The following is a 54,789-nucleotide window of genomic DNA, read 5'->3' on the forward strand; positions in this document are numbered from 1 at the left end:
GAGCGAGGGATGGGGGGAGAGTGAGCGAGGAATGGGGGGGGGGAGTGAGCAAGGGATGGGGGGGGAGAGTGAGCGAGGAATGGGGGAGAGTGAGCGAGGAATGGGGGAGAGTGAGCGAGGAATGGGGGAGAGTGAGCGAGGAATGGTGAGAATAAGCAGGGAATGGGGGAGAGTGAGCGAGGCATGGAGGAGAGTGAGCGAGGAATGGGGAGAGTAAGCGGGGAATGGGTGAGAGTGAGCGAGGCATGGGGGAAGAGAGTGAGCGAGGAATGGAGGGGAGAATGAGCGGGGAATGGGGGAGAGATTCAGCGAGGAATGGGGGGAGAATGAGCGGGGAATGGGGGAAGAGAGTGAGCAAGGAATGGGGGGGAGAGTGAGCGAGAAATGGGGAGGAGAGAGTGAGTGAGGAATGGGGGAGAGAGTGAGCAGGGAATGGGGGAAGAGAGTGAGCGAAGAATGGGGAGAGAGTGAGCGGGGATGGGGAAGAGAGTGAGCGAGGCATGGGGGAGAGTGAGCGAGGAATGGGGAGAGTAAGCGGGGAATGGGTGAGAGTGAGCGAGGCATGGGGGAAGAGAGTGAGCGAGGAATGGAGGGGAGAATGAGCGGGGAATGGGGGAGAGATTCAGCGAGGAATGGGGGGAGAATGAGCGGGGAATGGGGGAAGAGAGTGAGCAAGGAATGGGGGGGGAGAGTGAGCGAGAAATGGGGAGGAGAGAGTGAGTGAGGAATGGGGGAGAGAGTGAGCAGGGAATGGGGAAGAGAGTGAGCGAAGAATGGGGAGAGAGTGAGCGGGGATGGGGAAGAGAGTGAGCGAGGGATGGGGGGGAGTGAGCGAGGAATGTGGGAGAGTGAGCGAGGGGTGGGGGAGAGTGAGTGAGGAATGGGGAGAGAGTGAGTGAGGAGTGGGGTAGAGACTGAGTGAGGAATGGGGGGGAGAGTGAGCGAGGGATGGGGAGAGAGTTAGCGAGGGATGGGGGAGAGAGTTAGCGAGGGATGGGGGAGAGAGTGAGGAATGGGGGAGAGAGTGAGTGAGGAATGGGGAGAGAGTGAGCGAGGGACAGGGAGAGAGTGAGCGAGGGATGGGGGAGAGAGTTAGCGAGGGATGGGGGAGAGAGTGAGGAATGGGGGAGAGAGTGAGTGAGGAATGGGGAGAGAGTGAGCGAGGAATGGGGGAGAGAGTGAGCGAGGAATGGTGGAGAGAGTGAGCGAGGGATGGGGAAGAGAGTGAGCGAGGAATGGGGGAGAGAGTGAGCGAGGGATGGGGTGAGTGAGGAATGCGGAGAGAGTGAGCGAGGGATGGGGGAGAGTGAGTGAGGGATGGGGAGAGTGAGTGAGGATTGGGGGAGAGAGTGAGCGAGGAATGAGGGAAAAGAGGTGGAGGGAGTAATGGGGAAAGTGTGAGCGAGGAATGGGGGAAAAGGTGGAGGGTGTAATGGGGAGTGAGCGTGTACTGGGGGGAAAGGGGGGGGGAGTAATGGGGAGATGTGAGCGTGTACTGGGGGGAAAGGGGGGGTGAGTAATGGGGAGATGTGAGCGTGTACTGGGGGGAAAGGGGGGGGAGTAATGGGAGATGTGAGCGTGTACTGGGGGGAAAGGGGGGGAGTAATGGGGAGATGTGAGCGTGTACTGGGGGGAAAGGGGGGGGGAGTAATGGGGAGATGTGAGCGTGTACTGGGGGGAAAGGGGGGGGAGTAATGGGGAGATGTGAGCGTGTACTGGGGGGAAAGGGGGGGGGAGTAATGGGGAGATGTGAGCGTGTACTGGGGGGAAAGGGGGGGGCAGTAATGGGGAGATGTGAGCGTGTACTGGGGGGAAAGGGGGGGGAGTAATGGGGAGATGTGAGCGTGTACTGGGGGGAAAGGGGGGGGAGTAATGGGGAGATGTGAGTGTGTACTGGGGGGAAAGGGGGGGGAGTAATGGGGAGATGTGAGTGTGTACTGGGGGGAAAGAGGGGCAGAGAATAATGGGGAGAGAGTGAGTAAAACTCCCTCCACACTGACCCCATGTTCTATGCACAACTCTAGTCATGACATTACAGAAGGGATAGAAATGGTCACAGAGTTTGTGCAGAGGGTGTGAGCTATTGGAAAGGCTGGAGTTGCTATCCTTGGAACAGCGAGGACTGAGGGTGGACCTCTTGTGAGTTGTACAAGATGATGTGGGGCATAGGTGGGGTGGATAGGAAGGCACGTTTACCCACTAGTAGAGGGGTCAATAACCGGGCAGCATTAATGTAAGGTAAGAGGTAGTAGATTAAGAACAGAGGTGAGGAGAAACTTCTGCACGCCAGAGGATATTTTGGCCTTGGAGGGTAGTGCATCGTAGGTTTAGAAAAATGATACCTGGACTGCAGGGGTTAAATTACGAGGAGAGATTTGGGGCAGCACGGTAGCCTTGTGGATAGCACAATTGCTTCACAGCTCCAGGGTCCCAGGTTCGATTCTGGCTTGGGTCACTGTCTGTGCGGAGTCTGCACATCCTCCCCGTGTGTGCGTGGGTTTCCTCCGGGTGCTCCGGTTTCCTCCCACAGTCCAAAGATGTGCGGGTTAGGTGGATTGGCCGTGATAAATTGCCCTTAGTGTCCAAAATTGCCCTTAGTGTTGGGTGGGGTTACTGGGTTGTGGGGATAGGGTGGCGGTGTTGACCTTGGGTAGGATGCTCTTTCCAAGAGCCGGTGCAGACTCGATGGGCTGAATGGCCTCCTTCTGCTCTGTAAATTCTATGAATCTATGATTACACAAATTAGACCTGTTTTCGCTCGAATTTAGAAGTTTAAGGGGTGATCTGATCGAAGTATTCAAGATATTAACAGGAAAAGACAGGGTAGATAAAGATAAACTATTCCTAGTGGTTGGAGATTCTAAAACTAGGGGGGGCATAGTCTAAAATTAGGGCTCGACTGTTCAGGAGAGATGTTAGGAAGAAGTTTGTCACTTAGAGAGTGGTAGAGGTTTGGAAATCTCTCCCACAAACTGCAGTTGAAGCTAGATAAATTGTTAATTTTAAATCGGACATAGATTTTTGTGAAGCAAAGATATTAAGGGTTACGGGGCCAAAGGCAGGTATATGGAGTTAGATCACAGATCAGCCATGATCTCATTAAATGGTGGGACAGGCTCCTGTTGCTATATTCGACCTCGGAGGAAGTCTGGAACTGACTGTCTGAAAGGGTGGTGGAGTTGGAAACACTTGTCACATTGAATACTGAAGATATTCACACTCATGCCGCCGTGACCATGGGAGTTTAGAAGAACGTAAAGGTAATCCTCTTGAAATATATCCGATTCAGAGGGTGGATGCTGAGAGGATCTTTCCCCTCTCACGGGGAAATCTACAACAAAGAACAATACAGCACAGGAACAGGCCCTTCGGCCCTCCAAGCTTGTACTGGTCATGATACCAACCTTTGCCAAACCCCTCAGCACTTCCTTGCGCCATAACCCTCCATACCCATCCTGCCCATGTGTTCGTCAAGATGCCTTTTGAACGCCGTTAATGTATCTGCTTCCACAACCTCGCCTGGCAACACGTTCCGGGCACTCACCACCCTCTGCGTAAATAACCTGCCTCACACATCTCCTCTAAACTTTGTCCCACGGACCTTAAACCTATGCCCCCCGTTGACTGACCCCTCCACCTTGGGAAAGACTACCTGCCCATCCACTCTATCCATGCCCCTCATAATCTTGTAGACCTCTATCACCCCTCAACCTCCGTCTTTCTAATGAAAACAGTCTGCGTCTATTCAGCCTCTCCACATAACTAACACCCTCCAGACCAGGCAACATCCTGGTAAACCTCCTCTGCACCCTCTCCAAAGCCTCCACATCCTTCTGGTAGTGTGCCGACCAGAATTGTGCGCAATATTCCAAGTGCGGCCTTACCAAGGTTCTAGACAACTAGCATGACTTGCCAGTCTTTATACTCGATGCCCCGTCCAATGAAGACAAGCATTCTGTATGCTTTTGTGACTACCTTGTCCACTTGTGTTGCCACTTTCAAAAATCTGTGGACCTGTACGCCCATATCTCTCTGACTTTCAATATTCCTAAGAGTTTTGCCATTTACAGTATATTTCTCGTCTATGTTCGACCTACCAAAATGCATTACCTCACATTTGTCCGGATTAAACTCCATTTGCCATTTCTCTGCCCAAGTCTCCAACCTATCAATGTCCTGCTGTATCCTCTGACAATCCTCAACACTATCTGTCACTCCACCAACCTTGGTGACAACCGCAAACTTACTAATCAGACCGGCTATATTTTCCTCCAAGTCGTTTACATACACTATAAACAACAGAGGCCCCAGCACCGATCCTGGTGGAACACCACTAGTCACAGCCTTCCATTCAGAAAAAACACCCTTCTACTGCTACCCCTTGCCTTCTGTGACCGAGCCAGTTCTGTATCCATCTTACCACCTCACCACTGATCCCGTGTGACTTCACCTTTTGTACCAGTCTCCCATGAGGCACCTTGTCAAAGGCTTTACTGAAGTCCATGTAAACAACATCCACCGCCCTCCCCATATCAATCATCTTTGTCACCGCCTCAAAAATCTTGATCAAGTTAGTGAGGCACCACCTCCCCTTCACAAAACCATGCTGTCGCTTATGAGTTCATTTGTTTCCAAATGAGTATAAATCCCGTTCCTGAGAATTCTCTCCAATTGTTTATCCACTACCGACGCGAGGCTCACCGGCCTATAGTTTCCAGGATTACCGCGGTTACCCTTCGTAAACTGCAGTACCGGATTAGCTATTCTCCAGTCCTCTGGGAACTCGCCTGTAGCCAATGAGGAGACAAAGGTGTCAGTCAAGGCCCCAGCAATTTCCTCTCTCAGTATTCTGAGGTAAATCCCATCCAGCCCAGGAGACTTATCTACCTGAATATCTTTTAAAAGACCCAATACCTCCTCCTTTTCGATGTTAACATGATCCAAACTGTCCACACACCCTAGCCAAGAATCATCTTCCACAGAGTCCCTTTCTTTGGTGAACACTGATGCAAAGTACACATTTAGTACCTCTGGTACCTTTCGAACTAGGAGGAGGGGGGTGGGGGTGGACAGTGTGAGAATAAGGGGGTCTCCCATTGAAGGCGGAGATGAGGTGGAATTTCTTCTCTCAGAGGGGGGTCTGTCTGTGCCCCCCCCCACCTCACCCCCCCCCCTGACCACGCCCCCAGACAGCAGTGGGTCTTGCGGCTGATTGAATATATTCAAGGCCGAGATAGACACATTTCTGATCAATGAGAGAGTCAAGGGTCATGGGGGGAGGGGACAGACAGGCAGGAAAGTGGAGTTGAGGCCCCGATTGGATGAGACCCGATCTTATCAAATAGGAGAGCAGGGCCGGAGGGGCAGAATGGCCTACTGTTCCAGGTTATCATGCTGTGAAACAATCAGGAGGTTTCTATCCACAGCTTTCTCACCACCTCCAGGAGTCCAGGCTGTCACTGTTGCACCATGAGTGAATGATGACGAGATTGCTGACTGTGTACATCTGCCTTGCTGGAGATATTTGTCGAGTGTTTACTTCAGCGTTCTTTTATCTCATCTGAGTCGCTGTGTGAATCATACCGGCAAGTCATTGTGCATTTCCTGCCACGCCACGACAGTGAGGGCGCAGGAAGCAGGAGGACCGTCTTCAACCAAACATTCTCTCCTCGTCTTCATCACCATGTCTGGCCCTTGCCCTCCCTATCTCTGTAACCTCCTCCAGTCCCTACCAACCTCCCTATCTCTGCAACCTCCTCCAGAGCCGACAACGCTCCCTATCTCTGTAACCTCCTCCAGCCCCTACAACCCTCCCTATCTCTGTAACCTCTTCCACCCGCTACAACCCTCCCCATCTCTGTAACCTCCTCCAGCCCCTACAACCCTCCCTATCTCTGTAACCTCCTCCAGCCCCCACAACCCTCCCTGTCTCTGTAACCTCCTCCAGCCCCTACAACCCTCCCTATCTCTGTAACCTCCTCCAGAGCCGACAACCCTCCCTATCTCTGTAACCTCCTCCAGCCCCTACAACCCTCCCTATCTCTGTAACCTCCTCCAGCCCCTACAACCCTCCCTATCTCTGTAACCTCCTCCAGCCCCTACAACCCTCCCTATCTCTGTAACCTCCTCCAGTCCCCACAACACTCCCTATCTCTGTAACCTCCTCCAGTCCCTACCAACCTTCCTACCTCTGCAACCTTCTCCAGCCCCTACAACCCTCCCTATCTCTGTAACCTCCTCCAGCCCCCACAAAACTCCCTATCTCTGTAACCTCCTCCAGTCCCTACCAACCTCCCTACCTCTGCAACCTTCTCCAGCCCCTACAACCCTCCCTATCTCTGTAACCTCCTCCAGCCCCCACAAAACTCCCTATCTCTGTAACCTCCTCCAGTCCCTACCAACCTCCCTACCTCTGCAACCTCCTCCAGCCCCTACAACCCTCGCTATCTCTGTAACCTCCTCCAGCCCCCACAAACCTCCCTATCTCTGTAACCTCCTCCAGTCCCTACCAACCTCCCTACCTCTGCAACCTCCTCCAGCCCCCACAAGCCTCCCTATCTTGTAACCTCCTCCAGCCCCCACAAACCTCCCTATCTCTGCAACCTCCTCCAGCCCCCACAAACCTCCCTATCTCTGTAACCTCCTCCAGTCCCTACCAACCTCCCTACCTCTGCAACCTCCTACAGAGCCGACAACCCTCCCCATCTATGTAACCTCCTCCAGCCCCCACAAACATCCCTATCTCTGTAACCTCCTCCAGCACCCACAACCCTCCCTATCTCTGTAACTTCCTCCAGCCTCCACAACTCTCCCCATCTCTGTAACCTCCTCCAGCCCCTACAACCCTCCCTATCTCTGTAACCTCCTCCAGCCCCGACAACCCTCCCTATCTCTGTAACCTCCTCCAGCCCCTACAACCCTCCCTATCTCTGTAACCTCCTCCAGCCCCTACAACCCTCCCTATCTCTGTAACCTCCTCCAGTCCCTACACCCCTATCTCTGTAACCTCCTCCAGTCCCTACACCCCTTCATATCTCTGTAACCTCCTCCCACCCCTACACCCCTCCCTATCGCTGTAACCTCATCCAGCCCCGACAACCCTCACTATCTCTGTAACCTCCTCCCACCCCTACAACCCTCCACATCTCTGTAACCTCCTCCAGCCCCTACAACCCTCCCCATCTCGGTAACCTTCTCCAGCCCCTACACCCCTCCCCATCTCTGTAACCTCCTCCAGCCGCCACAACCCTCCCTATCTCTGTAACCTTCTCCAGCCCCCACAACCCTCCCTATCTCTGTAACTTCCTCCAGCCTCTACAACTCTCCCCATCTCTGTAACCTCCTCCAGCCCCCACAACCCTCCCTATCTCTGTAACCTCCTCCAGCCCCTACACCCCTCCATATCTCTGTAACCTCCTCCCACCCCTACAACCCTCCCTATCGCTGTAACCTCATCCAGCCCCGACAACCCTCACTATCTCTGTAACCTCCTCCCACCCCTCCCTATCTCTGTAACCTCCTCCCACGCCTACACCCCTCCCTATCTCTGTAACCTCCTCCCACCCCTACACCACTCCCTATCTCTGTAACCTCCTTCAGCCCCTACAACCCTCCACATCTCTGTAACCTCCTCCAGCCCTCCCCATCTCGGTAACCTCCTCCAGCCCCTACACCCCTCCCCATCTCTGTAACCTCCTCCAGCCTCTACAACTCTCCCCATCTCTGTAACCTCCTCCAGCCCCCACAACCCTCCCTATCTCTGTAACCTCCTCCAGCCCCTACACCCCTCCACATCTCTGTAACCTCCTCCAGCCCTCCCCATCTCGGTAACCTCCTCCAGCCCCTACACCCCTCCCCATCTCTGTAACCTCCTCCAGCCTCTACAACTCTCCCCATCTCTGTAACCTCCTCCAGCCCCCACAACCCTCCCTATCTCTGTAACCTCCTCCAGCCCCTACACCCCTCCATATCTCTGTAACCTCCTCCCACCCCTACAACCCTCCCTATCGCTGTAACCTCATCCAGCCCCGACAACCCTCACTATCTCTGTAACCTCCTCCCACCCCTCCCTATCTCTGTAACCTCCTCCCACGCCTACACCCCTCCCTATCTCTGTAACTTCCTCCCACCCCTACACCACTCCCTATCTCTGTAACCTCCTTCAGCCCCTACAACCCTCCACATCTCTGTAACCTCCTCCAGCCCTCCCCATCTCGGTAACCTCCTCCAGCCCCTACACCCCTCCCCATCTCTGTAACCTCCTCCAGCCGCCACAACCCTCCCTATCTCTGTAACCTCCTCCAGCCCCAACAACCCTCCCAACCTCTGTAACCTCCTCCAGACCCCTAAAACCCCCCTATCTCTGTAACCTCCTCCAGACCCCTATAAACCCCCTATCTCTGTAACCTCCTCCAGCACACGTAGACACAGTATTTATACGGCTGGGTCCAGTTCAGTTTCTGAACTGATTCACACAAAAGTATTTACTAAATATTCACCAATTGACGTGGACAAAAGAAGCTGGACGCGGTGAACAGGAAAGACCCGCTACCACGGCTGAGGCGGTCGATTTCCAGAGGGGGGTAACAGATGGAGGGTGATTGGTGGAAGGGTATTGAGGAAAACCCTTTCCACCCAGAGTGTGGTGGGCACCTGGAATTCACGGCCTACGTTGGTGGGTGAACCTGAAGCGCTCAACTCGTTTGAAAGGTACCCGGATCTGCGTCTGAAATGCTGGGACCTGCGAGGCTACTGACCAGGCCCTGGCGAGTGGGGTCACAATGAGCGGCCTGTTTATTTTTTTCTCTCTTTCTGAAGTCAGCTCAGGCACGATGACCCGAATGACCTCTGCCGGCATTGCAACCTGACTGCGTTCCTAACCCTGCAAGATCCCTGCGGTCTTCCAACTCCGGCCTCCCGATCCCCCTCATTCCACCATTGGCGGCCGTGCTTTCAGCTGCCTGGGCGGGAAGGGGTATGGTTGCGGGGTGGGGGGCCTCAAGTGCAGACGAAGCATTTAGGCGTCGGACTGCTGGAGTCCCTGATAGCGCGCCGTCCCACCTTGCCTCACGATGCTGCTGGGAAGCGCTCGGGGGACGTTTGAGACTTCTTGGTCAAGGCAAGTTGCTGTCGGGGCGGCAAGGTGGTGCAGTGGTGGGCACTGCTGCCTCAGGGCGCCGACGACCTGGGTTCGATCCCGGCCCCGGGTCACAGTCCGTGTGGCGTTTGCACATTCTCCCCGTGTCTGCGTGGGTCTCACCCCCACAACCCAAAGATGTGCAGGGAGGTGGATTGGCCACACTAAATTACCCGTTAATTGGGAAAAAAGAATTGGGTACTCTAAATCCATAATAAGAAAGATACGATGCTGTCACTGGAAGAGAGAGCGATAAATGCAGAGGCCCTGGTCAGGACAGAGGAGGCTCCAGGTGAACCTCTGCTGCCACCTACAGGTTGTGGAGATGCCGGCATTGGACTGGGGTGAGCACAGTAAGAAGTCTTACAGCACCAAGTCCAACAGGTTCGTTTCAATATCACTAGCTTTCGGAGCGCTGCTCCTTCCTCAGGTGAATGAAGAGGCATGTTCCAGAAACATATATATATAGACAAATTCAAATATGCCAGACAATGTTTGGAATGCGAGCATTAGCAGGTGATTAAATCTTTACAGATGCAGAGATGGGGTAACCCCAGGTTAAAGAGGTGTGAATTGTGTCAAGCCAGGACAGTTGGTAGGATTTCGCAGGCCAGGGTGGGGGGTGAATGTAATAGAACATAGAACAATACAGCGCAGTACAGGCCCTTCGGCCCACGATGTTGCACCGAAACAAAAGCCATCTAACCTACACTATACCATTATCATCCATATGTTTATCCAATAAACTTTTAAATGCCCTCAATGTTGGCGAGTTCACTACTGTAGCAGGTAGGGCATTCCACGGCCTCACTACTCTTTGCGTAAAGAACCTACCTCTGACCTCTGTCCTATATCTATTACCCCTCAGTTTAAAGTTATGTCCCCTCGTGCCAGCCATATCCATCCACGGGAGAAGGCTCTCACTGTCCACCCTATCCAACCCCCTAATCATTTTGTATGCCTCTATTAAGTCTCCTCTTAACCTTCTTCTCTCCAACGAAAACAACCTCAAGTCCGTCAGCCTTTCCTCATAAGATTTTCCCTCCATGAATGTAATGCGACATGAATCCCAGGCCCGGCTGAGGCCGCAATCACGTGTGCGGAACTTGGCTCTAAGTTTCTGCTCGGCGATTACCCTACAGGGTGAACTGGGCACTGACCAGCAGCAACTGTTCTTTCCCCACCCCCCCGCCGCCTTTTCCCAACACCCCCCCCCCCCCTGCCCCAAGCAATGGAAACGAGCACAGGCTTTGGAAAAGAGTGAGGGTGCGCAGTGAGTACTGAAACCGCAGCCTTCGGGACGGGCTGCCGGGAGAGTTATCTCAATCACTCAGTAGCTATGAACACCGCTGATGAACACACTAACATCCACGCTGTGTGGCGGGCGTGGGTTTTAGCAGCCCCCTCTCCATCTATATTCCAGGCCACAGGGAAGCAGACTAAACCTTCATCACCGTTCGGCTCACTGACTGGCACCGTCTTCATTTTGAAACTCCCAGCCTAATTTTCAATTTACTCCCGACCTCCTCACCCCTCCCTAGCTCTGTAACCTCCTCCAGCCCCAACAACCCTCCCCATCTCTGTAACCTCCTCCATCCCCTACAACCCTCCCCATCTCTGTAACCTCCTCCAGCCCCTACAACCCTCCCTATCTCTGTAACCTCCTCCAGCCCCCACAACCCTCCCCATCTCTGTAACCTCCTCCAGCCCCGACAACCCTCCCCATCTCTGTAACCTCCTCCAGCCCCTACAACCCTCCCTATCTCTGTAACCTCCTCCAGCCCCTACAACCCTCCCGATCTCTGTAACCTCCTCCAGCCCCCACAGCCCTCCCTATCTCTATAACCTCCTCCAGCCCCGACAACCCTCCCCATCTCTGTAACTTCCTCCAGCCCCTACAACCCTCCCCATCTCTGTAACCTCCTCCAGTCCCTACAACCCTCCCTATCTCTGTAACCTCCTCCAGCCCCTACAACCCTCCCCATCTCTGTAACTTCCTCCAGCCCCTACAACCCTCCCCATCTCTGTAACCTCCTCCAGTCCCTACAATCCTCCCTATCTCTGTAACCTCCTCCAGCCCCTACAACCCTCCCTATCTCTGTAACCTCCTCCAGCCCCCACAACCCTCCCTATCTCTGTAACCTCCTCCAGCCCCTACACCCCTCACTATCTCTGTAACCTCCTCCCGCCCCTACACCCCTCCCTATCTCTGTAACCTCCCCTAGCCACTACACCCCTCCCCATCTCTGTAACCTCCTCCAGCCCCTACAACCCTCCCCATCTCTGTAACTTCCTCCAGCCCCTACAACCCTCCCCATCTCGGTAACCTCCTCCAGCCCCTACAACCCTCCCTATCTCTGTAACCTCCTCCAGCCCCTACAACCCTCCCCATCTCGGTAACCTCCTCCAGCCCCTACAACCCTCCCTATCTCTGTAACCTCCTCCCACCCCTACACCCCTCCCTATCGCTGTAACCTCATCCAGCCCCGACAACCCTCCCTATCTTCGAAACCTCCTCCCACCCCTCCCTATCACTGTAACCTCCTCCCACGCCTACACCCCTCCCCATCTCTGTAACCTCCTCCAGCTCCCACAACCCACCCTACCTCTGTAACCTCCTCCAGCCCCAACAACCCTCCCAATCTCTGTAACTTCCTCCAGACCCCTAAAACCCCCCTATCTCGGTAACCTCCTCCAGACCCCCAAAAACCCCTATCTCTGTAACCTCCTCCAGACCCCCAAAACCCCCCTATCTCTGTAACCTCCTTCAGCCCCACAACCCTCCCTATCGCTGTAACCTCCTCCATCCCCTACAACTCTCCCTATCTCTGTAACCTCCTCCAGCCCCACAACCCTCCCTATCTCTGTAACCTCCTCCAGCCCCTACAACTCTCCCCATCTCTGTAACCTCCCCTAGCCACTACACCCCTCCCTATCTCTGTAACCTCCTCCAGCCCCCACGACCCTCCCCATCTCTGTAACCTCCTTCCGCCCCCACAACCCTCCCTATCTCTGTAACCTTCTCCAGACCCAACAACCCTCCCTATCTCTGTAACCTCCTCCAGCCCCCACAACCCTCCCTATCTCTGTAACCTCCTCCAGCCCCTACACCCCTCACTATCTCTGTAACCTCCTCCCGCCCCTACACCCCTCCCTATCTCTGTAACCTCCCCTAGCCACTACACCCCTCCCCATCTCTGTAACCTCCTCCAGCCCCTACAACCCTCCCCATCTCTGTAACTTCCTCCAGCCCCTACAACCCTCCCCATCTCGGTAACCTCCTCCAGCCCCTACAACCCTCCCTATCTCGGTAACCTCCTCCAGCCCCTACAACCCTCCCCATCTCGGTAACCTCCTCCAGCCCCTACAACCCTCCCTATCTCTGTAACCGCCTCCCACCCCTACACCCCTCCCTATCGCTGTAACCTCATCCAGCCCCGACAACCCTCCCTATCTTTGAAACCTCCTCCCACCCCTCCCTATCACTGTAACCTCCTCCCACGCCTACACCCCTCCCCATCTCTGTAACCTCCTCCAGCTCCCACAACCCACCCTACCTCTGTAACCTCCTCCAGCCCCAACAACCCTCCCAATCTCTGTAACTTCCTCCAGACCCCTAAAACCCCCCTATCTCGGTAACCTCCTCCAGACCCCAAAAAAAACCCTATCTCTGTAACCTCCTCCAGACCCCCAAAACCCCCCTATCTCTGTAACCTCCTTCAGCCCCACAACCCTCCCTATCGCTGTAACCTCCTCCATCCCCTACAACTCTCCCTATCTCTGTAACCTCCTCCAGCCCCACAACCCTCCCTATCTCTGTAACCTCCTCCAGCCCCTACAACTCTCCCCATCTCTGTAACCTTCCCTAGCCACTACACCCCTCCCTATCTCTGTAACCTCCTCCAGCCCCCACGACCCTCCCCATCTCTGTAACCTCCTTCCGCCCCCACAACCCTCCCTATCTCTGTAACCTTCTCCAGACCCAACAACACTCCCTATCTCTGTAACCTCCTCCAGCCCCTACAACTCTCCCCATCTCTGTAACCTCCTCCAGCCCCTACAACGCTCCCCATCTCTGCAACCTCCCCTAGCCCCCACAACCCTCCCCATCTCTGCAACCTCCCCTAGCCCCCAGAACCCTCCCCATCTCTGTAAGCTCCTGTCACCCCTCCCTATCTCTGTAACTTCCTCCAGCCCCGACAAACCTCCCATCTCTGTAACCTCCTCCAGCCCCTACACCCCTCCCTATCTCTGTAACCTCCTCCAGCCCCACATCCCTCCCTATCTCTGTAACCTCCTCCAGCCCCTACAACTCTCCCCATCTCCTCCCACCCCTCCCTATCACTGTAACCTCCTCCCGCCCCCACAACCCTCCCCATCTCTGTAACCTCCTCCCGTCCCCACAACCCTCCCCATCTCTGTAACCTCCTCCCGCCCCCACAACCCTCCCCATCTCTGTAACCTCCTCCCGCCCCCACAACCCTCCCCATCTCTGTAACCTCCTCCCGCCCCCACAATCCTCCCTATCTCTGTAACCTCCTCCAGCCCCTACAACCCTCCCTATCTCTGTTACCTCCTACAACACTCCCAAGATCTCTGCACTCCTCCAATTCCAGCCTCTTGAGCACCCCTCAATTCCCATCGCACCACCACAGACACCATGCCTTCAGCTTCCAGAGGGGCCCCAAGCCCTGGAAATGAATCCCTAACCTAAACCCCGCTTCCGGCCCGCTCGCCCTGTCCATCAACCTCCCCGCCACTCTGTACCTCTCCTCCGTCCCGCTCCTCTCCCTCGCCGCTTCCCTCCCCCTCACCCTGTCCCCGTCCCTTTCCGCTCACTTGCCCCGTCCCTCCCCTCGCCCCTCCCCTCTCCCACGCCACGTCCCTCTCCTCTCTCTCACCCTGTCCCCTCCTCTCCCGTCCCTCCCCTCCCCCTCACCCTGTCCCCATCCCTCTCCTCCCCCTCACCCTGCCCCCTTGCCTCGTCCCTCTCCCTGTCCCCGCACCCCCCCGCCCCAGCCCTGTCCCCATCTTTCAGTCTCTCTTCTCCTATATGAGACTCTCTGAAAACCAAACTCTGTGAGCAAGCTCTCAGCCAAATGTCCGAATATCTCCCGTGTCTCAGATCCAAAATGATAATCGTTGCTTGGACATTTTATTAGATTAATAAATGTGATCTGATTACAAGCTGGAGTGCTGACAGGCCAGCCTCTATGAACATTATTGAAGATTGTTTTGCCAAAGAGGAACAGCGCCCCGTCTCTCGCTCTCTCCCCACGCGGACGTGTTACGCATCATTCACTCCACAGTCCCGTCCAGTTAATTCCTCACTGTCCAATCCTCCTGGGAGGTCGAGGAGCTCCGACCTTCGCCTGCTCTGTCACCAGACCCTGGCATGCTGGGAGACGAGGTCCGGGTCGGTCACCGACTCCTCGAGGGGCCGGTCAATGTGGAACTCATGCTGGTGCTGCAGCCTCGGCTGGGTCTTCCTGGCCCCCCGCTGGGGTATCGGCAACTCCGAGTGGTGGGCCGGGAGCGGCTCCTTGAAGAAGTATGGGTGCAGAAGGGCCTGCGGAGGGAGACACACCGATCAGGCTACCGTCGTACTGGGCTGGCTGGCTCCCTCGCCTGCCTGGGGCGTGGGTGCACCGTTGCGCCCAGGCAAGCGACTGTCAACCTGGCCTTGCCCATCAACCGAACGCAGGGACATGTGGAAACATCTCCTCGACGTCTACACCACTGACCCCCCCCCCCTCACCATCTTTTAAAAAGGCTTCCGTCAAGGGCATTGGCCCCTCAAGCCTGCTACACCATTCAGTGCAATCAGGGCCGATCATTTATATTTCAGTCCACTTTCTCGCTCCACCCCGCCAAAGGGGGATGTGATAACACTGGTGAAGTGCAGAGGAGATTTACCAGGATGTTGGAGAGTTTTAGTTACGAAGAGAGGATGGATAGACTGGGGTTGTTTTCCTTGGAGCAGAGGAGACGGAGAGGGATATAGTAGGCCGGGAAGAAACCTTTCGCTTGGTGGATGGATCAACAATCAGGGGAGGGGCATAGATTTGAGGGAAGGGGCAGGAGGTTTAGAGCGAATGTGAGGTAACACCTATTCACGAAGAGGGTGGTGGGAGTATGGAAATCGCTGCCTGAAGTGGATGGTAGAGGGGGGAACCCCTCAGGACATTTAAGAAGTATTTAGATGTGAACGTGCGATCCCCAGGGCAGACACGGCTGTTGGCCGAGTGCTGGAAACGGGCTTAGAATAGTGAGGTGGTTGTTTGTCACCGGTACAGACGTGGTTGGCCGAAGGTCTTTTTGTGTGCTGCAAGTTGACCAAATCCCTCCATTCAGAAAAATCTATCGGCCTCTGTGTCGAGCATATTCAAGGACAGGGCAGCCACAACTCGTCGGGGGTCGCAAAGATTCACGACACGCGCAATCAAGACATTTCTCCTCAGATAAGCACAAAATGGCCACTGCCTTAACCTGACACTTTGACCTTCCACCCCCTCCACTCCGCCAAGGCAGTCCAGACACTCCTGTCAGAGAGGGGAACAGTCTCCGGGCAGCCACCGCCTCACCTTCCCGTTTCTAGATAAAGGAGCCCCAGGCCATTTAATCTTTCCCCATAGTTGCAGTCTCCCAGATTTCGTACAATCCATTCACCATCCCCGGTCACTTCTATTCTTTATCATGCTGAGACCCGAACTGCACACAGTATTCCGAGTGGGATAAGGAGACCGGAACTCTGCACAGTATTCAAAGTGGGATAGGGAGACGGGAACTGTGCGCAGTATTCCAAGTGGGATATAGAGACAGAAACTGTGCACAGTATTCCAAGTGGGATAGAGAGACCGGAACTGTGTGCAGTATTCCAAGTGGGATAGGGAGACCGGAACTGTGCACAGTAATCCCGGTGGGATAGGGAGACCGGAATTGTGCTCAGTATTCCAAGTGGGATACGGAGAATGGAACAGTGCACAGTATTCCAAGAATGATAGAGTGACTGGAACTGTGCTCAGTATTCTAAGTGGGATACGGAGACTGGAACTGTGCACAGTATTCCAAGTGGGATATAGAGACAGGAACTGTGCACAGTATTCCAAGTGGGATAGGGAGACAGGAACTGTGCGCAGTATTCCAAGTGGGATCGGGAGACCGGAACTGTGCACAGTATTCCAAGTGTGATAGAGTGACTGGAACTGTGCTCAGTATTCCAAGTGGGATATAGAGACAGGAACTGTGCTCAGTATTCCAAGTGGGATATAGAGACAGGAACTGTGCTCAGTATTCCAAGTGTGATAGAGTGACTGGAACTGTGCTCAGTATTCCAAGTGGGATATAGAGACAGGAAGTGTGCACAGTATTCTAAGTGGGATATAGAGACCGGAACAGTGCACAGTATTCCAAGTTGGATACGGAGACAGAAACTGTGCGCAGTATTCCAAGTGGGATAGGGAGACCGTAACTGTGCTCAGTATTCCAAGTGTGATAGGGAGACAGGAACTATGCGCAGTATTCCCAGTGTGATACAGAGACAGGAACTGTGCACAGTATTCCAAGTGGGATACGGAGAATGGAACAGTGCACAGTATTCCAAGTGGGATAGGGAGTCCGGAACTGTGCTCAGTATTCAGAGTGGGATAGGGAGCCAGGCACTATGCTCACTCAGTATTCCAAGTGGGATAGGGAGACAGGAACTATGCTCACTCAGTATTCCAAGTGGGATAGGGAGACAGGAACTGTGCACAGTATTCCAAGTGGGATACGGAGACAGGAACTGTGCACAGTATTCAGAGTGGGATAGGGAGACAGGAACTATGCTCACTCAGTATTCCAAGTGGGATAGGGAGACAGGAACCGTGCACAGTATTCTAAGTGGGATACGGAGAATGGAACAGTGCACAGTATTCTAAGTGGGATAGGGAGACCGGATCTGTGCACAGTAATCCCAGTGGGATAGGGAGACCGGAACTGTGCACAGTAATCCCAGTGGGATAGGAAGACCGGAACTGTGCACAGTATTCAAAGTTTGTTGGGAGATGGGAACTTTGCGCGGTATTCCAAGTGGGATAGGGAGGCCGGAACAGTGCGCAGTATTCCAAGTGGCATAAGGAGACAGGAACTGTGCACAGTATTCCAAGTGGGATAGGGAGACGGCAACTGTGCTCAGTATTCCAAGTGGGATAGAGTGACTGGAACTGTGCACAGTATTCAAAGTGGGATAGGGAGACGGGAACTGTGTGCAGTATTCCAAGTGGGACAGGGAGACTGGAGCTGTGCTCAGTATTCCAAGTGGGATAGGGAGACAGGAACTGTGCTCAGTATTCCAAGTGGGATACGGAGACCGGGTCTGTGTACAGTATTCCAAGTGGGATACGGAGACAGAAACTGTGCGCAGTATTAAAAGTGGGATCGGGAGACCGGAACTGTGCTCAGTATTCCAAGTGGGATAGGGAGACCAGAACGGTGCTCAGTATTCCAAGTGTCATAGAGAGACAGGAACTGTGCACAATATTCCAAGTGGGATACAGAGACCAGGACTGTCCACGGTATTGGTAGGGTAGGGAGACCAGAACTGTGCACAGTATTCCGAGTGGGATAGGGAGAGAGGAACTATGCTCCCGCAGTATTCCAAGTGGAATAGGGAGACAGGAACTGTGCACAGTATTCCAAGTGGGATACGGAGACAGGAACTGAGCACAGTGTTCTGAGTGGGATAGTGAGACAGGAACTGTGCGCAGTATTCCAAGTGGGATAGGGAGACAGGAACTGTGCACAGTATTCCAAGTGGGATAGGGAGACAGGAACGGTGCACAGTATTCCAAGTGGGATAGGGAGACAGGAACTGTGCGCAGTGTTCCAAGTGGGATATAGAGACAGGAACTGTGTGCAGTATTCCAAGTGGGAAAAGGAGACCAGGACTGTCCACGGTATTCCAAGTGGGATAGGGAGACCAGAACTGTGCACAGTATTCCGAGTGGGATAGGGAGACCGGAACTGTGCACAGTATTCCGAGTGTGATAGGGAGACAGGAACTGTGCGCAGTATTCCAAGTGTGATACAGAGACAGGAACTGTGCACAGTATTCCAAGTGGGATACGGAGAATGGAACAGTGCACAGTATTCCAAGTGGGATAGGGAGTCCGGAACTGTGCACAGTATTCAGAGTGGGATAGGGAGACAGGAACTATGCTCACTCAGTATACCAAGTGGGATAGGGAGACAGGAACTATGCTCACTCAGTATTCCAAGTGGGATAGGGAGACAGGAACTGTGCACAGTATTCCAAGTGGGATACGGAGACAGGAACTGTGCACAGTATTCAGAGTGGGATAGGGAGACAGGAACTATGCTCACTCAGTATTCCAAGTGGGATAGGGAGACAGGAACTGTGCACAGTATTCCAAGTGGGATATGGAGAATGGAACAGTGCACAGTATTCCAAGTGGGATAGGGAGACCGGAACTGTGCACAGTATTCAGAGTGGGATAGGGAGACAGGAACTATGCTCACTCAGTATTCCAAGTGGGATAGGGAGACAGGAACTGTGCACAGTATTCTAAGTGGGATACGGAGAATGGAACAGTGCACAGTATTCCAAGTGGGATAGGGAGACCGGAACTGTGCACAGTAATCCCAGTGGGATAGGGAGACCGCAACTGTGCACAGTAATCCCAGTGGGATAGGGAGACCAGAACTGTGCACAGTATTCAAAGTTTGTTGGGAGACGGGAACTTTTCGCGGTATTCCAAGTGGGATACGGAGGCCGGAACAGTGCGCAGTATTCCAAGTGGCATAAGGAGACAGCAACTGTGCACAGTATTCCAAGTGGCATAAGGAGACAGCAACTGTGCACAGTATTCCAAGTGGGATAGGGAGACGGCAACTGTGCTCAGTATTCCAAGTGGGATAGAGTGACTGGAACTGTGCTCAGTATTCCAAGTGGGATAGGGAGACTGGAACTGTGCGCAGTATTCCAAGTGGGATAGGGAGACAGGAACTGTGCTCAGTATTCCAAGTGGGATAGGAGACAGAAACTGTGCACAGTATTCAAAGTGGGATAGGGAGACGGGAACTGTGTGCAGTATTCCAAGTGGGACAGGGAGACTGGAGCTGTGCTCAGTATTCCAAGTGGGATAGGGAGACAGGAACTGTGCTCAGTATTCCAAGTGGGATACGGAGACCGGGTCTGTGTACAGTATTCCAAGTGGGATACGGAGACAGAAACTGTGCGCAGTATTACAAGTGGGATCGGGAGACCGGAACTGTGCTCAGTATTCCAAGTGTCATAGAGAGACAGGAACTGTGCACAGTATTCCAAGTGGGATACAGAGACCAGGACTGTCCAAGGTATTCCAAGTGGGTAGGAAGACCAGAACTGTGCACAGAATTCCGAGTGGGATAGGGAGAGAGGAACTATGCTCCCGCAGTATTCCAAGTGGAATAGGGAGACAGGAACTGGGCACAGTATTCCAAGTGGGATACGGAGACAGGAACTGAGCAGTGTTCCGAGTGGGATAGTGAGACAGGAACTGTGCGCAGTATTCCAAGTGGGATAGGGAGACTGGAGCTGTGCTCAGTATTCCAAGTGGGATAGGGAGACAGGAACTGTGCTCAGTATTCCAAGTGGGATACGGAGACCGGGTCTGTGTACAGTATTCCAAGTGGGATACGGAGACAGAAACTGTGCGCAGTATTACAAGTGGGATCGGGAGACCGGAACTGTGCTCAGTATTCCAAGTGTCATAGAGAGACAGGAACTGTGCACAGTATTCCAAGTGGGATACAGAGACCAGGACTGTCCAAGGTATTCCAAGTGGGTAGGAAGACCAGAACTGTGCACAGAATTCCGAGTGGGATAGGGAGAGAGGAACTATGCTCCCGCAGTATTCCAAGTGGAATAGGGAGACAGGAACTGGGCACAGTATTCCAAGTGGGATACGGAGACAGGAACTGAGCAGTGTTCCGAGTGGGATAGTGAGACAGGAACTGTGCGCAGTATTCCAAGTGGGATAGGGAGACAGGAACTGTGCACAGTATTCCAAGTGGGATAGGGAGACCAGAACTGTGCACAGTATTCCGAGTGGGATAGGGAGACCGGAACTGTGCACAGTATTCCGAGTGTGATAGGGAGACAGGAACTGTGCGCAGTATTCCAAGTGTGATACAGAGACAGGAACTGTGCACAGTATTCCAAGTGGGATACGGAGAATAGAACAGTGCACAGTATTCCAAGTGGGATAGGGAGTCCGGAACTGTGCACAGTATTCAGAGTGGGATAGGGAGACAGGAACTATGCTCACTCAGTATACCAAGTGGGAGAGGGAGACAGGAACTATGCTCACTCAGTATTCCAAGTGGGATAGGGAGACAGGAACTGTGCACAGTATTCCAAGTGGGATACGGAGACAGGAACTGTGCACAGTATTCCAAGTGGGATACGGAGAATGGAACAGTGCACAGTATTCCAAGTGGGATAGGGAGACCGGAACTGTGCACGGTAATCCCAGTGGGATAGGGAGACCGGAACTGTGCTCAGTATTCCAAGTGGGATACGGAGAATGGAACAGTGCACAGTATTCCAAGTGGGATAGGGAGACAGGAACTGTGCGCAGTATTCCAAGTGGGATAGGGAGACGGGAACTGTGCACAGTCTTCCAAGTGGGATAGGGAGACCGGAACTGTGCTCAGTATTCCAAGTGGGATAGGAGACAGAAACTGAGCGCAGTATTCAAAGTGGGATAGGGAGACGGGAACTGTGCGCAGTATTCCAAGTGGGATAGGGAGACAGGAACTGTGCGCAGTATTCCAAGTGGGATATAGAGACAGAAACTGTGCACAGTATTCCAAGTGGGATAGAGAGACCGGAACTGTGTGCAGTATTCCAAGTGGGATAGGGAAACCAGAACTGTGCTCAGTATTCCAAGTGTCAGAGAGAGACAGGAACTGTGCACAGTATTCCAAGTGGGATACAGAGACCAGGACTGTCCACGGTATTCCAAGTGGGATAGGGAGACCAGAACTGTGCACAGTATTCCAAGTGGGATAGGGAGACAGGAACTATGCTCCTTCAGTATTCCAAGTGGAATAGGGAGACAGGAACTGTGCACAGTATTCCAAGTGGGATACGGAGACAGGAACTGAGCACAGTGTTCCGAGTGGGATAGTGAGACAGGAACTGTGCGCAGTATTCCAAGTGGGATAGGGAGACAGGAACTGTGCACAGTATTCCAAGTGGGATAGGGAGACAGGAACTGTGCGCAGTGTTCCAAGTGGGATATAGAGACAGGAACTGTGGGCAGTATTCCAAGTGGGAAAAGGAGACCAGGACTGTCCACAGTATTCCAAGAGGGATAGGGAAACCAGAACTGTGCACAGTATTCCGAGTGGGATAGGGAGACAGGAACTATGCTCACTCAGTATTCCAAGTGGGATAGGGAGGCCGGAACTGTGCACAGTATTCCAAGTGGGATATAGAGACAGGAACTGTGTGCAGTATTCCAAGTGGGAAAGGGAGACCAGGACTGTCCACAGTATTCCAAGTGGGATAGGGAGAACGGAACTGTGCACAGTATTCAAAGTGGGATTCGGAGGTCGGGACTGTGCACAGTCTTCCAAGTGGGATCGGGAGACCGGAAATGTGCGCAGTATTCCAAGTGGGATCGGGAGACCGGAACTGTGCTCAGTATTCCAAGTGGGATATGGAGACCGGAACGGTGCACAGTATTTCAGATGGGATAGGGAGTCAGGAACTGTGCACAGTATTCCAAGTGGGCTACGGAGACCGGAACTGTGCGTAGTATTTCAGGTGGGTTAGGGAGACAGGTACTGTGCGTAGTATTCCATGTGGGATACGGAGACCGGAACGGTGTGCAGTATTTCAGATGGGATAGGGAGACCGGAACTGTGCACAGGATTCCAAGTGGGTTGGGAGACGGGAACTGTGCGCGGTATTCCAAGTGGGATAGGGAGATCGGAACAGTGCGCAGTATTCCAAGTGGCATACGGAGACAGGAATTGTGCACAGTATTCCAAGTGGGATATAGAGACTGGAACTGTGCACATTATTCCTAGTGGGCTAGGGAGGCGGCAACTGTGCTCAGTATTCCAAGCAGGATAGGGAGACGGGAATTGTGCGCAGTGTTCCAAGCGGGATATAGAGACAGGAACTGTGCATAGTATGCTAAGTGGGATAGGGAGACGGGAACATTGCACAGTATTCCAAGTGGGATAGGGAGACAGGAACTGTGCACAGTATTCCAAGTGGGATAGGGAGATGGGACCTGGGCACAGTATTCCAAGTTCGATACGGAGACTGGAACTGTGCGCAGTATTCCAAGTGGGATAGGGAGACAGGAACTGTGCACAGTATTCCAAGTGGGATAGGGAGACGGGAACTGTGCGCAGTGTTCCAAGTGGGATATAGAGACAGGAACTGTGCACAGTATTCTAAGTGGGGTAGAGAGACCGGAACGGTGTGCAGTATTCCAAGTGGGATAGGGAGACAGGAACTGTGCGCAGTATTCCAAGTGGGATACGGAGACCGGAACAGTGCACAGTATTCCAAGTGGAATAGGGAACCGGAACTGTGCACAGTATTCCAAGTAGGCTAGGGAGACCGGAACTGTGCACAGTCTTCCAAGTGGGATAGGGAGACCGGAACTGTGCGCAGTATTCCAAGTGAGATAGGGAGACAGGAACTATGCGCAGTGTTCCAAGTGGGATATAGAGACAGGAACTGTGTGCAGTATTCCAAGTGGGAAAAGGAGACCAGGACTGTCCACAGTATTCCAAGAGGGATAGGGAAACCAGAACTGTGCACAGTATTCCGAGTGGGATAGGGAGACAGGAACTATGCTCACTCAGTATTCCAAGTGGGATAGGGAGGCCGGAACTGTGCACAGTATTCCAAGTGGGATATAGAGACAGGAACTGTGTGCAGTATTCCAAGTGGGAAAGGGAGACCAGGACTGTCCACAGTATTCCAAGTGGGATAGGGAGAACGGAACTGTGCACAGTATTCAAAGTGGGATCGGGAGGTCGGGACTGTGCACAGTCTTCCAAGTGGGATCGGAAGACCGGAAATGTGCGCAGTATTCCAAGTGGGATCGGGAGACCGGAACTGTGCTCAGTATTCCAAGTGGGATACGGAGACCGGAACGGTGCACAGTATTTCAGATGGGATAGGGAGTCAGGAACTGTGCACAGTATTCCAAGTGGGCTACGGAGACCGGAACTGTGCGTAGTATTTCAGGTGGGATAGGGAGACAGGTACTGTGCGTAGTATTCCATGTGGGATACGGAGACCGGAACGGTGTGCAGTATTTCAGATGGGATAGGGAGACCGGAACTGTGCACAGGATTCCAAGTGGGTTGGGAGACGGGAACTGTGCGCGGTATTCCAAGTGGGATAGGGAGATCGGAACAGTGCGCAGTATACCAAGTGGCATACGGAGACAGGAATTGTGCACAGTATTCCAAGTGGGATATAGAGACTGGAACTGTGCACATTATTCCTAGTGGGCTAGGGAGGCGGCAACTGTGCTCAGTATTCCAAGCAGGATAGGGAGACGGGAATTGTGCGCAGTGTTCCAAGCGGGATATAGAGATAGGAACTGTGCATAGTATGCTAAGTGGGATAGGGAGACGGGAACATTGCACAGTATTCCAAGTGGGATAGGGAGACAGGAACTGTGCACAGTATTCCAAGTGGGATAGGGAGACGGGACCTGGGCACAGTATTCCAAGTTCGATACGGAGACTGGAACTGTGCGCAGTATTCCAAGTGGGATAGGGAGACAGGAACTGTGCACAGTATTCCAAGTGGGATAGAGAGACCGGAACGGTGTGCAGTATTCCAAGTGGGATAGGGAGACAGGAACTGTGCGCAGTATTCCAAGTGGGATACGGAGACCGGAACAGTGCACAGTATTCCAAGTGGAATAGGGAACCGGAACTGTGCACAGTATTCCAAGTAGGCTAGGGAGACCGGAACTGTGCACAGTCTTCCAAGTGGGATAGGGAGACCGGAACTGTGCACCGTATTCCAAGTGGGATAGGGAGACCGGAACTGTGCACAGTATTCCAAGTGGATTGGGAGACGGGAACTGTGCGCGGTATTCCAAGTTGGATAGGGAGATCAGAACAGTGCGCAGTATTCCAAGTGGCATACGGAGACAGGAACTGTGCACAGTATTCCAAGTGGGATATAGAGACTGGAACTGTGCACATTATTCCTAGTGGGATAGGGAGGGGGCAACTGTGCTCAGTATTCCAAGTGGGATAGGGAGACGGGAATTGTGCGCAGTGTTCCAAGTGGGATATAGAGACAGGAACTGCATAGTATTCTAAGTGGGATAGGGAGACGGGAACTGTGCACAGTATTCCAAGTGGGATAGGGAGACAGGAACTGTGCACAGTATTCCGAGTGGGATAAAGAGACAGGAACTGTGCACAGTATTCCAAGTGGGATATAGAGACAGAAACTGTGCGCAGTATTCCAAGTGGGATACGGAGACAGGAACTGTGCTCAGTATTCCAAGTGGGATAGGGAGACCAGAACTGTGCTCAGTATTCCAAGTGTGATACAGAGACAGGAACTGTGCACAGTATTCCAAGTGGGATACAGAGACCAGGACTGTCCACGGTATTCCAAGTGGGATAGGGAGACCGGAACTGTGCACAGTATTCCGAGTGGGAGAGGACGACAGGAACTGTGCGCAGTATTCAGAGTGGGATTCGGAGGTCGGGACTGTGCACAGTATTCCGAGTGGGATATTGAGACCAGGAATGTACACACTATACTTGGTGTGGTCCAACCGAAGATCGACACTGGTTTAACACAACCTCTGCAGTCATCGCAGCCTGTCCCTCTCGATCAGAGGCCCGCTGCCCACCCTGCAGTGTGTTTTTAGTGCATTGACATCAAGTGATCTGTGGATGTCTCTACGCTCAGCTCCAGAATCCGCCTGGCTCACCGGTTTACTAATCCGTGACATGAACCCGGCCTCTCCTCACCTCGGCGGCGCTAATCCGCTGTTTTGACGGGTAGATGAGGAAGCGTTTCAGGAGGTCCACTGCTTCCGGCGAGGCGTCGGGGACGACCTGCTCCAATGGGATGGGAGGATTTTCCTTGAAGGTGATCTTGTTGTAATCCGGAAGTTCCGTGATCTCCTGTAGGTGGGGGGGGGGGGGGGGGGGGGGGGAAGGAAAGACAGGAGAGGAGAAACGTGAGGGATCAGGTATAAATCTACATAGAGTCGCAGCAACCAACCTCAGTCCTGCCCGAATCAGGTCGAGGGTTTGAGTTTCCATTTATTTGAGGAGAAATTCTTTCATTTTTTCAACAACAAAAAAACAAAAAAAATTTTCTTCGAAAAAGTTGATAACAAAACAATTGTGACTCCAGTCTTATGATCCAGGTTGAATTGCACCTCTGCGGGGTCAACACTGAGGCAGTGCCCCACCGCCTGGGAGAGGGTGTTCTGGGAGGTTGACGGGAGTCAGTACTGAGCGAAGACATTACCATCAAGGGGTCAGTGCTGAAGGTAAATCACGTGAGAGGGACCGGCCGGCGCCATTGGAGGGAGTGTCGGCACTGAGGGAGTGCCGCACTGTCGGAGGGTCAGAGCTGAGGAAGCGTCGCACTGTCGGAGGGTCAGTACGGAGGGAGTACCGCACTGTCGGAGGGTCAGTGCTGAGGGAGCGTCGCACTGTCGGAGGGTCGGTGCTGAGGGAGCGTCGCACTGTCAGAGGGTCAGTGCGAGGGAGTGCCGCACTGTCGGAGGGTCAGTGCTGAGGAAGCGTCGCACTGTCGGAGGGTCAGTGCTGAGGGAGCGTCGCACTGTCGGAGGGTCAGTGCTGAGGGAGCGCCGCACTGTCGGAGGGTCAGTGCTGAGGGAGTGCCGCACTGTCGGAGGGTCAGTGCTGAGGGAGTGCCGCACTGTCGGAGGGTCAGTGCTGAGGGTCGACGCTGGGGGTGCGTCGCACTGTCGGAGGGTCAGTGCTGAGGGAGCACCGCACTGTCGGAGGGTCAGTGCTGAGGGAGCGCCGCACTGTCGGAGGGTCAGGAACTGGAGGAGGCCATTCAACCCGTCTCGAGCCTGTTGCACAGGAACAGGAGGAGGCCCATTCAGCCCCTCTCGAGCCCATTAAACAGGAACAGGAGGAGGCCCATTCAGCCCCTCTCGAGCCTGTTACCCAGGAACAGAAGGAGGCCATTCAGCCCCTCTCAAGCTTGTTACCCAGGAACAGAAAGAGGGCCCATTCTGCCCCTCTCGAACCTGTTTCCCCCATTCAAGAACACAAGAAATAGAAGGTGTAGGCTACCAGGCCCTTCAAGCACGGTAGCACAGTGGTTAGCACAGTTGCTTCACAGCTCCAGGGTCCCAGGTTCGATTCCCAACTTGGACCACTGTCTGTGCGGAGTCTGCACATTCTCCCCGTGTCTGCGTGGGTTTCCTCCCACAGTCCAAAGATGTGCAGGTTAGGTGGATTGGCCATGCTAAATTGCCCTTAGTGTCCAAAAAAGGTTAGGTGGGGTTACGGGGATAGGTTAGAAGTGTGGGCTTAAGTGGGGTGCTCTTTTCAAGGGCCGGTGCAGACTCGCTGGCCCGAATGGCCTCCTTCTGCAATGTTGATTCTATGATTCTAAGCCTGCCCAGCCATTCAGTAAGATCATGGCTGATCTTTGCCGGCCTCAGCTCCTTTTCTGTGCCATTTCCCCATTGCTGCCAGTGGACCCAAGGAAAGGGAATTCATTGAATGTTTACAGGAGGGCTTTTTGGAACAGCTTGTGATGGAGCCCACGAGGGAACAGGCCATTCTGGACTTAGTGTTATGTAACGAGCCAGACTTGATTAAAGATCTTAAAGTAAGGGAGCACTTAGGAGGCAGTGATCATAATATGGTAGAATTCAATTTCCAATTTGAAAGAAAGGTAGAATCAGATGTAAAGTGGTTACAGTTAAATAAAGGTAACTACAGGGACATGAGGGAGGAACTGACGAAAATCGACTGGGAGCAGAGCCTAGTGGGAAAGACAGAACAACAATGGCAGGAGTTTCTGGGAGTAATTGAGGACACAGTACAGAGGTTCATCCCAAAGAAAAGAAAGGTTATCAGAGGGGGGGATTAGGCAGCCATGGCTGACAAAGGAAGTTAGGGAATGCATCAAAGCAAAAGGGAAAGCCTATATTGTGGCAAAGAGTAGTGGGAAGTCAGAAGATTGGGAAGGCTACAAAAACAAACAGAGGATAACAAAGAGAGAAATAAGGAAAGAGAGGATCAAATATGAAGGTAGGCTAGCCAGTAACATTAGGAATGATAGTAAAAGTTTCTTTAAATACATTAAAAACAAACGGGAGGCAAAAGTTGACATTGGGCCGCTCCAAAATGACGCTGGTAATTTTGTGATGGGAGACAAGGAAATAGCTGAGGAACTAAATAAGTACTTTGCGTCAGTCTTCACAGTAGAAGACATGAGTAATATCCCAACAATTCCGGAGAGTCAGGGGGCAGAGTTGAATATGGTAGCCATCACAAAGGAGAAAGTGCTAGAGAAACTAAGAGGTCTAAAAATTGATAAATCTCCGGGCCCAGATGGGCTACATCCTAGAGTTCTAAAGGAGATAGCTGAAGAAATAGTGGAGGCGTTAGTTATGATCTTTCAAAAGTCACTGGAATCAGGGAAAGTCCCAGAGGATTGGAAAATCGCTGTTGTAACCCCCCTGTTCAAGAAGGGAACAAGGAAAAAGATGGAAAATTATAGGCCAATTAACCTAACCTCGATTGTTGGCAAGATTCTAGAATCCATTGTTAAGGATGAGATTTCTAAATTCTTGGAAGTGCAGGGTCGGATTAGGACAAGTCAGCATGGATTTAGTAAGGGGAGGTCGTGCCTGACAAATGGGTTAGACCAAGGAGAGCCAATGGATGTTATCTATCTTGACTTCCAAAAGGCCTTTGATAAGGTGCCTCACGGGAGACTGCTGAGTAAAATAATGGTATTCGAGGCAAGGTACTAACATGGATTGACGATTGGCTGTCAGGCAGAAGGCAGAGAGTTGAGATAAAAGGTTCTTTTTCGGAATGGCAACCGGTGACGAGTGGTGTCCCGCAGGGTTCAATGTTGGGGCCACAGCTGTTCTCTTTATATATTAACGATCTAGATGACAGGACTGGGGGCATTCTGGCTAAATTTGCCGATGATACAAAGATAGGTGGAGGGGCAGGTAGTATGGAGGAGGTGGGGAGGCTGCAGAAAGATTTAGACAGTTTAGGAGAGTGGTCCAAGAAATGGCTGATGAAATTCAACGTGAGCAAGTGCGAGGTCTTGCACTTTGGAAAAAAGAAGAGAGGCATGGACTATTTTCTAAACAGTGACAAAATTCATAATGCTGAAGTGCAAAGGGACTTGGGAGTCCTAGTCCAGGATTCTCTAAAGTAAACTTGCAGGTAGTGTCCGTAATTAAGAAAGCAAATGCAATGTTGTCATTCATCTCAAGAGGTTTGGAATATAAAAGCAGGGATGTACTTCTGAAGCTTTATAAAGCATTAGTTAGGCCCCATTTAGAATACTGTGAGCAATTTTGAGCCCCACACCTCAGGAAGGACATACTGGCACTGGAACGGGTCCAGCGGAGATTCACATGGATGATCCCAGGAATGGTAGGCCTAACATACGATGAACGTCTGAGGATCCTGGGATTATATTCATTGGAGTTTAGGAGTTTGAGGGGAGATCTAATAGAAACTTACAAGATAATGAATGGCTTAGATAGGGTGGATGTAGAGAAGTTGTTTCCATTAGCAGGGGAGACTAGGACCAGGGGCACAGCCTTAGAATAAAAGGGAGTCACTTTAGAACAGAGATGAGGAGAAACGTCTTCAGCCAGAGAGTGGTGGGTCTGTGGAATTCATTGCCACAGAGGGCGGTGGAGGCCGGGACGTTGAGTGTCTTTAAGACAGAACATAGAACATAGAACATAGAACAATACAGCGCAGTACAGGCCCTTCGGCCCACAATGTTGCACCGAAACAAAAGCCAACTAACCTACACTATGCCATATACTTTATCAACAGAAGTTGATAAATTCTTGATTTCTCGAGGAATTAAGGGCTATGGAGAGAGAGCGGGTAAATGGAGTTGAAATCAGCCATGATTGAATGGTGGAGTGGACTCGATGGGCCGAATGGCCTTACTTCCGCTCCTATGTCTTATGGTCTTATGCACTCTATTCCTTGATCAATCAAATATTTACCTACCTTCACTTTAAACGCTTCTAATGATCCAAAGCCCCCCCCCCCCCCCCCCCTGGGGGGGGGGGGGGGGGCAGAGTTCCAGCGATTCACCCCCCTCTGCGAGAAGAACGTTCTGCGCACCTCAGTTTTAAATGACCTTCTCTTCAGCTTGTAGCTATGTCCCCTTGTTCGAGACTCTCCCACGAGTCAAAACATCTCATCACCCACCTCAAGATCTTGTATGTTTGACAAAGGTCACCCCTCACTCTTCTAAACTCCAACAAATACAGACCCTGATGATTTAATGTCCCTTGATAGGACAGCCCTCACATCCCAGGAATTAGCCTGGAGAATCTCCTTGGACTGGCTCCAATGTTACAATATCCTTTTTTTAGGTAAGGGGACCAAAACTGTACGCAGTACTCCAGGTGAGGCCTCGCCAACACCCTGTACAATTGTAACAAACCCCTATTTTTAAACTCCAATCCCTTTGCAATAAAGGCCAAAATGCCATTTGCCTTCTGAATTATTTGTTGGACCTGCCTGCTCGCGTTTTGTGGTTCATGCACTAGAACACCTAGATCCCTCTGTACTTCTCTCACCTGCAGTCTCTCTCCATTGAGATAATCTGCCTTTTGATTCCTCCTACCGAAGTGCACAACCTCACACTTCCCCACATTAAATACCATTTGTCAGGTTTTCACCTAGTCACCAATCTACCTGTATCCCGTTGCAGAATCTCAATATCCTTATCATAATTTGGCAGCACGGTAGCACACGTGGTTAGCACAGTTGCTTCACAGCTCCAGGGTCCCAGGTTCGATTCCCGGCTTGGGTCACTGTCTGTGCGGAGTCTGCACGTCCTCCCATTGTGTGCACGGTTTCCTCCCACAGTCCAAAGATGTGCAGGTTAGGTCGATTGGTCATGATAAATTACCCTTAGTGTCCAAAAACATTAGGTGGGGTTACTGGGTTGGGGTGGAGACATGGGCTTAAGTCGGGTACTCTTTCCAAGGGCCGGTGCAGACTCGATGGGCCGAATGGTCTCCTTCTGCACTGTAAATTCTATGAATTATGAACTTTCAACAGGCCCGTCCACCTATTTTCGTATCATTGACAAATTTGGAAACCTTACACTGTGTGCTTCTTCCATGTCATTAATGTAAATGGTGAACAATTGCTTGCCGAGAGCTGATCCCTGTGGTACTCCACCAGTTACATCTTTCCGCTCTGAAAATGACCCATTTATCTCAATTCGCTGTTTTCTATGTGACAGCCAGTTTTCAATCCATGCTAACACACCCTCCAATTACATGGGATTTTACTTTATGCACCAGCCTCTTATGCAGCACCTTGTCAAGTGCCTTTTGGAAATCTAAATACACGACATCTACAGGTTCTCCTCTATCCACGTTCCCTGGTACATCCTGAAGAATTCGAGCAAATTTGTCAAACATGATTTACCTTACATAAAACCATGTTGACTAGGTTTGATTTTATTCAGCTTTCCTAAATGATTAGCTATTTTCTCCTTGATTATTGACTTCAGCATCCAGAGATTATAACCTTGGGAGGTTCTATCCTTTAATTTAGTGCCGGACTCCTCGAACTGCCTACACAGGACCTCCTTCCTCATTCCACCTATGTAGTTGGTGCCTACATGGACCACGACCACTGGATCCTCCCCCTCCCCCCGCAAGTTCCTCCCCAGCCCAGAGTAGATGTCCCCAACACTGGCACCGGGCAGGCTTTGAGACTCTCCATCCTGGTTTCAGAGAACAGTGTCTAATCGCCTGATGATACTATCCTCATCTGCGACTACATTTGTCTTTTCTTCCCCGCCCCCCCCCCCCCCACTTGAACGTTCCATGAACCACAGTGCCGTGGACATTTTACTAATCCTCCCTACAGTCCCCTCTCTCGTCCACATAAGGAGCCAAGAATCTCGTACCTGATGAACAGGGACAAGGGTTAAGATTCTAGCAGTGAATCATAGAAGCTCCACAGTGGAGAAAGAGGCTATTCGGCCCATCGCGTCTACAGCGACACTTCGAAAGACAGGCCCAATCCCCCGCCCTGTAATCCCACACCAAAAGGGCAATTTAGCACGGCCAATTCACCTAAAGTGCACGTCTTTGGACTGTAGGAGGAAACCGGAGCACCCGGAGGAAACACACGCAGGCACGGGGAGAATATGCAAACTCCACACAGACAGTTACCCGAGGTCGGAATCGAACCCGGGTCCATGGCACTGTGAGACAGCAGTGCTAACCACTGTGCCACCCTCGGATCCCTCTACCTGCCTCACGCAGTCACACCCTCTTGTCCCTGCCCACTGACAGAATTTAAGGCAGTTAATCTAAGGGGTGTGACAGCCTCCTGAAACACTGAATCCAGGTAACTTTCCCCCTCCCTGATCTGTCGCAATGCCTGAAGCTCAGACTCCAGCTCAGTACCTCGGAGCCGAAGTTCCTCCAGCAACCAACATTTGCTACAGACGCGGTCGCCACGAACCACAATGGGGTCCAGGTGCTCCCACATGTTGCAGCTGCAAAACATCACCTGGCCCTGAATCCCTTTTTTTTTTTAAGTGTCCAATTCTTCTCCTTCCAATTAAGGGGCAATTTAGTGTGACCAATCCAACTACCCTGCATAAAAGCAAATTACTGTGGATGCTGGAATCTGAAACCAAAAGAGAAAATGCTGGAAAATCTCAGCAGGTCTGGCAGCATCTGTAAGAGAGAAAAGAGCTAACGTTCAGAGTCCAGATGACCCCGTGTCAAAGCTAAAAGGCCTAGAAAGTGGGAGGTATTTATACTGTAGGGTGAGGGAATGAAAGAGGAGTCATAGCCACAGAAACCAAGGGAAGAGAGTGCTAATTTTGATTTGATTTGATTTATTATTGCACATGTATTGGTATACAGTGAAATGTATTGTTCCTTGCGTGCTGTACAGACAATGCATACCGTACATAGGGAAGGAAGGAGAGACTGCAGAATATAATGTTACAGTTATAGCCAGGTGTAGAGAAAAGATCAACTTAATACGAGGTATGTCCATTCAAAAGTCTGATGGCAGTAGGGAAGAAGCTGTTCTTGAGTCGGTTGGTACGTGACCTCAAACTTTGGTATCTTTTTCCTGATGGAAGAAGTTGGAAGAGAGTACATCCGGGGTGCGTGGGGTCCTTAATTATGCTGGCTGCCTTTCCGAGGCAGCGGGAATTATAGATAAAGTCAATGGATGGGAGGCTGGTTTGCGTGATGGACTGGGCTACATTCACGACCTTTTGTAATTTCCTGTGGTCTTGGGCAGAGCAGGCTCCATACCAAGCTATGATACAACCAGAAAGAATGCTTTCTATGGTGCATCTGTAAAAGTTGGTGAGAGTTGTAGGTGACATGCCAAATTTCCTTAGTCTTCTGAGAAAGTAGAGTAGTTGGTGGGCTTTCTTAACTATAGTGTCAGCATGGGTGGGGGGACCAGGACAGGCTGTTGGTGATCTGGACACCTCAAAACTTGAAGCTCTCGACCCTTTCTACTTCGTTCCCATTGATGTAGACAGGGGCATGTTCTCCACTACACTTCCTGAAGTCGATGACAATCCCCTTCGTTTTGTTGACATTGAGGGAGAGATTATTGTCATCGCACCAGTTCACTAGATTCTCTACCTCATTCCTGAACTCTGTCTCATCATTGTTTCAAATCCGACCCACTACGGTGGTGTCATCAGCAAATTTGAAAATCGAGTTGATGGGGAATTTGGCCACACAATCATAGGTGTACAAGGAGTATAGTAGGGGGCTGAGGACACAGCCTTGTGGGGCACCGGTGTTGAGGATGATTTTGGAGGTGGTGTTGTTGCCTATCCTTACTGATTGTGGCCTGTGGGTTAGAAAGTTCAGGATCCAGTCGCAGAGGGAGGAGCCGAGGCCGAGTCCACGGAGTTTGGAGATGAGGTTCGGAGGAATGATGGTGTTGAAGGCTGAGCTGTAGTCGATGAATAGGAGTCTGACATAGGAGTCTTTGTTATCTCGGTGTTCCAGGGTACAGTGCAGGGCCATGGAGATGGTGTGTGCTGTGGACCTGTTGCAGCGGTAGGCGAACTGTAGTGGATCAAGGCAATCCGGGAGGCTGGAGTTGATTCGTACCATGACTAACCTTTCGAAGCACTTCATATGATAGATGTCAGAGCCACTGGACGATAGTCATTATGGCACGCTGCTTGGCTTTCGTTTGGTACAGGGATGATAGTCGTCTTCTTGAAGCAGATAGGGACCTCAGATTGTTGTAAAGATGTCTGCGAATACCCCCGCTAGCTGATCCGCGCAAGACCGGAGTGCTTGTCCGGGTACCCCATCCGGGCCAGTGGCTTTCCGAGGGTTGACCTTCGAGAAGGCTGCTCTGACGTCTGCAGTGGTGATCTCAGATACAAGTTCATCCGAGGCTTCTGGGGTGGAGGGCTCGCTTTCGCTGACCTCTTGCTCAAAGCGTGCATAGAATGTGTTGAGCTCACAGGGAGGGGTGCATTGGAGCCGGTGATTTTACATGCCTTCATCTTCATCTAACGGCCACAGAAACCAAGGGAAAAGAGTGCTAATGGACGTCCCAGAGCAAATAAAAGGTGTGAAAGGCCAAACGGCAGGGTTAACTAAAATCAGAGGGTAAGCTGTGACAGATGTAGATGTGAGGGGGGGGGGGGGGGGGGGGGGGGGGGGGGGGACATGGGTGGGAGAGAGGTAAAATGAGAAAGGGGGGGGAGGGGGGAAGCAAAGGGCAGAAAAGGTACGGAATGGCGGGGAGGGGGGGGGGGGGGGGATCAGATAGGGGGAAAGAGTGTTGGCGAAAAATACATAGAAAGAAAGAAATAAAAGGTAAAAGACAGTTAGAATGAAATGAATGAAAACAAAGAGGTCGAAATGGGGTAGAGCTAATCAGCTGAATGATTCTGAAGGATTTGCTCCAGTTCACAATGCCCGGGGACACCTACCCTGCACATCTTTTTGTGTTGTGGGGGTAAGACCTACGCAGATATGGGGAGAATGTGCAAACTACTCAGACAGTGACCCGGGGCCAGGATTGAATCCATGCCTCAGCGGCGTGAGGCAGCAGTGCTAACCATCGGGCCACCGTGCTGCCCTGCATCCCTATTTTGTACAATAATTTGTTTAGAATTTCAATGAATTTTTACTTATACCACTAATCTTTCCTTCTCGCATGTTCCATTTCTCTACCAAAGTCAGAAAGGCAGAAGAGAAAGTCTTACCAACCATTCATCTCGTCTGTGACCCATCCATCCCCCTCAGTGTCTCCTCCTGAGTCGGTTTAATCACCGTCTCCTCGTCATTTAGCCCATTAAGAGACAAGAGCTCATTGTGCGAGATCTACACCGATTTCCGTCTCTCCTAAGTTAGTACGTCCCTTCCCGAGGAGGTTGGGGAACGGCTTACCGGCCAGATCCTCTCGTTGGGCGTCCCGAGCACCCGGAGCACACAGCAGAGCTGCTCAATGTCGTTCTCGCCGGGGAAGAGCGGGGAGTTGTTCAGGAGTTCCCCAAATATGCAGCCCACAGCCCTGGAGGGAGCAGAACCACAGGAGGAGTGAGCAAATCGCTCGATGGTTCCCACTTCAGCCAACACCCCCCACTCGGCTGACCAGCAGGAGGTGCACTGGTGTTGCCTGTCATGGCTGCTGCACAGCCAACCCTCCCACCCAGCCAGCCCCAACCCACCAGGCCATCCTGCACCCAAGGGGCTCTTGTGCCAGCCTGATCTGCCCTGGGTGTTTGATGGGGACAGTATAGAGGGGACTTTACTCTGTATCTAACCCCGTGCTGTACCTGTCCTGGGAGTGTTTGACGGGGGACAGTATAGAGGGGACTTTACTCTGTATCTAACCCCGTGCTGTACCTGTCCTGGGAGTGTTTGATGAGGATAGTGTAGTCGGAGCTTTACTCTGTATCTAACCTCGTGCTGTACCTGTCCTTGCGAGTGTTTGATGGGGACAGTATAGAGGGAGCTTTACTCTGTATCTAACCCCGTGCTGTACCTGTCCTGGGAGTGTTTGATGGGGACAGTGTAGAGGGAGCTTTACTCTGTATCTAACCCCGTGCTGTACCTGTCCTTGCGAGTGTTTGATGGGGACAGTGTAGAGGGAGCTTTACTCTGTATCTAACTACGTACTGTACCTGTCCTGGGAGTGTTTGATGGGGACAGTGTAGAGGGAGCATTATTCTGTATCTAACCCCGTGCTGTACATGTCTTGGGAGTGTTTGATGGGGACAGTATAGAGGGAGCTTTACTCTGTATCTAACCCCGTGCTGTACCTGTCCTGGGAGTGTTTGATGGGGACAGTGTAGAGGGAGCATTATTCTGTATCTAACCCCGTGCTGTACATGTCTTGGGAGTGTTTGATGGGGACAGTATAGAGGGAGCTTTACTCTGTATCTAACCCCGTGCTGTACCTGTCCTGGGAGTGTTTGATGGGGACAGTGTAGAGGGAGCTTTTCTCTGTATCTAACCCCGTGCTGTACCTGTCCTGGGAGTGTTTGATGGGAACAGTGCAGAGAGAGCTTTACTCTGTATCTAACCCCGTGCTGTACCTGTCCTGGGAGTGTTTGATGGGGACAGTGTAGATGGAGCTTTACTCTGTATCTAACCCCGTGCTGTACCTGTCCTGGGAGTGTTTGATGGGGACAGTGTAGAGGGAGCTTTACTCTGTATCTAACCCCGTGCTGTACCTGTCCTGGGAGTGTTTGATGGGGACAGTGTAGAGGGAGCTTTACTCTGTATCTAACCCCGTGCTGTACCTGTCCTGGGAGTGTTTGATGGGGACAGTGTAGAGGGAGCTTTACTCTGTATCTAACCCCGTGCTGTACCTGTCCTGTGGGTGTTTGATGGGGACAGTGTAGAGGGAGCTTTACTCTGTATCTAACCCCGTGCAGTACCTGTCCTGGGAGTGTTTGATGGGGACAGTGTAGAGAGGTCTTTACTCTGTATCTAACCCCGTGCTGTATCTGTCCTGGGAGTGTTTGATGGGGACAGTGTAGAGGGAGCATTATTCTGTATCTAACCCCGTGCTGTACATGTCTTGGGAGTGTTTGATGGGGACAGTATAGAGGGAGCTTTACTCTGTATCTAACCCCGTGCTGTACCTGTCCTGGGAGTGTTTGATGGGGACAGTGTAGAGGGAGCTTTTCTCTGTATCTAACCCTGTGCTGTACCTGTCCTGGGAGTGTTTGATGGGGACAGTGTAGAGGGAGCTTTACTCTGTATCTAACCTAGTGTTGTACCTGTCCTGGGAGTGTTTGATGGGAACAGTGCAGAGAGAGCTTTACTCTGTATCTAACCCCGTGCTGTACCTGTCCTGGGAGTGTTTGATGGGGACAGTGTAGAGGGAGCTTTACTCTGTATCTAACCCCGTGCTGTACCTGTCCTGGGAGTGTTTGATGGGGACAGTGTAGAGGGAGCTTTACTCTGTATCTAACCCCGTGCTGTACCTGTCCTGGGAGTGTTTGATGGGGACAGTGTAGAGGGAGCTTTACTCTGTATCTAACCCCGTGCTGTACCTGTCCTGTGGGTGTTTGATGGGGACAGTGTAGAGGGAGCTTTACTCTGTATCTAACCCCGTGCTGTACCAGTCCTGAGGGTGTTTGATGGGGACAGTGTAGAGGGAGCTTTACTCTGTATCTAACCCCGTGCTGTACCTGTCCTCTGGGTGTTTGATGGGGACAGTGTAGAAGGAGCTTTACTCTGTATCTAACCCCGTGCTGTACCTGTCCTGGGAGTGTTTGATGAGGACAGTGTAGAGGGAGCTTTACTCTGTATCTAACCCCGTGCTGTACCTGTCCTGGGAGTGTTTGATGGGGACAGTGCAGAGAGAGCTTTACTTTGTAAAACACTTGTCCTTTTTGTGAGGTTGCTGGAACAGAGAAAGATGTATCTTACCAAAGATCCACACCTTCATCATATTTACGAGCTCCGTAAAGTAGCTCCGGGGCTCGGTACCAACTGCAATATAAGAAAAAGGGGAACTTAATGCACCACGTATCCTGCCCAGGTTCTCCATCATGTACCCCATACCCAGTGCGGGACTATCCTCAACCTGCCTGCTACTTTTCCAAAATTGAAACAGAAAATGCCGAATAAACTTAGCAGATTTGGGCAGCAGCTGTGGCGAGAGAAACAGCGTTCACGTTTAGAGTCCGCATGGCTCTTCTTCAGAGCTGGAGGGGGGACGAAATGTGATGAGTTTTACAGTTGGCGAGGGGAGTGGAGGAGGCGAGGCAGAATAGCCCAGGGAGAGGTCGGAGCGAAGGAGAGACTGACAAAGATGTCATGGAGACAAGACAAGGGGTGTTAATGGTGGCAGTGAGGGCTAAAGGAGGTGCTTATAGTGGCACAAAAATAAGTTCAGTGAAAACAAAACAAAAGAACAAGTGACAGATGCCTTGTGGGAGGGTCTTCTGCATTGAGATAAACAAAGAAATCAAAAACAGGGGTCAAGATGGAGGGAGTAAGTCACAGTCCAAAGTTGCTCGTTTTCTCTTTCTGGGAGCTTTCTGTGATGTGTGGCACAGTGGCACAGTGGTTAGCACCGCTGCCTCACAGCGCCAGGGACCCAGGTTCAATTGCAGCCTTGGGTGACTGTGCGGAGTCTGCACGTTCTCCCCGTGTGTGCGTGGGTTTACTCCAGTGCTCCGGTTTCCTCCCACAGTCCAAAGATGTGCCGGTGAGGTGGGGCTCCAGCGACAGGGTGGTTCTGAGGGCCGGTGCAGACTCAACAGGCCGAATAGCCTCCTTCGGCACTGTAGGAATTCTATGAAATTGGGTGTTTTATTTCCTCCATTACAGAGAGTGACTGGTCTCCCAGAAGCACGGAGTAGCTTGTGAAGGGATTTGGGAGTAACTGAGCTTGTGAAAAAGGACCAGCGAAATGCAAGTTCTTTCTGTCTCCCCTCTCTCTCACCGCGTAGCCACTTGATGGCTGTAGAGTCTGTCGCCTTCATTCGAGAAAACCCGCGCGAGGCCAAAATCAGCGATTTTCAGATGTCCTGTTGAACTAATGAGCAGGTTAGCCGGCTTCAGGTCCTGCAAGAAATGAAGGGACAGATTATAAACGCCATCATCCCGATAACAAGGAACGCCCGTCTCATCATGGGGAGTGAGAGGGGTTCCAAAGGAATGGAATGGGGTGGGGGGGCCGGAAATATTCCCTCCGGACTCGCCGCTCTCTGCGCTGTAGCTCACAGAGTGCAGAGCAATTCTGTGCCGATCCTCCAACCGCCCGCTACGGCCCACCTCCGCCCACCTGCCTCTCTCCCCCCAGTGCCCCCGATGGCACGGCGCTCCCTCAGCCCTGCCCCTCAGACAGTATGGCGCGCTCCCTCCGCCCTGCCCCTCCCAACAGCACGGCGCTCCCTCAGCCCCGACAGCGCGCAGCTCCCTCCGTCCCGACCCTCCGACAGCACGGCGCTCCCTCAGCCCCGACAGCGCGCAGCTCCCTCCGTCCCGACCCTCCGACAGCACGGCGCTCCCTCAGCCCCGACAGCGCGCAGCTCCCTCCGTCCCGACCCTCCGACAGCACGGCGCTCCCTCAGCCCAGACTCTCCGACAGCGCGCAGCTCCCTCCGTCCCGACCCTCCGATGGCACGGCGCACCCTCCGTCCCGACCAATGATGCACGTTCCCTCCGTCCCGACCCTCCGACGGCGAAGCGCTCCCTCCGTCCCGACCAGCGGTGCACGGTCCTCCGCCCTGTGGCTCCCTCCGCCCCGACCCTCTAACGGTGCACGTTCCCTCCCCCCAACCCTCCAACTGCGCACGCTTCCTCCGTCCCGACTCTCCATAAGACATAGGAGCAGAATTAGGCCACTTGACCCATCGAGTCTGCTCCGCCATTCAATCATGGCTGATATTTTTCTCATCCCCATTCTCCTGCCTTCTCCCCATAACCCCATATCCCCTTATTAATCAAGAACCTATCTATCTCTGCCTTAAAAGCACTCAGTGATTTGGCCTCCACAGCCTTCTGCGGCAAAGAGTTCCACAGATTCACCAGCCTCTGGCTGAAGAAATTGCTCCTCATCTTGGTTTTAAAGGATCCTCCCTTTAGTCTGAGACGGTGTCCTCTGGTTCTAGTTTTTCCTACAAGTGGAAACATCCTCTCCACGTCCACTCTACCCAGGCCTCGCAGTATCCCTTAAGTTTCAATAAGATCCCCTCTCATCCTTCTAAACTCCAACGAGTACAGACCCAGAGTCCTCAAACGTTCCTCATATGACAAGTTCTTCATTCCAGGGAACATTCTTGTGAACCTCCTCTGGACCCTCTCCAAGGCCAGCACATCCTTCCTTAGATACGGGGCCCAAAACTGCTCACAATACTCCAAACGGGGTCTGACCAGAGCCTTATACAGCCTCAGGAGTACATCCCTGGTCTTGTATTCTAACCCTCTCGCCATGAATGCTAACATTGCATTTGCCTTCTCAACTGCCGACTGAACCTGCACATTAATCTTAAGAGAATTGTGGACAAGGAATCCCAAGTCCCTTTGTGCTTCTGCTTTCCGAAGCACTTCCCCATTTAGAAAATAGTCTATGCCTAAATTCCTCCTTCCAAAGTGCACAACCTCACACTTCTCCACATTGTATTCCATCTGCCACTTGTTTGCCCACTCTCCTAGCCTGTCCAAGTCCTTCTGGAGCCCCCTTGCTTCCTCAATACTACCTGTCCCTCTACAGGTATTTGTATCATCTGCAAACTTAGCAACAGTGCCTTCAGTTCCTTCTTCCAGGTCATTAATGTGTATTGTAAAACGTTGTGGTCCCAGCACAGACGGCACCGTGCTCCCTCCCTCCGACCCTCCCTGTGTCACTCCCGACCACGTCGGCTCTCCTTCCACGTCCCTGCTACTCCTTCCACGTCCCCGCTACCCCTTCCGCAACCCCCCCTCCGGCGCTCCCTCCAATCATGCTGCCGCTCCCTCAGTACTGAGTGTGGCGCCTCCTCAGTACTGACATCCGACAGTGCGGCGCTCCACAAGTACTGACCATATGATAAGGGGCAGGGAGGGGGGTTAGGGAGGGAGAACAGGTGGGCCTGGAAGCAGTGTCTCACCCTGTGCATGATGGAATTCAGGTGGCAGAAGGTCACCCCTTTGAGCAGCATCATCATGTAGCCTTTGACCTGCGACTCGGTGAGGGGCCAGTCGGAGTTGCGGATGACCTCTGACAGGTCGGAGAGCATGTACTCGAAGACGAGCACGAAGCCCGTCCCGTGGGGGAATACATCCTTCAATTTCACCACCTGCAGCGGGCAGAGGAAGCAACCTGAGCATTTGTGTGACTTTTATTGCAACAGATCCGAAAACACGTGACAGGAGCGTCAATCAGGCAAAGCAAATCAACAGGCAGCCACACGAGGACATCGAGTGTTTTAAATACCTCTCAGACAGCAGCAGTACATCACCAGAAGGGAAGTGTGACATGACAGTCAGTCTGTGCTACACTCCGGCCTGCGAACACAGCACAATACACACAGCTCTGCTGCCCGTGTGCCTCAAGCATCCCGCCATTTATACCTACCCTCAGGTGCCTCGTTTCGCCTTAAAGCAAGACATTTAACACCATCCCTATGAGTGGTCAGTGGGTTTATCTCATTCTAAAAGCACATGTTGCACAGCAGTGGTCAAAGCTCCCTCTATACTGTCCCCATCAAACACTCCCAGGACAGGTACAGCACGGGGTTAGATACAGAGTAAAACTCCCTCTATACTGTCCCCATCAAACACTCCCAGAACAGGTACAGCACGGGGTTAGATACAGCGTAAAGCTCCCTCTACACTGTCCCCATCAAACACTCCCAGGACAGGTACAGCACGGGGTTAGATACAGAGTAAAGCTCCCTCTACACTGTCCCCAACAAACACTCCCAGGACAGGTACAGCACGGGGTTAGATACAGAGTAAAGCTCCCTCTACACTGTCCCCATCAAACACTCCCAGGACAGGTACAGCACAGGGTTACATACAGAGTAAAGCTCCCTCTACACTGTCCCCAACAAACACTCCCAGGACAGGTACAGCACGGGGTTAGGTACAGAGTAAAGCTCCCTCTACACTGTCCCCATCAAACACTCCCAGGACAGGTACAGCACTGGGTTAGATACAGAGTAAAGCTCCCTCTACACTGTCCCCATCAAACACTCCCAGGACAGGTACAGCACGGGGTTAGATACAGAGTAAAGCTCCCTCTACACTGTCCCCATCAAACACTCCCAGGACAGGTACAGCACGGGGTTAGATACAGAGTAAAGCTCCCTCTACACTGTCCCCATCAAACACTCCCAGGACAGGTACAGCACGGGGTTAGATACAGAGTGAGGCTCCCTCTGTGAGATACTCACATACTGATTATCTTCAATTTCCTGAAGAGCTTTGATCTCTCGCAGTGCCTGGTTCGGAATGCCATCCTCCAGCTTCCGCAGAGCCACTTTCTTCAGGGCAACAGTCTCACCTGTCTAAGGAATAAAATGAAGGAACTGAGCAAAATGCTGAGGACCTGTGGCTAAGTCTTTATTCGCCCACAAAGTTGCAGATATTGTTCAGGGAATGCTGTGGGTTGAGTCCCCAACATTAAGCAGGCGATCAGAGGGTCAGTGCTGAGGGAGCATCGCACTGTCAGAGGGTCAGTGCTGAGGGAGCGCCTCACTGTCGGAGGGTCAGTGCTGAGGGAGCATCGCACTGTCGGAGGGTCAGTGCTGAGGGAGCGCCTCACTGTCGGAGGGTCAGTGCTGAGGGAGCGCGGCATTGTCAGAGGGTCAGTACTGAGGGAGCGCCGCACTGTCGGAGGGTCAGTACTGAGGGAGCGCCGCACTGTCGGAGGGTCAGTGCTGAGGGAGCATCGCACTGTCGGAGGGTCAGTGCTGAGGGAGCGCCTCACTGTCGGAGGGTCAGTGCTGAGCGAGCGCCGCACTGTCAGAGGGTCAGTACTGAGGGAGCGCCGCACTGTCGGAGGGTCAGTACTGAGGGAGCGCCGCACTGTCGGAGGGTCAGTGCTGAGGGAGCATCGCACTGTTGGAGGGTCAGTGCTGAGGGAGCATCGCACTGTCAGAGGGTCAGTGCTGAGGGAGCCCTGCACTGTCGGAGGGTCAGTACTGAGGGAGCGCCGCACTGTCGGAGGGTCAGTGCTGAGGGAGCGCCGCACTGTCGGAGGGTCAGTGCTGAGGGAGCGCCGCACTGTTGGAGGGTCAGTGCTGAGGGAGCATCGCACTGTCAGAGGGTCAGTGCTGAGGGAGCGCCGCACTGTCGGAGGGTCAGTGCTGAGGGAGCACCGCACTGTCGGAGGGTCAGTGTTGAGGGAGCATCGCATTGTCGGAGGTTCGGTGCTGAGGGAGCGCCGCACTGTCGGAGGGTCAGTACTGAGGGAGCGTGGCACTGTCAGAGGGTCAGTACTGAGGGAGCACCGCACGGTCAGAGGGTCAGTACTGCTGGTGCGCCGCACAGCCAGAGGGTCAGTATTGCTGGAGCGCCGCACAGTCAGAGTGTCAGTACTAAGGGATCGCAGCACTGTCGGAGGGTCAGTGCTGAGGGAGCGCGGCATTGTCAGAGGGTCAGTACTGAGGGAGCGCCGCGCTGTCGGAGGGTCAGTGCTGGGAGCGCCGCACTATCGGAGGGTCAGTACTGAGGGAGCACCGCACTGTCGGAGGGTCAGTGCTGAGGGAGCGCCGCATTGTTGGAGGGTCAGTGCTGGGGGAGCACCGCACTGTCGGAGGGTCAGTGCTGAGGGAGCGCCGCACTGTCGGAGGGTCAGTGCTGAGGGTGCGCCGCACTGTCGGAGGGTCAGTGCTGAGGGAGCGTTGCAATGTCAGAGGGTCAGTGCTGAGGGAGCGCCGCACTGTTGGAGGGTCGGTGCTGAGGGAGCGCCGCACTGTCGGAGGGTCAGTGCTGAGGGAGCGTTGCAATGTCGGAGGGTCAGTATTGAGGGAGCGCCGGACTGCCAGAGGGTCCCTTAGGGTTCTTTGTGGTGGTAACAAGGAAGTTAGACAAAGGAGAACCAGTGGACGTGATTTATTTAGATTTCCGGAAGGCCTTTGACAAGGTGCCGCATAGGAGACTGTTAAATAAATTAGGAGCCCATGGTGTTAAGGGTAAGATCCTGGCATGGATAGAGGATTGGCTGACTGGCAGACGGCAGAGAGTGGGGATAAAGGGGTCTTTTTCAGGATGGCAGTCGGTGACTAGTGGTGTGCCTCAGGGGTCTGTGCTGGGACCACAACTTTTCACAATATATAGAAATGAGCTGGAAGAAGGAACTGTTGCTAAGTTTGCACATAATACAAAGATCTGTAGAGGGACAGGTGGTATTGAGGAAGCAGGGGGGCTGCAGAAGGATTTGGACAACCTAGGAGAGTGGGCAAACAAGTGACAGATGAAATACAATGTGGAAAAGTGTGAATATGCACTTTGGAAGGAGGAATGGAGGCAGTGACTACTTTCTAAATGGAGAAATGCTTAAATCAGAAGCACAAAGTGACTTGGGAGCCTTGTTCATGATTCTCTTAAGGTTAACGTGCAGGTTCAGTCGGCAGTTAGGAAGGCAAATGCAATGTCAGCATTCATGTTGTTATGGGCCAGGGTTTAGAGAAGCCTAAAGTGTATCATGGAGTTCACCTGCCCCACAACTTTTACTAGATTGTGGTATGGGGAGCACACGGCCCACTCTACAGGTGTGGGACAGCAGAAACGGAAAAGTATGTTTTAAAGCAAAACAATGCTTATTCTATGAACTCAAGTTAACCGTTTTTAAACACACAGTGAACATCTTAGCAACCATTAATTCAAATACAACCCCCAAAGACTTCAGCACTAAGTAATCCTTAAACTTTCCTTTTAACGTCCACAAGACTTAAAAAAACAAAACCTTTAACAGAAGCACATCAGGTTAAAGTCACTACTGAAAGCAATTATTAGTTTTAAATCACCAAAGGATTGATTTACAGTATTTGGAATACAGAGAGAGACTCTAATACACCTTCCGGCTGTGACTGCAGCTATCCAGTTCTGAAAACGAAACTAAAACACACGCTGCAGTAAACAGGGTTGGGGGGCGTCAAGGGGGTTGTGGGGGGCGTCAAGGGGGTTGTGGGGGGAGTCAAGGGGGGTTGGGGGCGTCAAGAGGGTTGTGGGGGGCGTCAAGGGGGTGTGGGGGGCGTCAAGGGGGTGTGGGGGGCGTCAAGGGGGTTGTGGGGGACGTCAAGGGGGTTGTGGGGGGCGTCAAGGGGGGTTGGGGGCGTCAAGAGGGTTGTGGGGGGCGTCAAGGGGGTGTGGGGGCGTCAAGGGGGCGTCAAGGGGGCGTAGGGGGCGTGGGGGGCGTCAAGGGGGCGTCAAGGGGGCGTGGGGGGCGTCAAGGGGGCGTGGGGGGCGTCAAGGGGGCGTGGGGGGCGTCAAGGGGGCGTGGGGGGCGTCAAGGGGGCGCGGGGGGCGTCAAGGGGGCGCGGGGGGCGTCAAGGGGGCGCGGGGGGCGTCAAGGGGGCGCGGGGGGCGTCAAGGGGGCGCGGGGGGCGTCAAGGGGGCGCGGGGGGCGTCAAGGGGGCGCGGGGGGCGTCAAGGGGGCGCGGGGGGCGTCAAGGGGGCGCGGGGGGCGTCAAGGGGGCGCGGGGGGCGTCAAGGGGGCGCGGGGGGCGTCAAGGGGGCGCGGGGGGCGTCAAGGGGGCGCGGGGGGCGTCAAGGGGGCGCGGGGGGCGTCAAGGGGGCGCGGGGGGCGTCAAGGGGGCGCGGGGGGCGTCAAGGGGGCGCGGGGGGCGTCAAGGGGGCGCGGGGGGCGTCAAGGGGGCGCGGGGGGCGTCAAGGGGGCGCGGGGGGCGTCAAGGGGGCGCGGGGGGCGTCAAGGGGGCGCGGGGGGCGTCAAGGGGGCGCGGGGGGCGTCAAGGGGGCGCGGGGGGCGTCAAGGGGGCGCGGGGGGCGTCAAGGGGGCGCGGGGGGCGTCAAGGGGGCGCGGGGGGCGTCAAGGGGGCGCGGGGGGCGTCAAGGGGGCGCGGGGGGCGTCAAGGGGGCGCGGGGGGCGTCAAGGGGGCGCGGGGGGCGTCAAGGGGGCGCGGGGGGCGTCAAGGGGGCGCGGGGGGCGTCAAGGGGGCGCGGGGGGCGTCAAGGGGGCGCGGGGGGCGTCAAGGGGGCGCGGGGGGCGTCAAGGGGGCGCGGGGGGCGTCAAGGGGGCGCGGGGGGCGTCAAGGGGGCGCGGGGGGCGTCAAGGGGGCGCGGGGGGCGTCAAGGGGGCGCGGGGGGCGTCAAGGGGGCGCGGGGGGCGTCAAGGGGGCGCGGGGGGCGTCAAGGGGGCGCGGGGGGCGTCAAGGGGGCGCGGGGGGCGTCAAGGGGGCGCGGGGGGCGTCAAGGGGGCGCGGGGGGCGTCAAGGGGGCGCGGGGGGCGTCAAGGGGGCGCGGGGGGCATCAAGGGGGCGCGGGGGGCGTCAAGGGGGTGCGGGGGGCGTCAAGGGGGTGCGGGGGGCGTCAAGGGGGTGCGGGGGGCGTCAAGGGGGTGCGGGGGGCGTCAAGGGGGTGCGGGGGGCGTCAAGGGGGTGCGGGGGGCGTCAAGGGGGTGCGGGGGGCGTCAAGGGGGTGCGGGGGGCGTCAAGGGGGTGCGGGGGGCGTCAAGGGGGTGCGGGGGGCGTCAAGGGGGTGCGGGGGGCGTCAAGGGGGTGCGGGGGGCGTCAAGGGGGTGCGGGGGGCGTCAAGGGGGTGCGGGGGTGTCAAGGGGGTGTGGGGGGCGTCAAGGGGGTGTGGGGGGCGTCAAGGGGGTGTGGGGGGCGTCAAGGGGGTGTGGGGGGCGTCAAGGGGGTGTGGGGGGCGTCAAGGGGGCGTTAAGTGGGTTTGGGGGGCGTTAAGGGGGTTTGGGGGGCGTTAAGGGGGTGTGGGGGCGTTAAGGGGGTGTGGGGGTGTTAAGGGGGTGTGGGGTTGTTAAGGGGGTTTGGGGGGGTGTTAAGGGGGTTTGGGGGGGTGTTAAGGGGGTTTGGGGGTGTTAAGGGGGTTTGGGGGTGTTAAGGGGGTTTGGGGGGTGTTAAGGGGGTTTGGGGGGTGTTAAGGGGGTTTGGGGGGGTGTTAAGGGGGTTTGGGGGGTGTTAAGGGGGTTTGGGGGGTGTTAAGGGGGTTTGGGGGGTGTTAAGGGGGTTTGGGGGGTGTTAAGGGGGTTTGGGGGGTGTTAAGGGGGTTTGGGGGGTGTTAAGGGGGTTTGGGGGGGGTTTGGGGGTGTTAAGGGGGTTTGGGGGGTGTTAAGGGGGTTTGGGGGGTGTTCAGGGGGTTTGGGGGAGTTAAGGGGCTTTGGGGGTGTTAAGGGGGTTTGGGGGGGCGTTAAGGGGGTTTGGGGGTGTTAAGGGGGTTTGGGGGTGTTAAGGGGGTTTGGGGGTGTTAAGGAGGTTTGGGGGGTGTTCAGGGGGTTTGGGGGAGTTAAGGGGCTTTGGGGGTGTTAAGGGGGTTTGGGGGGGTGTTAAGGGGGTTTGGGGGGTGTTAAGGGGGTTTGGGGGTGTTAAGGGGGTTTGGGGGTGTTAAGGGGGTGTGGGGTGTTAAGGGGGTTTGGGGGTGTTAAGGGGGTTTGGGGGGTGTTAAGGGGGTTTGGGGGGTGTTAAGGGGGTTTGGGGGTGTTAAGGGGGTTTGGGGGGTGTTAAGGGGGTGGGGGGGTGTTAAGGGGGTGTGGGGGTGTTAAGGGGGTTTGGGGGTGTTAAGGGGGTTTGGGGGGTGTTAAGGGGGTTTGGGGGGTGTTAAGGGGGTTTGGGGGGTGTTAAGGGGGTTTGGGGGGTGTTAAGGGGGTTTGGGGGGTGTTAAGGGGGTTTGGGGGGTGTTAAGGGAGTTTGGGGGGTGTTAAGGGGGGTTGGGGGGTGTTAAGGGGGGTTGGGGGGTGTTAAGGGGGTTTGGGGGGTGTTAAGGGGGTTTGGGGGTGTTAAGGGGGTTTGGGGGTGTTAAGGGGGTTTGGGGGTGTTAAGGGGGTTTGGGGGTGTTAAGGGGGTTTGGGGGGTGTTAAGGGGGTTTGGGGGGTGTTAAGGGGGTTTGGGGGGTGTTAAGGGGGTTTGGGGGGTGTTAAGGGGGTTTGGGGGGTGTTAAGGGGGTTTGGGGGGTGTTAAGGGGGTTTTGGGGGGTGTTAAGGGGGTTTGGGGGGTGTTAAGGGGGTTTGGGGGGTGTTAAGGGGGTTTGGGGGGCGTTAAGGGGGTTTGGGGGGGTGTTAAGGGGGTTTGGGGGTGTTAAGGGGGTTTGGGGGTGTTAAGGGGGTTTGGGGGGGTGTTAAGGGGGTTTGGGGGGGGTGTTAAGGGGGTTTGGGGGGGGGTGTTAAGGGGGTTTGGGGGGGGGTGTTAAGGGGGTTTGGGGGGTGTTAAGGGGGTTTGGGGGGGGTGTTAAGGGGGTTTGGGGGGGTGTTAAGGGGGTTTGGGGGGGTGTTAAGGGGGTTTGGGGGGGTGTTAAGGGGGTTTGGGGGGGTGTTAAGGGGGTTTGGGGGGTGTTAAGGGGGTTTGGGGGGTGTTAAGGGGGTTTGGGGGGTGTTAAGGGGCTTTGGGGGGTGTTAAGGGGGTTTGGGGGGTGTTAAGGGGGTTTGGGGGGTGTTAAGGGGGTTTGGGGGGTGTTAAGGGGGTTTGGGGGGTGTTAAGGGGGTTTGGGGGGTGTTAAGGGGGTTTGGGGGGTGTTAAGGGGGTTTGGGGGGTGTTAAGGGGCTTTGGGGGGTGTTAAGGGGGTTTGGGGGTGTTAAGGGGGTTTGGGGGGTGAAGGGGGTTCCTGTGGGGTCGGTTACTGGAGTTTGCGCCGGGCTCCTCCGCTTCACCTCAATGTGTTTGGCCTTGAAGACGATGCCATGCGCCCCCTCGCCGACCCGCCCCAGGATGTTGTATTGCTCCATTACGAGGAGGCCTGAGGTCTGCGAGTGGGACTTCGGGTCACCATGACGACCGGAGCTGCGGCCCGGGGGCGGGGCTGTTTTGAGAATGACGTCACCGCGCTCCCCTGTCCCCCTCAGTGCATCTCCGCTATTTTTGCCTTGACTCCGAAACTGCACGCTCCTGCGTGACGTAACCGCGTTTCGCTCCGGGTAACGTCGCCTGGTTCCACGACCTGATAAACACCACGGCGCATGCTCAGCATCAGCCCCGCCCTCCCCTCAACTCCCCGCCCCGTCCCTCCCTTAACGTCCCGCCTCTCCCTCAACGCCCCGCCCACAGTCAGTTTTTCTTCGCCCTTAAAGGGACACACACACACCCCTCCCCAGGGGAACAAACTCATCACTGAATTCATGACCACCACTGGGGTTCAAGTGGATGCGATAGGGGCGCAGTCCGCTCAGTTACAACGGCCTCTGTGGTTCAGCATAACACCAACAGCCTGGGTTCGATTCGCGATCTGGGCTGAGGGAGATGCTAGAAGCCCCCCCTCCCTCAGAGTGGGAGGCCACGGGCAAACCACCAATGCCAAAGAAAAGACCGGCTCGGAGTGAAGTGTCAGCCGACAGGAAGCATAGGAGCTGCCCTCGGGGGCAGCACGGTGGTCAGCACGGCTGCCTCAGAGCACCAGGGACCCGGGTTCGATTCCAGCCTTAGGCGCTGTCTGTGTGGAGTCTGCACGTTCTCTCCCATCCCGCCCCCCCTCCAGATTTTTACAAATTCATTTACGGGATGTGGGCGTCGCTGGTTCGTCCGGCATAGTGGGCAGCACAGTAGCACAAGTGGATAGCACTGGGGCTTCACAGCGCCAGGGTCCCAGGTTCGATTCCCCGCTGGGTCACTGTCTGTGCGGAGTGTGGTGGTATGTATTAGGGGTAGTACGGTACCTGTGATGCCGAGAGGCTATTGGCAGACAGGTACCGGGTCCTGGTTGGATCTGCCGCCTGCTGGCTCCGCCCAGCAAGGCGGAGTATAAGAGCCCGGGTTCTCCCAGCAGCCGCATTCTGTAACTGAGCTACTGGGGAACAAGTCTTGCTTAATAAAGCCTCGACTGACTTCATCACTTCTCGACTTGAGTGAGTAATTGTTGTGCTACAATTTATTAAGCAGACTTAAAAAGACTATGGAGCACTGGATCGCCCCGGAGTGTCTGCGAATCAGCCCTCATGCAGCAAACTCGGCGGCCATGTTCAAACACTGGTGAGCATGCTTCAAAGGTTACCTTCGAACGGCCCCCAGCCGGACCACGGAAGACCAGAAAATGCAGGTCCTGCATTCCAGGGTGAGCCCGGAGATCTACATGCTCATCGAAGACGCGGAGGATTTCCCGACGGCACTCACCATGCTGAAAGGAGTCTACATTCGGCCCATCTATGCACGCCACCAACTCGCAACGAGACGGCAAATCCCCGGAGAATCGCTAGACGAGTTCTACAGTGCACTGTTGATATTGGGAAGGAACTGCAACTGCCCGTCGGTGAGCGCAAACAAGCATACGGAGCTCCTAATCAGGGATGCTTTTGTGGCAGGTATGACTTCTTCTCAAATTCGCCAGAGACTGCTAGAGAGAGACTCGTTAGGACACAGAGGCACGGGCCCTTGCGGCCTCCCTCGACGTGGCCTCACAAAATGCCCGCGCCTACAGCCTCGACTGCGCGGCAGCCCCTTGGGCTCCATGGACCCCCGTTTTCTTTCCATTCGTCAGAGCACCCAAAAGATTTTCCCGGCAGCGGGATCCCATTCCGTAGAGATCAAAGGGTTCTGCATCGCGAACCTTCTGGTGCAAGGGAGGGAGTTTAAGAATTATCAGCTTTGTCCTCCCCCACCTTTGCGCTCCCACTCTCTTAGGGTTAGATTTCCAATGTAACCTCCAGAGCCTAACGTTCCAATTTGGCGGCCCAATACCCCCACTCACTATTTGCAGCCTCGCGACCCTCAAGGTTGAATCGCCTTCCTTGTTTGCGAACCTCACCCCGGATTGCAAACCCGTCGCCACTAGGAGCAGACGATACAGCGCCCAGGATCGGACGTTTATCCGGTCTGAAGTCCAGCGGCTGCTGAAGGAAGGCATAATCCAGGCCAGCAATAGTCCCTGGAGAGCCCAGGTGGTAATTGTAAAGACCGGGGAGAAGCAGAGGATGGTCGTAGACTATAGTCAAACCATCAATAGGTACACGCAGCTAGATGCGTACCCTCTCCCCCATGACCAGCAGGACCACAACGCCAACCTCTGCAAATTCCTCCAGACCGCTAACGCCCTGAACCTCACCTATAATGAGGAAAAATGCGTTTTTAGCGCCAACCGTCTGGCCATCCTGGGATACGTAGTGCGTAATGGAGTGATAGGCCCTGACCCCAAACGCACGCGCCCCCTTATGGAATTTCCCCCTCCCCCACTGCTCCAACGCCCTGAAACGCTGCCTGGGCTTCTTCTCGTATTACGCCCAGTAGGTTCCCCAGTACGCAGACAAAGCCCGCCCATTAATCCAGTCCACTACCATCCCCCTGTCCTGATTCACCTGAGGAAGGAGCAGCGCTCCGAAAGCTAGTGACATCGAAACAAACCTGTTGGACTTTAACCTGGTGTTGTAAGACTTCGTACTGTGCATCCCCCTGTCGACAGAGGCCCGCCAGGCCTTCAGCCGCATCAAAGCGAATATCGCAAAGGCCACGTGCACGCAATCGACGAGTCCCTCCCCTTCCAAGTCGAGAGCGACGCATCCGACGTAGCTCTGGCAGCCACTCTCAACCAAGCGGGCAGACCCGTGGCCTTTTTCTCCCGGACCCTCCACGCCTCAGAAATCCACCACTCCTCAGTCGAAAAGGAGGCCCAGGCCATAGTGGAAGCTGTGCGACATTGGAGGCATTACCTGGCCGGCAGGAGATTCACTCTCCTCACCGACCAACGGTTGGTAGCCTTCATGTTCGATAATGCACAGCGGGGCAAAATTAAGAATGACAAGATCTTAAGGTGGAGGATCGAGCTCTCCACCTATAACTATGAGATCTTGTATCGTCCCGGCAAGCTGAACGAGCCGTCCGATGCCCTATCTCGCGGCACGTGTGCCAACGCACAAGTAGACCGTCTCCAAACCCTCCACGAGGACCTCTGCCACCCGGGGTCACTCGATTCTACCATTTTGTGTCCCGCAACCTCCCCTACTCTGTTGAGGAGGTCCGTACAGACACCAGGAACTGCCAAATCTGCGCAGAGTGCAAACCGCACTTTTTCTGGCCAGATAGAGCGCACCTGATAAAGGCTTCCCGTCTCTTTGAACGCCTCAGTTTGGACTTCAAAGGGGCCCTCCCCTCCCCCGACCGCAAAGCGTACTTCCTAAATGTGGTGGACGAATACTCCCATTTCCCCTTCGCCAGCCCCTGCCCCGACATGACAGCGGCCACAGTCATTAAAGCCCTCGGCACCATCTTTACACTGTTCGGTTTCCCCGCGTACATCCATAGCGACAGGGGGTCCTCCTTCATGAATGACGAACTGCGTCAGTTCCTGCTCAGCAAGGGCATTGCCTCGAGCAGGACGACCAGTTACAACCCCCGGGGGAACGGTCAGGTAGAGAGGGAGAACGGTATGGTCTGGAAGACCATCCTACTGGCCCTACGGTCCAGAAATCTCCCAGTTTCCCGTTGGCAGGAAGTCCTCCCGGATGCCCTCCACTCCATCCGGTCGCTGCTGTGTACCACCACTAATCAAACGCCTCACGAGTGCCTCCTTGTCTTCCCTAGGAAGTCCTCATCCGGAACGTCACTGCTGACCTGGCTGGCAGCCCCAGGACCCATCTTGCTCCGAAAGCATGTGCGGGCGCACAAATCGGACCCATTGGTCAAGAGGGTTCACCTTCTCCACGCAAACCCTCAGTACACCTACGTGGTGTACCCTGACGGCCGACAGGACACGGTCTCCCTGCGGGACCTGGCACCCGCCGGAAACACACACACACCCCAACACCAATCACCCCCTCCCTCCCATCGGCGCACCCCACGACCGCTCCCTTCCCGGGTGGATCGGTCCTCCTCCCGTGCCCGCCCAGGAGTAAAGAAACAGGGATGAACAGCACAACGCTCCCAGAGACGACAGTGCCCGAGCCAGCACCTGCACCACCACCGGGGCTGAGACGATCGACAAGGCCGACCAGGGCGCCCGCTCGACTCGTGGAATCCGCGTAACAAAAATCTGTAAATGATTCTGACAAAACCTGTACATAGTTAACTGTTGGGCTAAGTGCATAGCCACTGTATGAAAGTAGTTCCAGGACCAGCCTTGTAAACCCCTACCACCATGCGACCCACCACCCCGCCGGGTTCTTTTTTTAACAAGGGGTGAATGTGGTGGTATGTATTAGGGGTAGTACGGTACCCGTGAAGCTGAGAGGCTATTGGCAGACAGGTACCGGGTCCTGGTTGGATCTGCCGCCTGCTGGCTCCGCCCAGCAAGGCAGGGTATAAGAGCCCGGGTTCTCCCAGCAGCCGCATTCTGTAACTGAGCTGCTGGGGAACAAGTCTTGCTTAATAAAGCCGTGATTGACTTCATCACTTCTCGACTTGAGTGAGTAAGTGTTGCGCTACACGGAGTCTGCACGTTCTCCCCGTGTCTGCGTGGGTTTCCTCCCACAGTCCAAAGACGTGCAGGTTAGGTGGATTGGCCAGGCTAAATTGTCCTTCGTGTCCAAGAAGGTTAAATGGGGTTACGTGGATAGGGTGGATGTGAGAGCTTAAGTGGGTCGGTGCAGATTCGATGGGCCGAATGGCCTCCTTCTGCACTCGGTGTTCTATGGTCTATTTATTGTCCATCCCTAGTTGCCCTTCAGAAGGTGGTGGTGAGTTACCTTCTTGAACCGCTGAAGTACACCTATTAAGGAGGGAGTTCCAGGAATTTGACTCCGCTAGCAGTTCAGGAACAGCCAATATATTTCCAAGTCAGGGTGGTGAGTGACTTAGAGGGAAACCAGGAGGTGGGGCTCTTGTCCTTCTGGATGGTAATCGATGCTCTTGTTTCTTCCCACAGTCTAAAAATGTGCATGTTAGGTGGCCATGATTAAGGCACAGGGTTAGGGGGATAGGCTGATGTGGGCGAGTGAGTGCACCTGGGTAGGATGTTATTTCAGAGGGTCGGTGCAAACTCAATTGGCCAAATAACCTCACTCTGCACTGTAGGGACCCTAGGGATATCACCAGGACCAGAGAACATGTGACGTAACATGACATGGAACATTTACAAAAACAACTCCCATTCTTTAACCTGCGAGAAACATTCCCTCCCCCAACCCCCGTCCCCGCATCGCACCTGGCGGGGTTGGGGGAATGATCGGGCCATATCGACCCCCCCCACCCCCCCCCCCAGGCAGTTGAAGGCACAGGTGCCAATGGCAGAGCGATGGGAATGGGTGGATGATCAAGAGGCCTGTATTGGAGGAGCGCAAAAATCTCAGAGGGTTGTAGGAAGTTAGAAAAATAGGGGAGGAGGATATAGAGATGAGGAGAGTTGTCGGGGCTGGAGGAGGTTACAGAGATGGGGAGTAGTGTAGGGGTGGGAGGAGGTTACAGAGATAGGGAGGGTTGTCGGGGTGGGAGGAAGTTACAGAGATAGGGAGGGTTGTCGGGGCTGGAGGAGGTTACAGAGATAGGGAGGGTTGTAGGGCTGGAGGAGGTTAGAGAGATAGGGAGGGTTTTGGGGGCTGGAGGAGGTTACAGAGATAGGGAGGGTTGTAGGAGGTTAGAGAGATAGGGAGGGTTATAAGGGCTGGAGGAGGTTACAGAGATAGGGAGGGTTGTAGGGGCTGGAGGAGGTTACAGAGATAGGGAGGGTTGTAGGGCTGGAGGAGGTTAGAGAGATAGGGAGGGTTATAAGGGCTGGAGGAAGTTACAGAGATAGGGAGGGTTGTAGGACTGGAGGAGGTTAGAGAGGGTTTTGGGGGCTGGAGGAGGTTACAGAGATAGGGAGGGTTGTAGGGGCTGGAGGAGGTTAGAGATAGGGAGGGTTGTAGGGCTGGAGGAGGTTAGAGAGATAGGGAGAGTTTTGGGGGCTGGAGGAGGTTACAGAGATAGGGAGGGTTGTAGGGGCTGGAGGAGGTTAGAGAGATAGGGAGGGTTATAAGGGCTGGAGGAGGTTACAGAGATAGGGAGGGTTGTAGGGCTGGAGGAGGTTAGAGAGATAGGGAGGGTTTTGGGGCCTGGAGGAGGTTACAGAGATAGGGAGGGTTGTAGGAGGTTAGAGAGATAGGGAGGGTTATAAGGGCTGGAGGAGGTTACAGAGATAGGGAGGGTTGTAGGGGCTGGAGGAGGTTACAGAGATAGGGAGGGTTGTAGGGCTGGAGGAGGTTAGAGAGATAGGGAGGGTTATAAGGGCTGGAGGAAGTTACAGAGATAGGGAGGGTTGTAGGACTGGAGGAGGTTAGAGAGGGTTTTGGGGGCTGGAGGAGGTTACAGAGATAGGGAGGGTTGTAGGGCTGGAGGAGGTTAGAGAGATAGGGAGGGTTATAAGGGCTGGAGG

The 54,789-nt window shown here is 54.1% G+C and overlaps 1 protein-coding gene across 1 annotated transcript; it reads right to left on the bottom strand.

Annotated features, from left to right (window-relative positions):
* Positions 1-14,274: 14,274 nt before the first annotated feature.
* cdk20 (cyclin dependent kinase 20) lies at positions 14,275-48,365 on the bottom strand. Its single transcript, XM_072487983.1, has 8 exons — positions 48,173-48,365; positions 41,784-41,897; positions 40,497-40,685; positions 38,348-38,469; positions 37,327-37,389; positions 34,831-34,954; positions 25,160-25,315; positions 14,275-14,705 (listed from the first exon to the last, which is right to left on the bottom strand). The coding sequence occupies exons 1-8, from the start codon at positions 48,245-48,247 to the stop codon at positions 14,517-14,519; spliced, it is 1,032 nt and encodes a 343-aa protein (XP_072344084.1). The 5' UTR covers positions 48,248-48,365; the 3' UTR covers positions 14,275-14,516.
* Between the last annotated feature and the right edge of the window lie 6,424 nt (positions 48,366-54,789).

This window comes from Scyliorhinus torazame, chromosome 22, assembly GCF_047496885.1.
Source record: "Scyliorhinus torazame isolate Kashiwa2021f chromosome 22, sScyTor2.1, whole genome shotgun sequence".
In the NCBI taxonomy this organism is placed as follows: domain Eukaryota; kingdom Metazoa; phylum Chordata; class Chondrichthyes; order Carcharhiniformes; family Scyliorhinidae; genus Scyliorhinus; species Scyliorhinus torazame.

Bases quoted from the DNA above. Each gene is read 5' to 3' on its own strand.
- cdk20 (XM_072487983.1), bottom strand. From the start codon at position 48,247: ATGGAGCAATACAACATCCTGGGGCGGGTCGGCGAGGGGGCGCATGGC. The intron at 37,390-38,347 runs GTGAGAGAGAGG...CTTATATTGCAG, and splicing joins AGCCATCAAGTGGCTACGCG to TTGGTACCGAGCCCCGGAGC. The intron at 14,706-25,159 runs GTGAGGAGAGGC...CTCCCTCCGCAG, and splicing joins AGCGGATTAGCGCCGCCGAG to GCCCTTCTGCACCCATACTT.